Source organism: Haemaphysalis longicornis, unplaced genomic scaffold (assembly GCF_048455015.1).
Source record: "Haemaphysalis longicornis isolate Haplotype H1 unplaced genomic scaffold, Haemaphysalis longicornis Haplotype H1 scaffold_2, whole genome shotgun sequence".
NCBI lineage: Eukaryota > Metazoa > Arthropoda > Arachnida > Ixodida > Ixodidae > Haemaphysalis > Haemaphysalis longicornis.
The window spans coordinates 145,718,523-145,790,611 of record NW_027526295.1 but is presented as its reverse complement, the minus strand read 5'-3'; the positions used below and the strand labels follow the sequence as shown (position 1 = coordinate 145,790,611).

The window sequence follows — 72,089 nt, the reverse complement described above, 5'->3', positions numbered from 1 at the left end:
CCCTAGTTGGACCACCGGTCTTCCGGTTCCACATTAAAAGTGCTACTACTACAGCCCCTATGCGCGAATCCCGTATTTCTCGCTGTAGCATACCCGGAGGAACCGCTATCGCGAACATTGTTGCCCCCTTTATCTGGCGTTAGGAGCTTAGAGAGGTGCCACCCAGGCACAAAGCAGTACCAGAGCTCTTTCCGGCAAATAATTGGTGGGACCAGCGCATAAATAAGGACGAAAAGGACGCACTCCTGATCCCTCCTTTTGTTATTTATAAGGGAAGCTAAACACTGCTGCTGAACACGGTCGGCATTTGTCTAATGACAAACGCATAGTGGTGATTCGATTCGCTACGACAAAATGTTTCATTTTACCATAGTAATGACGAACTCATTTTAGTAAACCAATTATTAGCGTAATGTGCCGCTTAGAATGGACGACGATGTTAAGCTTTTTTGCATTTAGAGGGTCTGTTAGAGGAATGAATGTCTGTGTAGAGTATTTTCTGCTGGGCAGTGCCTACCCTGTGGGCCAGTGAATGATGATGATCATGAACACATGATAATGTGCAGAATTATTCCTTGGGCCAGACCACTCGATAATGTACAGGTTTTTTCTGTGAGCCGTACCGCGGTATACAGTTCATACTTATTCGTCAAAAGAAACCTGAAAGATACGAATCCACACTTATTTACAAGAATGTCACTTAAAATTGACTTCGAAGAACAGTTGGTAGCAGACAGTTCACTTGTGAAAAAATGAGAAAAGTGCTGACACACGAACCCAAGGCGTTAGCGCTAAAACCCAAGACTCTTACACTGCACAAAGGAAGCCGGCGAACGCGGTATTGTTAGCAGTCACTCAAAACAGAATCCAACCCTGTAGTCTGGACCACACAATAAAACTGTATATTATGCTACGGCCTGGTCCCCAAACAAGCAGTGCCTTTCTGCTGAAGTGCGGTCTTGTGTTAAGCTACGTGCACACTAGCGTTGAACTTGCCGTGCCGCCCCGCCGACAGCCGCCAGCGGCGCAGCTCAGCGCCGCCGGTGAAGGCCATAGAGTTTCATACTAATATATACTAGAGGGAAATCTGGCGCCACTGTCTAGGGGAGCCGCGCTTCGGCGAGCGTTCCGCTATGGTCCCTAGAAATATTTCTAGGGACCATAGTTCCGCTATGTACCGGCCAGGGACGTTACACTTGTCCTTGGGATGGCTCTTGAACAGGAGGAAAAGTTGCCTCTGGCTGAAAAAGCACCAATATTACTCTAAAATATTATTGAAATTGGTTTTATTATTACAAAATGGAACTTCCAGAAAGGTTTATTTGTCAGTAACTATTTAGAAACTTTATGCACGATGCAGAAGAAAAAAAATGTCGCCTTTCTGGCTTGGAGACAAAAAAGAAGCCATATGGCTAGCTAAGCCAAGTAGGCGAGGAACGTCGCTGCAAAGGCGCCGCCCACGGCGGGCCGTGATTTGCAGCGCCAGGTTCTCCTCTAGTATATATTAGTATGAAACTATGATGAAGGCCACATCACTAGAGTGAACTAGAATACTTCCACGTCGCTGCCATAGTGGTCACGTGGTACACCCGTTTTGCGGGAGCGCTCTCGAGTGAGAGCTCCCCCTCCACCCCACCACCGCCGCCGGCTTTTTTGAACAGCTCTTGGGCGAAATGCATTCTTGTCGAGACGGTGCACGCTCGTGGAAGCGGCGGTGGGGAAGCGGAAACGCTTCCCCACCGCCGTTCTCGGCGGTGGGGAAAAACGCGCCGTTCTCGGCGAAAACAGGAAACGGCAAACGGCGCGTGGCCCGGCACGGCGCCGCTAGTGTGCCCGTACCTTTAGCCTAGTCCAATTACCACAATTGCCACTGGGTACTTCTGGTAGCTAGAATAAAACCCGGCTAACTCTCTTGGAGCTAACAGCAACCATAGACGACTAAATAGCCTTAAGAGGACCATGAAAGCTCCCCGACATACATTCACTTTTTCCACCATGCCTGTATGGAGTCGGGAGATATGGTTGTAGGCGGCACGGAGCTTAACTTCATTTCTTCAGGAATACGTTTTCTCGATTCGACTTTGCATTTCGATTACTCTTACAGTGGCATTCGAATACGCCCAGTGCTGCCTCTGAAAGGCCACCAATAGGTGCATTGCTTCTATGCTTTCCCACAAGCACGTTGACAATGCCAATCCTTGAAGAACACAGAGAAAAAGAAACACAATTCGAGCAAGTTTGCGAATTTTCCATCCAGCTTTGTCTGCCTCACTGATGGCGTCGTTCGTCCGCGTAAAACGCACTGCAGAAACACCAACTTTACGCAGTGGAATTCACCTAATGATGATAATGATAAGCGAAGGCACATCAGAAGCCAGAAGACAAAAATAATTAGCCCAACTTCACTGACTTAACGTCGCGAACGCTGATGTTAATAGCGAAGCTGCCTGCTGTTCCCTAATCGCAAGGGTACGTTTCATAGAACTTCTCACAGCCAGCAGGTAGATTCCTGGGCGTGCCAATTCCCGAGTTCCACTGATCGCGCCATACACTGGAAGGTTTTTTTTGTAGTTTTGAACTTAGAACCCTGCCACGAGGGGCTCCGACAGCGCTTTTTACTTTTTACGGCGTATTTTTATTTGCTACCTCAAACATTTTGCAGTCATGTATTTTTAATTAAATAAGCAATGCGAATGTCACTTACGGGGTGTTGTCTTGCCTTAAATATGCTTAATGTTTTCTTTGTGTTCAAGAATATTCACAAATATAAACACTGTCACATGACTTAGGGAAAAGCTTTGCCTGTGTAAGCGCCCCGTTCAAGCATTCTTTTAAATCGATGCATATGTGTCTGCTGATGCTCTACTCCTCCCTACGCTATGAAAGCTCCACATCACTACCACCTTATTACCACAGTTCCTCCCATCAAAGCCTCGACCGAGAAGAGCTTCGCTGTTAAAATGCTTCCATGGTGGCAATAGCACGTAGATCCCTCGCCTTATGCAGCCGACGTCTATCCGATTGCGCCGTTACAAGACGGTCAACGCAGTTTGGTTTTCGCACTTTGTCAGGTTTCATTGGAGACAGAGTCACGTATTACCCATCGTTGTCTTGAGAAAGAGGGTTTAATTTTTTATATGACGTTATATCTGGTAAGAGTGTTTCGTAGGCACTTAATGTAGGCGCCACAAGGGGCTAGTTGATTGTGTTCGGGGACCATACGACATTGATACGGGCACTGAGCTGTTATTTGGCCCAACTTGCTTTGCCACAGGTGCGATAGATATTCGTGGATTGAACGGGCCTGAGTAGACGTGAGTGGTGTTTCCCCTATTTTCTGACTAAAGGGAAGTACTTCCTAATCCCCAAACCAGCCTTACCAACCCCGTCGTCGTCGTGTATCCCGGACTTCGTTCTGCCTGCAGCACTCTTGCGAGCCCGGAAAGTAGAGTTTGGCGATATCGATCTTCACAGAAGTGCATTTTATCGCCCCAGACACGAACCTTAGCATTACAAAATGGCACAATCACTTTCGTGCCTTTGTTTCACACCTTTTCGCTGCTTCAATGCCCTAAACACGTACCAACTAGCGGATGATAATCTCTGGGGTACAAAATTTATCCGCTACTATCTATAATGATTTCAATACACGATTTACCTAAGAAGTTTATTTTCTTCGACCCACGTGTGCGACTTTCTGCACTTATCGCTGCTTTTCTCATTCGCTAGCCGACTGTTTTTAAGTGCGAATGCACTTCTTAAGCGAGCCTGAATCGTCCGCCGCCGTAGTCCGCATAGCAACAGCTGCGGGTGCGCGCGCTCCTCGTCTTCCTCCTCGTCTTCCCTAGCAACGGGGGAGATGGGCGCGCGCTACTCTCTTCCTCCTCTCTCCGCTAAGTAACTGCGGGTGTTGGGCGCCTCCTCTCCACTTCGGGCGGGAGAGCTCTCGCTCGCGTAGCGGGCGCTCCGCATTCCGACGCGTGAGGGCGCTCGTGTAGCCCTCGCCGTAACGGCGGGCGCTACTCTCCTCCTCCTCTCTCCGCTCAGTGACTGCGGGTGTTGGGCGCCTCCTCTCCACTCCAAGATCACGATATCCACCGTAATCGCGCAATCCACAACCGTGCATTCGCACTTACACACTCTCCCCCTCGGGGAAGTGCGAGGGAATTTTTTTTCTGATCATCACATGCGCAACAGAACTCCTGTTGCTTTTATTTCCCCTAAAATGTCTTGTTAATAATAGAACAGCGCAAACTTGACTGGACGAAGAGAGGACAACACCAGCGCTCGAGTTGTTCATTTCTTTTTCTCGCATGGCTTGTACTGTTCCATTATTAAAAATGCATATCAACTGCTCAGATCTCCACCATGGCCAGGATTTCGGGACACGGCGTCGAGTTTCGAAAAACTGACACCACGTGGCGTCGCGACCTGAAGACACAATTCCTTCTCTCTTGTTCTCTCCCCCGCGGTGCGAGAAGCAGGGCCATCACACAGGGTCTAGCCGCTCGCGACGGTTTCCCAAACAGGCCAGCTTTTCGCCTTTGAAATTCGCCGAACCAGGAAGGAAAAAAAAAAAAAAACAAGAGGGGAGCCCTCACAAAACGACCCCGCATGGGCTGCGGTTCCCCCGTGTGAAGGGTGCCTCGATGCGCCCCCGCTCTGCGGGCGCGCATCGAGGCACCCTACCCGTGTGGACGGGGAGGGCTCGCCCCGCTCGGACGCCTGCTTTTTTCGTGGCGCTCGTGCCGCATTTCTCACTCGAAGGAAAGAGCTGGGTAAAATTTTCTTTCGACTTGTGAAACAATGTGCGTTAGTACGTATCGAGCAGGCTCGGGTCAACTGCAGCGTCGCTAATGAGTTAACTTTTGCCAGTGTCGTCTTGTCGTCTGCTACGGACGCATCGTCTGCTCACCGCGCCGCTCGACCAGCCCGGTGTCCTGGCTATTTCACGGAATGAAACGTGTTGTTGGGGGACGTCGGTTCCGAAAGCCTTTCAGGTCCCATGGGTCACCTTTTCGACATTAAGGGGTCATCTGTTCAATTTGTCACAGGGCATTTTTATTTCCTTCCGCTTGCATGATACTTGTTCGCACTTGGCACATCCCGAACTTTTTTTTTTTTTTTGCTGTTGAACAACTTGCACAAATTGCGTTGGTACATTGATTCGTACATTAGAATTAATCAGGTGTCTGATATGTGGGCGTCTTTTGAAGACGCATGCAATTAAACGAAACGAGCTTTTCTTTTTCTGCTCGCTTTTAATTTCTACGCGCGAACATTCACACCCGAATTCAGGAAAATTATTTTTCCTATGCTAATATCTGCATTGACAAATAATTTGCAGCACAAAAACATTTTGCGTTATTGTTGCAAAGCACAAGCGGTAGAGCAAGATCATAATCTATTATTTCGAGGTTCATAAAAAACCAAAAATCAAATGCCTCAACACTTACCTACTTTGCGTTAAGGTTGAGGTGCAAGTATACTAACATTATGAGTAACGGAAAACAAAGATATACGCAATTAACGCGACAGTGCCAAAACAAGCAGATGAGCATATGCAAGTCTTCGGCAAGTAAAAGAAAAACACGTTATGAATGTTTTCTATTGCGTGGGACGCGTCCGCTCAACGGGCTTTCCGGTGCCTCCAAAGCTAAAAAAGACGCACGCCGGCCCGACGAGAACGCTTCTGAAAAGAGCACGTGCTGGATCGACTTGCACGCGCTAGCCCCTGAGGCAGCTTTGCTCAAGAAGAGAAAGGTGCTACTGATTGCGGGTAGGTTCTTCTGTTCTTTTAGACGTACACTAAAATATTTTAATACTCCCCGCCCCAACCACCGGCTAGTGTGCGACATGATCAGTGAACAATATTCTTGGACTAGCGCTCTTACGTGAAACGCCCTGTCCGTCATACTACCTGAAATGGGGTATGCTACCATACTGTAAGTAGTATTTTTATTTACAGTACGTTCCCCGGGTATGTGCCGAGTCATAGTCACGAGGAGAAGATAAGAAATTGGCTGCGTATCTGGTTGCTTCGCTGCAAATGTATACCATAGCCTTCGGCCGCCCCCGCCTCGTAACATCCTCCCCTCTCCCCCTCACGCTGTTCTTCTCCCCCTGCCTCCCCCATAATTAATGCAATTGAAGTTTGATGAATTAGATTCAATTTTCCCTCGTTTTCTTGGTTTGCGCGCCACCTGTTGGGACCTTTTCTTTCAATTGTTCTTGGAACAGCGCCTCAAAAACCTCACCCCGCCTGGGTTCCTGGCTTGGTTTTCACTCATTTGGTTTTGCCCCAAATTAACTCGCTATAGAAATTTCTCTCTACCTACGCTTCCAAGAGCTGCTGAGGTATTCGTGAACAAGTGCCACTCCCTAACCAAAGCTGATCTGCACCGCCTCATTTGGTTTTGCCCCAAATTAACTCGCTATAGAAATTTCTCTGCCCCCACCAACGATCCCGCGATAGCCATAGACCCTCACTCCGTGGGCTCCGTGGGCACTCCATCCTTCACAAGATTGCTGTATTCGCAGTCACAAGCGGTCTAGCACGAGCTGTATAGAACGGCCGGTCTGCTCCCCTTCCTTACCCATTCCTTTGATCCTATTCCCCCAACAGGCCTAGGGCCAGCCTTGCCCCAAATAAAGGTTTCTCTCTCTCACTCTTGAGGAGACATCTTTCTTTTATTATATTTACTTTTATCTGGCCTGTTTTTGACACCGTCTTTTACCGCATTTTTATTAAAACCAATCGCACGTCTATTTTTGAATAAAAGAACGCTGCTGCGGCCAGTTATGCACTAATGTTTTGCCTCAATTATGCCTAATGCTTTTTTAAAGACGATAGACTTTCTTGGGCTACTTAAACGCGATTGATTGATTGATATATCTTTATTTGGCGAGCATGAAGCGCAGATGTTAGGGCGCCCGCCCGGTGGACGGCACCGATTCAGCCACCGGTTCAAAAGTTATAAATATTATTAAACAAGACGCTTATATACGCAAAACCGTTCCAAACTTCTAAAACTGCCAAGATTTGTCATACATGTCCCAATAATATGGCGCGAAGGAAACCCCAGGTACATTTGAGGCAAAATGTAAGCACATAACCGGGATTACGCGCGTTCTTTTAAATAAGCATAGACATGGCCTTGGTTTTCACGATAGCAATTTAAAAAAGAGGCGTTAAAACAATGGTTTGACCAAAAAATACGAAAAGAAGCTGGCGCCCGAGCCTCGAGCTCGAGCGCAACCCTAAGCCGAACAGTAGCAAAGGTTCCAACAGATGGCGTGCGAGCTCTGCAGCGCGGGAAAAGTGGATTTAATTTAGCTAACCTCCATCGCGTCAGACGCGCGAGGAGTGAGAGAGGGGGGAGGAGAATGTATGAGACGGCAGGGGCTGCAGAAGACTATCGCCTTTCGACGACATTTGCAGCGAAGCGAGCAGATACGCGGCCAAGTTTTTCTTCTGAACAATATTGACACGTAGAAATATATGCACTCCGCCAGGTTCAGTAGCTTTGGACGGTTTTGCCTATATATACTCCTTGTATATATACTCCTATATATACTCATTGTTTCATGTTTGGCCCAGCGGCTGAATCGAGTGACAGACGGACAGATAGACAGACAGAAAAGAAAAAAGGACGATTGAGAGTGCACGTTCGGCAACTGGACACTAATGCTTTCTCCATCACTGTATCATAAAAAGTGCTTAGGTGTCCTCGGAATTTACACCTAGGAAAGAGAGCTGCAATTATTGTGTGTGGCACCGAAGGGTGCACAGAAAAGGCACAGTTCAGAAGCTTGGTGCGCAAGCTTAGCAATAAACGTCTTTTTTTGGAAGTGCCTACGTTTGAGCAAGTTTTATTTGTTACAAGTCTTAATGAAAACCGTTTCTCAGCTCATTTACACAAAGTTTCATGAACGACAGCATAAAGCTTTAAGAGCTGCATAATTTGTCCCTTTCGACGTCAGTGTAACATTATATGTGCCGTAACATCGTTAAATATCTCTTTTTGCGCAGATGCAAGGCGCCATACAAGGCGGCAAGAAGCTGCTCTTTTTGTGACTTTCTGAACCCTCGCCCGCGCCCCTAGAAAAAAATAAGATACATAATAATTGGTATTGCCTAAAGGAGTTATTAAATAAAGCTCTAAAAAATCTCAAATTCTGACCGAAAACTTTCAAAGCATAAACACAAACGATGCAATCAGTGCGTAGACAGTCATCCATAACCTAATACCTACGCAAATAATAAGTTGCCGAAAGTTTCACACAAATAAGCACACAAATCCGTTCGCAGAAAAGTTGGCGTACGAAAATGTCGGTGCACCGGAATGCTTGCACCGTAACATCCCGCATTGAAATGTTCCAGTACATCGAAATGTCCTAGACCCGTCTAAAATGGGCCGTTCATAGGCGTCTAAATAGTAGTAACTTGGAATCCCAAACATCAATGCTCAACATTGGGGTTAATTTCAGGTGCAGCACTACCATTGCGTTCGTATAATTCACGACACTTTAACTGTAACAGTGTGCTGTAAATGTATAATTGCTTCCATTTCGGTTAAGCGCCATTGACTTTTTCACGTATATGCATGCTTCTTACGGCGTCGTTTATACTTTTTATAACCGTTTTTAACGCATATCAGTTTTTAACTGGTGCTGTTCTGATGGAAGCGCCTTGGAAGCAGTGGAGCGCGGCCACAATTTTAATATTTACAATTAACAAAATATCAAACACATTCTCTAGAGCGCAGACAAGAATGAGAAAATTCGCAAAGCTTAAAGGCAACAAATATTGAACAAAAAGCTGCGGGAAAAAAACTGCGAAACTACGGCAATATACTGGGAATTTTTCAAAAGGATGAAAAACAATTAATTAAACTTGAACACACCTCTAATTAATATATTCCCTCTGGTAAAAAGCGTTTAAATAGCATTGGGATGAATGGTACATAAATTGAATAAAATAACAATTTAAACGAAAAAAACCAACGAACATTGGTGAATCTATAAACCGGCATTCGAGAAAACGATTTTTGATAAAACGGACGCCGCTTCGATATAATAGCGTTAAAAAAGCGGCGCTCGTTCAGCTCTTGGCAACCCCCCTTGCGCCATAATTTCAGTCTCAGAAACTTGAAGATAGTGCTTTATTTTTATTTATTTACTTTTCATACTTCCAGCCTGAGTGCCAGGCCTTAGGCATGTGTGGGAATAGATATATACAGTAACAAGGACGGCATGATTACCTGTATACATAAGAAAAACACAATACAGCAAAAGAAGAGAAAACGCTCAACAGATTACAAATACATTCATACTAATCCGTATGTAAAAAAAGACAAAATGGCATACCTGCGCGCAAACATATACGTTTTACACCATTTAACGCATCACTGCAGGAAACCGTGCGGAAAACTTATTTTCACATTTGACACCGTACTAACATAGCGTTATTTGCCACCTCAGAAAAAAGAAAGAAAACGAAGAAGCAAAAACTGTACACAGTAGCGCGTGTGGACACGTCGTGGGTCCTTCAGGCACAGTTCTTGTGCTGGAAAGTCTCCCCCCCCCCCCTCTCACCCCCCCCCCCCCGCGCGCGAAAAAACCAGGGGAGCACGCTTTGTTTGCTCTGCCCAATCTAAAAATGAGGAGGGGGGACAGTCAAGTCAGCCAAACCTTTTTAGTGGCAGCAATTATCTCCCCCACTTCCTTGGGATAAACCAGGAGAGCAGGCCTTGTTCGTCCTCGTGCACACTACCGACTGCCTCTTTGTTACTCTCAGCGACAACAGATGGGAACCCTCCCTGGTTCCGCTGAGGAGAGGCGAGTGTTCGGGTGGAGACGGTCCTCCTCTCCACTCCTTCCAGGAAAAAGGAGGGGGACGGGGGCGCCACGTAGCGTCAGTTTTTCGAAGTTTGTGGCGATACGCCTCACCCCGGGCATGAAAAGTGTTGCAGGGAACCTACACAAACAACGTTGCAAAAAATCTACAATAACAGGTTTGTAGCCCACAACCTGAAGTACTCAAACCCGGGAGTTGTTTTTTCTATCTGTTTTCTGAGCGCCACAATTTTGTGTTAACTAGTGCGGAACGACCTGAAATCCAGCCTGTTCTCATAGGCCGCAGCAGAAAAATTTTAGACGGCCCGGGAACCTCGTGAGTTAGTCGTACAAGCCCAATATTTTGCCACGGCATGCCGCTAGAGCCGTGCTACGGATATCCCGGAGTCGATTTTTCTAGCTGTCTTCGTTATTAAACGGCGGCCGTTTCTTTTTTCTGCCCCATTCAGTTACGCCCCGGACGGGCGAAGCGCCGGGAGAGGGGCGCAGTCAGGTTTCCGCGGCGCGTGTCCCTCAATCCTGGGGATGTATTTTGCAACTGGTGAATATGTCGTCTAAACGACTTTGCTTTTGACTTTGTGACGGTTGTTCTCTGTCGTCAGCACAGCTTTCCGTCTCACTGCTTTTCCCTTGGGATGGCATACTCCAGAGTTTATCACCGCAGCACAATAATTACCGCACAGCAAGTATTGAGAGAAAAAGATGGTTGTGGTTGTAGACAAAATTTGGAACGTTGCTTTAAAAGGTTCAAAAGTAATATCAACTATCTAATTAAGTGTAGGGACAGACAGTTTTGAGGAAGAATTAAAGAAATATATTTGTGGTTCTGGAAAGTTTGTTTATAGTATTCATATAGAAATCGACTGCACGCGCCAAAAATTGGTTTTTCTGCTATGGATAAGGTTCCTTTGAGGCCGGCGTTTGAGCTGAGAAGCTAGGGATGTGACCTCTGGTACCTATTTCTCCAATGCAGAGTTTCTTTTCAACTTGCTTAGCAAGGCTCCAATTGGTGTCCGGCGCATTTTTGCCACAGGTAACCAACGGTTATTTGAATTCTATCCGTTATCCTAATTGCATTTCCGATTTATTTCTATCGCCGATAGTCAAGCTGCACATATGCTGAGTATGTGAAAAAACTCCCCAAGCAACAGCGGCGCATAATGTGACAGATGTCACATTTCCTGTTTTATTTAGGTTGTAAAAAATACAAAATACAATACCTCATTACTGTTTACGACCAATGAGTGATACTAGAAATATCAATTCAAATGACGAGCGCAGTTGCACGTTGGAACTGCACGAACAGTGCGAATGAGCTTGAGTTAACCTGCGACTTCCCCAGCAAGCGGCGCACAGAGTTGTTTTTCACAGAACAACGCTTCCGCAGAACAAAGTCACGTGGTCGTTATTCTCCGGAACTTGTGAAGGGTGAATACATGGAAAGCTCAGAACCCTGATTAGAGCTTTCCGCCACTCTCCTACCTTGAGTCCGCGTTAACTGCCGCTCAGCGAAAATGATGGAGTATCTGCTTACAAGTTTACATTTCGATTCGGAGAATACCTTCGACCATTAGAAGAATACACCCCCCGCTTCTCTTCAACTACCTTGGGTGTCTTAGAAATATTAATACATTTCAACAACTGCAGGTCCCTTCAGGATCCCCCTTGAACCTGCCTTCGTCAGAACAATCCCCGTCGCTGCCGTCTGAGTGGATGCCTGCGCATGCGCCTGCCTCTGGAAGCGGTGGAGCACTACAGCCTCCCGAAGCGAGCCTTCCTGCTCTGTCGCCACCACTACCACTGCCGCCCAGAGACACGACCGCATCTCGAGCGTCGGCAACATCTCCGGCGAGAAACAGACCCCTAGAAACTCTCCCAGCTCAGCCGCACCCGCAAACACAAAGGTGAGGGTGCGTAGGCAGCCTGGTTGTAGCAGTAATAGTAAAAGTGTGAGTATTATAACGGTGTAGAGGCCCCGATGGTTGAAGAGAGCCAAGACACCAATATTTCTTCCCTTCATCTCCGAAAGAAAATCTACGTTAATATTTCTGGGCACCAATATTTCGTTAAATATTGGTGCCCAGCGCGAAGTAAATAATGCTACTGCATGCAGATACATTCTCACCCTTGCTACAGGCCGGTATTTTAAGCTATATTGCTGTTTTTTCTTTGGGTGTACCAAAGACTAAGATATGCCAACGGTGAGCGTCAGTACCAAAGACACACGGCAACACAGACACTTCCGAGTGGCTGGAATGGCTCTCATTTTTCGGAAGAAAGTAAACTTTAGCCCTGTCGACAGCCGTAGCTAAGGTGGCTAGAGTCCCCTTACCGCAGCCATCAGGCGTAGCACCATTCCAAGGTCATAGCTATCCGAAGCCAAAGCTCGAAGGGTGGGTTCAGTGCAGTCTGTTAGCAGTCACCCGCTGTGTGTTTAGTGGTCCCGGGATTTTACCGGCAGTGCTCACGTGTGTACACTTGCACCCGTAGGAACACAGAGAAAGAGAGTTTGTGAGTGAGTGAGTGAGTGAGTGAGTGAGTGAGTGAGTGAGTGAGTGAGTGAGTGAGTGAGTGAGTGAGTGAGTGAGTGAGTGAGTGAGTGAGTGAGTGAGGGAAGACGTATTTTGTTGCAGCCCCTGCCGCAGCTCCGACCACCGGCCCCTCCTGCTGGGCCGCTTTTTCCCGAAGATGGTGACGCGGAAGACGTCGCTGGGCGAGCTACTGGCCCTGCGCGCCCTCCGCCGAGGGACATTCTCGGAGCGCATGCGCCAGGGCCGGCGGCTCCTGTCACCCTCTTTCCTGCTGTCCCGCCTGCGCTCCTCGTCCAACACTTCGAGCGACGTACCCGCCCCACCACAGGAGTCGTCGCGACCGCCCGCCTCAGAAATGTCGCCACCACCGCCGGCACAAGCTCCGAGGGCGGACAGTGGGGGCATGTCCGGCACGTCTGGTGTACAGAGGTATTTTCTATATGCCCTAGATACACAATGTATGCATATACACCGAAATGTGCAGGCATTGCAGCGTCCTCGTAGCCTTTTCTTGCGGAGTTGCAAAAGTGGGGAGAAGTTGGTAGACATAAACGGAGTAGTGCTCAGGAACTGTGAACGGATGACAAAGGCGCTATTCTTTACCGCTATTATAGGACACTGAGCTGAGCGTTCTTGTGTCCCGTCCTTTCGTCGCTCCTGTGTACTTCATCGGTCGACTCTACCAAGTATGGACCGTACACTGGGTGAACTCATCCCGTGGTGAACTCAGATGGCAGGACTGTGGCAAACTGTACACGATATGGGCTGCGTACATGGTTACAACAGCGCAAAAGAGCAAGGCTTTAAAGAGAGTAAACGCAAACATAGCGCCGCCTTCGCGTGTTTGCTTTTTTTCCTCCTCTTCTTTTGCTCTATCGTCACATTCACCAGAGCCAATGAGTTCAGACCGCTTAGTCTCACAAACACGACCGACACGTGCCGGACGACTGGGAAGCGTGTACTATCGCCACTACTGACACCCAGCCATGCACCCCTCACGACGCATAATGCGTCGTTAAGCCATAATAACGACGCATTATGGCGTTAACGCAATTATCTTGAAATGCTCACATTTCCGGCAGACTGAGTCATCAGCGAAAAAACACGTTAACCCAACGGAGGCACCACCGAAGGTGCCCTTCTGTCATTCCCACTATTCGAGTTCGCCATGCCCCTTGTCGTGAATGCTCTAGAAACTATACAGCCCCTTCACTCCACAGTATATACACGCGGATGATATCACGCTTTGAGTCACAAAACACAGCGTCGACTACCTAGAGGACACTCTCTCAGCAGGAGCTGCCACGGGCCCCCGTTTTGCGGCACACCAAGGCTTCCATTGCTCGGCCGCTAAATCACCACTCGCACTTCTCCCCGCCCCCCCCCCTTTCGGTCTCGACCTACACCCCCGCCCTCTATTCAGATTATGGCGGGACGACAACCTATCCCCAGGTCTTCCAGCTCCGCATCGCGGGCATGCATCTTGAAGTCAACAGAAATGGTATGAGCACTATACATCTCTTGCATACCCACACCATCCGAACTATTGTCTTATTAAGCGCATGGCGTCTCGGAAACATGCACTAACGGAATTAGAGCAGCTGCGACTGGTGCGGTGTTTTCTTGTGGGCCGTTTTCGCTATAACCTACTGCACGTACAGCTCACCCCCTCCCAACGCACCTCCATCGATACCTTACTTCGAAGGGGCTATTACTTCGTGCCCCTTCTGCCACTACACTCGCCCAGCAAACAATTCATCCTGCTTGGACTACAAAATACTACAGATGAAATAATCGAAGCCCATAGCCTGGCCCAGCTCACGCGCCATTCCTAGACTCCGACTGGTCGGCAGATCTTTGAGAAAAACCATGCCAACCTCTCGCTGTCGTTAGACCCTCCAGCTCACATCCGCCGGCCTCTTCGCGCATGCCTCCACATGAAGCCGAGCACACGAACTATTATCAAACCTACTTCCACGGATGCCATCCAGCCCTCGCCGAAGCACACCTTTCCCGCTGCCCTCCCTCAGAGCACACGCTCTAGGTAGACGCAGCGTCCTACCCCACCCGTCCTGTTTTCGCACTCTGTAACACCGTCATCTCCAACATGCTGAGTGGACTAAGTCCCACACCGGCGTAGGTTGCAATCAGACGGCACGCCAACACGCCCGAGCTTTGATATCCCTGGATCCCGTTTCTGTTAAGCCTACACACGGAATCCCCGAAATGTCCTAATCGATGCTTCTCACGTGCAGTGAGATAACCTAACATTACCACTTCCTCCGCAGGAACCTACCTCCCCCGCGGGCATCGCTCACTCCGCCGGGAACGCACACGTGGCGGCTCTTACAAACACACTTTCCTACACTGCACTCTCCTTTTGCACACCCATTCACCTCTCGCCAGTGTCGAAGCGCCCTGGACACTCTTCCATCCCCTATGTGAGTGTCTGCGCAATCCCTTGCCCCATTTATCCTCCTCGTCTCCCTGAGAGCAGCCTTCTGGGAGCTTTAACCTGGCAACCCAAGATCCCGCCACATCCTTAGCCCACGGCACGGAGCAAGAATTATTGAGGAAGCTCAACTGGGCTTGCTCCTGCGGCGCGATAAGCTCACGGCACCAGGCACGGCACCGACGCGCACTCTGACGCGAGGCGCTAAAGGAAAAACGCGCATGACGCGATTTCCGAAAAGGCTCGCCGGTTCAGGTCAGTCAATGCATGGCCGGCTGCCGGCTACGCCGGCAAGCTGGCTATGCAGGATTGCTGTTTTTGCGAACAGAAGACAAGTAGCTGGGACAGCTCGGAAATGTGGACGGCACGGCGTCTGGTAGCAGGAAAGGCCGTTTAGGTTTGTCTGGAACGACTTCGCCACCAACCTCGCCGTAATACCTCCGCCTTTCTATGTCGCTCTCCGAGAAGGGCTTTTCTTCACAAACAGTAACGATACGTGAGTTCCTGATCTTTTCTGGGAATAGCACAGAGCCCACACTTCCACCCACAGGGGGACACTGGGAACTTAATTTTTTTTTGTTTTTGCAGGATGCATAGCCACAATGTTGCAGTTCGGCACGACACATTTCCGCCCCATCCTCAGGAATCACGGATGGAAAACACTTTTTGTGCGAAAAGCGCCCGCAAATATGAGAAGCCGGCGAGAGCGGCGAGAGTGAACCACCCGTGGCGAAAAGACGGCGTCGGCAGACGTCGTCTGCTCGGGGATTCCTGCTGGTACTTCGTTTCAAGCGCGGTACGGCATGTAACTAGGGCAATATTTATTAATGACTGCTGCTAAATTGTCCAGCACTTCTGTTTATTTATTTCACAGAAAGAAATTTGGCAATTTTACAATATATTCAATGATATTATGAATTTATGCTTAGCGTCCGTACAAGAACATGTAAACATATATGGCAACGCGCTTGACACTTCGTATGTTTTGCTGCTGCGCAATCTACATTTACTCCTTGCCAGACTGCGACATTAACGCGCCGCCAGCCAGCGCTGTCCCAGCCCAGCGGATTCCCCTCCTCAAATACTTCTTTCTCTGCGCCCCATGGACGCTTTATTTTTTTCAAAATAAAAAAAAAGATGTTATTCGGCAATTGATAGGTTACAATTTTTTTTTGTATACAGGAGGAGGTCCGGACCCATAGTCAAGAGACTGAAACGGGACCTCCCATATTAGTGAACACGAGAAAGCTATTTGAAGCAGAAAACAGCAGTAGCGAAAAACAAATAATAAAATACATCGCAGGCAACACAAGTATTTGACAAGAGAACAGCAAAAAAATAAAAAAAGGAAAAAAATTGTACAGGAAAAAAACAAGGGTAATTGAACATTCCTAATCGTGAGACCGATAAAAGTTGGAACATAGCAATAATGAGAACGCAAAAAGAAACCACATTTATTTGCAGCGATATACAACAACCACCAATGAGGCGATTCATAGGCAGAAGGTTGTGGAAAGGTTGCATTGAGAAAGAGAGGGACAGAAAGTAGAAAACTCCCACCTCCCCTCGTGGAAACCCCTGTGTAGATGCGACCGCATAGGGGGTCCACGTTGCAGCGCTCGACAACGGAGGAACGGCGCTGGAACGATGGGGCGGAGCGGCGCAGGCACCGCGTTTTATAGCGCGCATAACGTCGAGGGGACTGCGTAAGCCGGTCCCAGTCGATGACGACGTTGGCGTACTTGTAAAGCGGCGTGGACTCTAGGTGTTTGAGCCAAGCGTGGATGTTGCTTCGCCGGAGAACGGCACACCGGTTATAATGCGCAGCGCGAACGAAGGAGAGGAAACCGCGGAAGAGAGAGTACTGCACATGCGCCGGCCCCAGCGCGTCTGCCGCGGCTATGACGCAACGTGCCGCGGCTATGACACAACACAATCCAACACAATCCACTTTAATCCAATCCAATCAAAATCCAATCCAATCCAATCCAATCAAAGCCAAGCCAAGCCAAGCCAATCCAAGCCAATCGAATCGAATCCAATCCAATGCCCCACGTGAGAGAGCGTTCGCTATCGGAGAGAAGAGGGGGTGAGCGGCGGAGAGCGCAGCTGGCGCGGCGATGAGAATGGGGGAGGGGCGGACAAGGCCGACAACGACGACGACGCCGGAGGGACAAGGCGAGTGAGTCAGATGCTCTGCATCTAAAAGTGAAGACACGAAGAAAAGTAAAAACTATTTAAAGGGGTCCTGAAATACCTTCCGCCGATGCGTGGATGTACATGTAACCAAATAAGACAATGTATTAGCAATCTCCTCCCGCAAGAATTTTGTTAAAGCGATGAGTATTAGCTGAGAAATCGTAAATCAAAAACCGCGCATTATCGTCGCGCCGCGTTTCCTCCTCTTTTCAACTGTTGACGGCGCGCGAGCACTCCCTCCCATGATGCTGCGCTAGTCAGCGGTGACGTACTTCCGCATTACGCTCCTCGGACTGCCGTCTGCTACGGGCAAGTTTTGTTGACACCATGAATTCCGCACTCCGCTCAAGAATGGATAAGAGAACGAAAAATCTGGCCGCATGTGTGCGGTGGCCTGGCTTTGCCATTTCACGCTGTGCGTTGCTGCAGTGCAGCACGTGACTTTTAATCGGCGGCGAACTCGCAGCCGCTCGGGGTGGATCGCGCGCTCGGTCCCTTTCATGCACCGCGCACTGTTTATCCAAAAAGCGCCGTATCAGATGTGGCCCCGCTGGTGCCGGGTCTTATTTTGCGGTGGTGGTAATTCCTGCCGGCGCCATGTGAAAAATACATTTTAAACCCATACAGAACCCGCGCACAAAACGCTTCAATCATGTGACCAGTTCAGCTTGGGGCGACGCGTGGTGGAGAGCGGCAACGTTGGCAAAACATGCTCCGGCGCGGCTCTGAGCTTTCTAGCGCTGGAGCGAGCGCCTTTCTTTGACGATCTCAAACATCGGTTGCCTTGGCAACAAGGCACAAACCGCCCCAGAAGTCAGTTACGGTTGCTTGATCCCGGTTCAGCTTGGGGCCCCACCTCGCGACATGTGGGCACTGCAGGCGTACCACTCACTCTCATTAGGAAGTGTGAGATGCGTTTGGCATTACAGGAGGCGATGGTGTGTGTGTTGTGGACGCCTTTGTTTCGCGATGAAATGCGACGTTGTGCTTCTGCGGGTGGATAGTGCTTCCCATGGTCTGGATTATCTTTCTCGAGCGACGTACGACTCAACCTCGCATGGGGTATGTGCAGTGTGCGTGGCTAAAAGCCATCTCGGCTTGCGCGTCAGAGTTAAGTGACTTGCTGTTCGTCCCCGCAAACCGCGCGCGAGGTGAGTGCCGAATTTACGACGGGCAGGAGGAGGCAACCCATCGTCTGTCAATCGTGGTTCAGACTTGCAACGCATGTTGTGACGTTGTGTTCGTTCAAAACGCATCTCTGGATTGTTTTGAAGTGGAAAAAAATGTATCCATCAAACCCGGGCACTCGGCTCAGGGCGTTCTCTGCGATTGCACGAAAAAAGTGCCACGGAGCATCAACGCTTTCTTTATGGAACGTACTCCGGTAAGAGAATATCCATGTCGTGTTATGGCCGTGTTGCATTCAATACGAACGGTTAAGCGTTCGTTTACACTTGTTTCGTTTGTCGTAAAATGTTCAAGCACTCCGACACTCCCCTGGCAGATCAGCCGGCGAGTCGACGCTGAGCAGACGACTCATCTCTTTGCCGGAAGTGCGTGAAAAAGCCGCCCAATAGCAGGATGTCTAGCTCATGACGAACATCTGGGAATCGATGATGTTGACATGTGAAGATGGCGGCGTCCAAAAACACGAAGGAAAGGGTGAGAAAAAAGCGACAAACTTTGCAACAAAAGTGTGAGCTTTCCGCTGCGCGTAAAAGAGTAATACTTGGCCCAGATGACCTTGACGACCCAATCTAACGATTGCGCTACTTCAATTAGTGTGCTCAAAATGCCTTTCAGGGCCCCTTTAAAAGTATGGTGATTGTGGCATGGATGTGAGGAACGTTTTAAGTTCTTTTTTGAGTGTGCCAATTCAATGGGAAATTTTTATTTTCGGTGGTATGGTGTTCCATAGCCGGATACCGGTGAAACGCAGTTTCTTTGGCGTAGTTGGAATGACTTAGAGGTAAAATGAAAGTGTGATTACGTGCAAACCATGTCCCGACGCTCCGCATTTCATCGCCAGTCAAGAGCTCTCTTCACGTCTGTGCTTCGAGTGCTACCGGTCATCCTTTTCGCCATCGCACCAGGAGCCCATCGAGGTGACACTCGACACGGTACCGTGTTTCAAGGCCGTTTTACGGCCACCCTTTCGCCGCCGGCGACGGCTTCGCTAAGACTACACCATGGAGCCGCCGGAGACGACCGCCGGCCAGGTTGCGCCGACACCACCGCCATCTGATGACTACAGACAACAACAGGCGACGCCGATTCAAGCAGAAATGCCGCCGCGTTCACCACAGCAACAAGAACGGCAAGCACGTGCCGATCTCGAAGCAAGTCCTGGCGCGAGCTCTGAGGCTTGCCGCGAAGGGCCACACCAGCATCGGCGCGAACGCTCGAGGAAAGACAAGCAACGCTATGGGAGGAGCCGCAGCGCTCGCCGCAACTGCCACGACAGGAGGGACTCTTCGAGCGCCTCAGACAGCAGTACAACGGGAAAAAGAACGCGCCGCGGCCTCCTGACGCATTCGGCTCAAGAAAATGAATCGGCCATCTCAAGTGACGAAGACGGCATGGAAACATACGTGGCGAAAGAGCGCGCCGAGGAATGCGGCCATGATGTTACAGTGCCTGACCCAACAATGGAAGTCACCGGTGCACATCTCAAGAACTCCGTGCTCACCACTGCATCACAGGCGGACTGGCCTGCAACCGATTTTAACGTGTGCGACGGTGACGGTGTTGACACCGGAGGAGCCTACCAGGTTCAACAACGGCGTAAACGTAAGCAACTAAATCCTTATTCTGAACCTCCCGTGGAAACGTATGTCCTAGTCATACGCCCGCGCGCCCACGAGAATCTCAGCACTTTACCAACTAAGGACCTCCACTTCGCACTCATCTCCGCAGCACCCGCAGAGAATGTTACAAAACCTATGACGTACAGAGTTCATCCTGCGTCGAACACAATCACGGTGCTGGTCCATGACAAAAAACAGGCCGATGCCCTACTCAAACTGACGAACCTCGAAATTCGGGGTAAACAGGTTGCTGTGCAAGTCTACCAGGCTCCCGGACGAGATATTAGCCGTGGAGTGATCTATAACATCGACTGCAAAGAAAGCAAGGCTGAACTTAAGGCGGCGTTGTCGTGCAACCGTCAGAGAATACTTGACGCACGCCCAATGGGCAGCCGTGGAGCATGCCTGTTGACGTTTGAGGGGCGACGCCCACCTAGATCTGTGATTTATTACGGCCGCATTTCTCGAGTCACGCTCTACGAACCCAAATCGGTCGTATGCAGTCGATGTCATCGGTTCGGCCACAAGAAAGACGTGTGCCCTCACCAGGAAGTATGTGACACATGCGGCAAGAACCACGGAAACGATACCGCTGCCGTCACTAAATGCAAGGAAGCAAATATAATGACCTGCCCCAACTGTAAGAAGCAGGGACATGTGGCTACCGACCCAAAATGTCCGACTAAAATTAAGGCTGATGCTGAACTAGCCGCAAAGCGCCGACCACGGTCACAGACCCGAGGGAACAGATACGGTCCCCTTCGATCACCAAGCGGTGGCAGAACACCCGGACAATACGATGCGGAGTTATCAGATCATGCCTCACAAGAGCGTACCACTACAGCGCTGCCGATATCAGCAAATGGCGCAGCGCGCGGACAGCAGCAACGTTCGAGCAACTCGCAACCGGCGCATGTTGAGCGTAAACGGCATGTCTCCTACGCCGCGGTGACCACAACACCCAGCCAGATCGAAGAGACTGCAAAGACATCAACTAGTGCTACAAAGGAACAACCTCCACTGAAGGGCATCCTGCAAGAGGAAGCCACTATTCAAGCCGAGTTGGAAAAGCTCGCGCAAGAAGCAGCTGACCTTCGACGACGACTCGAAGAAACGGAAGCGCGCCATACCGCCCTCCTCAAGCGACTCCGTGCTGCACGGCGGGAACAGCCGTACACCGGGCGACCACCTGCACAGGAGGATTCCGCTACGGCAGCGATGCAGCCAACGGGCCTGGCACAGCTGCTTCATCAACTGTTTCAACCGCTTCTTCAAGCCCAAGAAAAGCACTACCAAGCACAAGAGCAACACTTCCGTCGTCAACATGAACTCCTTCAGCGGCTTGTGACGTCCCACGCTTAGCTACGCGGCCTTGGACCTGCCGCCCGGCATTCACCCTCACCTGGTGTTCGTGAGACTGTCAGGGACAGGGTACGTGACCTTCGATCAATCTACGGACTCGACAAATACTGTTAACTGGACATGGCTCCGCCACTTATAGTGCAATGGAACTGTCGCGGACTCCGCCGTAAAATCTCCGCTTTTAGGCTTTACCTGCAATCCCTCGCACACCCTCCATCTATCATACTCCTTCAGGAAACCCACGGTGTATACAACATTGCAGGGTACGATTCATTCATACAGCCCAGTATACCGACTCGCCGCGATCCCAATCCTCGTACTTATGTTGTGACATATGTCCTCCGCACATTACCAACTCACCAGGTAGATGTTTCCGCATACAACTCTATTATGTCGGAATCGGTCCTTACTATCACTCAATTTCCTGGATGCTCTATCCCACTAGTTGTCATGAATTGGTATTTGCTTCCTAAGGCGAGACCCGCTTTGTGGTGGTTAGGTAAGATCCTTCGCTCCTACCGCGATCATGCTGTTATTTGGGCTGGGGATTTTAACGCTCACCATCCTGATTGGCTCTACACATACACCTCACCATCAGGTCAACTCCTAAGGCGGGTCACTCAGCAACTCCGATTTTCTCTGCTTAATGATCTAACAAGCCCTACACGACAAGGCAATAGTTGCCAAAGAGATACGATTCCTGATCTCACTTGGGCAATAGGCTTGCCTTCGGCTATATGGGAAGTCCAGGATAATTCTCTAGGCAGCGATCATCACATTATTCACACAACTGTACCCTTGAATGGTGCTTCAATTCCGTCACCGCGAAGTGCTCGCCTCACTAATTGGAATGGTTTCCGGGAATCAATCGATACGGCTGCCATATCTGATTTAAGCACCTGGAATTCTGCAATTCTCGACGCCTATGGCCATAACACCAAGCTTATTGCTCTTTCTGACACACGTCCGGCTGTTGATACACATCTTTTACGCCTTTCGGATCAGCGACATGCGCTTATGCGCCGATGGAAGCGTAATAAGCGCAATCGCTCCCTCAAAGCACGCATCGATGCTCTCACAATCGAGGCTCTAGAATATGCGCGCACTCTTGAAACATCCAACTGGCTGTCCTCCTGTGACTCTCTGTGTGGAACACTGCATACAACTCGGATTTGGCAACTTATCCGTTCCATGTCCGGGCAGTCACGGCGATCCACGCACATCACATCGTTGCGGTTGCAGACAGGTCTTAGCTTGGCTGATTTGGCTGACGAACTTCAAGCTTCCTTCTTTCCTTTTCCTTCTTTGCCTCCGCCGCCTCATCCTGTCACTTGTCCCACTCAAGAACCTATTGACGCAGATTTTACATTCGCTGAACTCCGCGCTGCACTCACCGATTGCAAACGATACACAACACCAGGACCGGACCTGATTACATACTCCCACTTAAGGAACCATCCGGACTCCGCTCTAGGAACTCTTCTACATTTCATCAATGAAGCATGGCGAACAGGCTGTATCCCCCCTGAGTGGAAGACTGCTAACATCCGCCCTATTCCAAAACCAGGCAAATCACTTGCTTTGAACAGTCTACGCCCAATTTCACTTACGCCCTGTGTTGGAAAACTGATGGAGCGTATGGTCCTGCATCGTCTCACTTGGCTTCTTGAACATAGCCAATTCTTTGACTGGACTATGACTGGGTTTCGCGCTCACAGGTCAACACAGGATACAATGCTGCGAATCCAACAAGAGGTGTACGCATATCCGAGCGCAGCCCAACTTAGAGCAATCGTGAGTCTAGACTTCCAAAAGGCGTTTGATGCAGTTTCGCACTCTGCAATTCTTGAACAAATCCGGATACTTACACCTATCTCCCGACTGTACAACTACATCCACAATTTTCTGACCACACGACTACACTCTTTGGTGTTAGAGGACTACCGCCAAACCCCCTGGACTCCTACCAGAGGAGTTCCTCAGGGATCTGTCCTTTCCCCTACTCTGTTCAATTTAGCACTTCGCCCCCTGCCTCGTATGCTACATTCCGTTCCTAATCTCTCGTTTGGACTGTACGCCGATGACATAACGCTTTGGTGTTCTACCGGCAGCCCAGCTGCACTGTCCGACACACTTCAGGCTGGAATTGATGCGGTCCACTCGTTCGGGTCAAGCGTAGGTCTCACACTATCTCCGCAGAAGTCTGAGTACCTCGTGGTCACTGATGAGCGTTTGCGAACTAAAGCTAGCGACCAACGCTCTCAAGTAGAACTCGTGATTGATGACATTCCTCTTCCACGTAAGGCCTGGCTGCGCGTCTTCGGCTTCGACCTACAGGATAATGGGAAGGCCCTAAAGTGGCTCAATCGATGTAAGGCTAAAATTACCCAACTAACTCACATAATCGGCAGGCTGACCCGACGTCGCCAAGGCCTACGAGAACACGATATTACGCGACTTGTGAACTCTCTAATATATACTCGCGTTCTTTACACACTGCCGTACGTAAAATTAACGTCATCGCAGCGATCCCAGCTTGAGCGGCTCCTCCGGCCTGCCACCCGCCTGGCTCTAGGGGTACCTAGATATACCCCCCTCGCTAAGTTGGAGGCTGCTCAGCCGTTCGCATCATTGTCAGATCAAGTTGATCTTCATTTGGCGGCACAACACACTCGTCTCCAGCTTACTTGGCATGGGCGTCTTCTCCTATCCTCACTTCATTACGAGGTAGCTTCGTTACCCGAAATTACAGCGACATACCCCCCTTGGTATCCACTCCCTCGCATAAAAGTTCCTACCATTCCAATCAATGTATCCGCAACCTCGCATGCAGGACGTCGTCGAGCTCGAATATGCACTCTTCGCTACCGCTATGGTGATCTAGCAACAGTGACGTACACAGATGCCTCCTTCTCATCCAAAGACGCACGCGGGGTCACAGTAGTTGTTCCTCCTACCCACCCGCCCTTGCAGAAAAGATACTCGGCCGTTCCTTCGGTCCTGTCTCTAGAGGCCGAAGCAATAACTGACGCAATCTTATCGTTAGCCACTCCTGGTAACCACGTGATCCTCAGCGACAGTCAGGATGCTCTGCGCCTGTTCCAGGAGCAGACGCTTCCCATCAATATTATGCATGCACTCCACACTCATCTGGCCAAACACACTGGTACTAGCTACGTGCTGGACTGGGTTCCTGGTCACGCAGGCGTTCCGGGCAACGAGCTGGCGCATCAGCTCTCCCGTGCTCAGTCCCAACCGGGAGACTCGGAGACGCCCTGGCCAAATCCTTTCCACCCACCCACGCAAGCGCGACAAGCCCGTCTCCATCGACGCCAGACTGTGCAACAGTTAATCAGGGATAGGCAGACTCTTCCGTCTCCCTCTCACCTGTTACCCCGGGCAGATGCTTGTCTTATCCGGCAAGCGCAAACGGACAGCCTTCCAACTCCGCACATACTGCATCGACTACAAGGCCATCGCAGCCCTGCGCGGTGCTCCAAGTGCTCTGGCTTTCCCAATACGCCGCATGTTCTTTGGGACTGTTCTGGTTCGCAACCATCACTCGCAATTCATCTTAACTCCCTTACACCTCCTCCCTCTTCTCTCCAAGACTGGCTCGCGCCGCCGAAGGGAACAGACCGAGTGGCCTGGTGGCGAGCTTTGGTGGCTCACATTCGTCAGGTTCTCCCGTCTGTATAGATAATTTTGTTCCTTTCAGAACCCCGGACTTTGGGGGTCTTTTTCTTTGTTTTTTGTGTGTCAATAAAGTTTACCAACAACAACAACAAGTTAGTATTTAATAGGTTACACGGGACGTTTATGCCTGCGCCACCTCCTAACCACCCAATGTAAATAAAGTGGCCCTACTACTACAACATAATAACGTTAACGCAATCACGGTATGGTATAAACGTAGAATAATGATAATTAAACGAGCGAGCAAAACGCAAGCAGAAAAGGCGGCGCCGCCCCACAGTATGCAATAGGGGTTACTTCAGGCCACTTCACGGCAATTTCATAACATGTCGGTTGCTCTGCTCGCGAATGGATAGAAATAAAAAGAGCTGATTCTAGTGAGTTCAAATTCATAGTGGTGCAGATAAATATTGCTAGGTGAACAACTGTATTGAGCACAGATGCCTTATTTCAGAGTGCAACATTACTAAACTAGTCGACCATCATTTCCCTCCGACAGGTACATGTGGTAACCATTACATGTGCTTGAGAGTTTGAAAAAATTGTCTGTTTCAGCTTCATTACAGGTAACTGTGTACGGTCTAACTGTCGGCACGCCATGGGCGCCACACGGCGTCGTCCTTTTGGACACGGTGTGCTTCTGCTCTGAGGCTCGCCCTTTCGCGCTCGGCCATTGACGTCATGTACCCCCAGTGTGCAACTCTCGTGGTACCCTCCAAGCGCTTCGTTGTATGACCGTAACGAGACCGCTTCTGGTGGTTCGTGCCTATGCAGACGCATGAACATATCTGCGGCCCTGGCTGATTTTGAAACCATGGGTGATGCCTTGGTCCGGCAGTGACATAAATGCGCTGATCAACAATGTTTTTGTCAAATATTCGTATCGTAATCATCATAGAACCATTCAGGTGAAAAGCCTTCTGTGTGGGATGTGTTGAAGGCGACGGCTCCACCTTGCAATAGGCTGTAGATGTTTGTGGTAGCTCTAGCTATGCAGGCAAGGGAACGAGCGCTGAGTTTGAAATTTCCGCGAATAAATTAGCGTGACGCCACTATAGACAATATTGTTGCCAGGTGACATCTGTGATGTGTGCGTTAGTTAGAACACATTTCATTTGCTTTGGAGGAATTTTGTTGATTGATTACCAAAGAAACACGGTAGCCTTTAGTCCCGGAAGGCGGTTCATCTCCCTCCATGGCATTAAAGCTACGCTCAATCCTTCTTGTCTCTGAATACGTCATATGTGAAGGAAACAGAAGAACAGAAATGGCGCCTGTCCTGCGTGTGCTGGATAGCGAAACGTGTATTTGGGCGGTCCATATAATAACATCCCTTGAGGATTCGAGCAGCGCGAATGATGATGCGACCTTTCGTAAGATTTTGGCACGCACTTGCGAATCGTTAACAATGATCCCAGATGCAGGGTCCGCTGCGGCGAGAGCTATGGCGACTTCCTCCGCGTGAGTGACGTCCCAGGCTCGAAAAGTGAGCCCTTCAACAGGCACGTTTTTAAGGACTACGGCCGCCGTGTACCACCCCCCGTGGTGAGGGCCAGACGCGTCCGTGTAGAATACTCCAAGACGGGACCCATGCCTCCTTGCAAGGAGGTAACCCATGCAGTTCGCCTGCCTTCGTGAGTCTCCCTAGTCATGTTTTTGGGCAGAGACTGGATATCCAACGCACCACGCTAGTCCTCTGGAATCATGGTCCGCTCTTCTGCCTGATAGGTGTAGGAGATATCGAGGAGTTGTAAGAGGCATCTCCCAGCGTGCGACTTGGTACTGGTGATGGAGATGGGCCTCTTTGAGTTCTGGTACGTGTTGGTCATGCCCAAATATCCAAGATGCTGGTTAGACGTCGAGATAGGGAGGTCGAAGGTGAGCTTGTATATTTCGAGAAGAATGCCATCTAGCGCGTGCACATCACATTTGCGCAAACGTAGGTAGGGTGTCGAATAGAGGATGCGACTGGTCACGAAAGCGTTGGCGAGGCGCAAAGGTTGTGTCGACTTTCCTGCTCTTGGGTATGAAGGCACGACCCGCTTTTAATGGGTAGCATTGTTTGCCATGCCCCGCAGCCAGGAGAGTGTAACGCCCTGCATTTCGACAAAAAATGGAGATTTAGCGAAAGTTGGAAATTTAATCGTTAGAATAAGTAAATGGAGATAATTGGTCGAACGAAATTTTGAGACTAAAAGTAACAAAATATATAAAAAATAAGGAAATGTGAAAACGTATACCGAATGGCATTTCCACAATAATGTAGATTCCGCGAAAGTTTCCCTTGTATCGTTATAATTGCGTAAATGGACATGATTGGTCAAACCAAATTTGTAAAAACTGAAAAATAGTAAAAATATAAAATACAGAAAATGGCGAACCATGTAACGCCCTGCATTTCCATAGTAATGCAGATTTCGGAAGAGTTCCAAATTTAATAGTTGTAATAACGTAAATGGAGATAACTGGTCGGACAAAATTAAAAACAACTAAAATTAAAATACAAAAACATTACCAACATGTCAAAACGCATACCGCATGGCATTTCCACAATAAAGCCGATTTCGCGAAAGTTTTACCTGTAATCGTTATAATTGCGTAAGTGGAGATAATTGGTCGAACCAAATGTGAAAAAACTCAAAAATAGGAAAAATATAAAATAATTACGGAAAATGGCGATCCGTGCAACGCCCTCCATTTCCACAGGAATGCAGATTTCGGAAAAGTTCCAAATGCAATCGTTGTAATGACGTACTGGCCGGGCAAAGTTTTCAAAAACTAAACAATCAGAAAAATAAAAATGGAAACGGCAAAATGTATATTGCATGGCATTTCCATAATATCGAAGATTTCGCGAAAGTTAACACCTGTAATCGTTATAAAAGCGTGATTTGAGATAATGGGTCGGAGAGGATTTACTAAAAACCGAAAATTCGGCTAGAAAAAACTCACACTCAAGACAGGCGGAATACAGATGCTACGCATGAGTAGATAATTCTCTGAATTTCTGCAGACTTTTTATAGCTTAGCTGAAGCTTACCCTCCGATCTGCTTTTGGTATGACGCTACTTCGGCTCGGAGTTTCTTGGCGCCTAATCAATCTTCTACCTATGCGTCGGGGGGTGGCCGATCGCTCGGAAGCCACTGGGTTCCCGTGGAGTTTCTAATTATTGGTCATCGGACGCTGCCGCTTCTTCCCGAACTAAGGGTAGCACTCGCTTCTTGCGATTTACGAGGTCGAACAAGTCACTTTAATCCGTCGCAAGCCGAGACGGTTTTTATCGCGCACGCTTGACATTCCCGGTGGGGTTGAAGTGCACACTGATAATTCCGTACATATCAAGCACACTCCACGCGCTAGAGCATGCCGTCGCATTTCACTGAGAAGCGAACGCGCCCACAACACACACACAGGGCTTCAGCTTCCGGCCTGGCTGAAAAGCTTCGTTCGGGCAGACAGCGATGTCAGGGCAATGTGCAAAATACGCGATGCATTTAAAACCACAGGAGTAAGAAGACTTTTTTTGTCAGACGCAAATTACTGTTCACGACGATCGTAATCGCGGAATGCCGACGCGCGTCTAGCCGCCATGACGCAACAAGGAAACAGGCCAGCCCCCTATGTACACGCGAACAACGCAAATAAATATAACGTGCAGTAACTCTTCGCGTAAGGCAGCGTACGCCATTCTAAAACGCTCTATTGAAAGTTATGGCTCGACAGATCGCCTTATGCAGCGCAGTTTTGGTATATATAGTGTGTGAGGTAACAGGCATGTGACTTCGGCGAACGTTCCATAACCATCGCGAGCGCCACCGGCGCCGAGGCTTGACGGCTTGCGAAGTTCGGCGCGGATGAATTATACCTGTCCATTTACAGTTTTTAAGTGCGAAGCACTTCTTAGTCGGGCCTACTCCTGCTTCCACCGCCGTCCTCCGTCCGCAGCCTAGCAACGGAGCTAGCTACCGTGCCTAGCAACGGCGCCGGATTTCCGACGCGTGAGGGCGCTCGCATAGCGCCTCCTCTACCCCCTCGCCTACTCTCCTAAAGCCCCTTTACTACTCTCCAGCTCGCAACACCCTCTCTCGGCGCGCCAGCCAGGCCACTACACTATTTAAAAAAAAAAACAGCATCCGGCGCCAGGTTTCGATCCGAGGACTTTGCGGCCGCAGCGCGACGCTCTACCGACTGAGCCACGGACGCGATTTTTTTTTTGGTAACCTGAGCCACGGACGCGACGCTGATATCAGTGTTAGTAACGCGCCTTATATCTTTAACGCATTCAAACTACGTCGTCAGCGGCGTGCGTTGGCGACTCAGCGGCGTTATAGCGGCTTGATAACTGCGTGGTGTACACGTGATACTACAAACCCGCTTCCAACGGCGGGTATATAGACCTGGCCTTTGCTAGGAACTGTAATGTAAGGGCTGTCCTGCAACAACCCTTAACGGTCCACTTTAGCGACCACAAGGCGGTCGTAATGACCGTCGCATACAACGACAACACAAACAAGTGCTGAAATAAATACTGTCGTTTCACTTTACTTTGCGTGTGTGTGTGTGTGTGTGTGTGCGTGATTACATTCCCTCTCGAACATCTCTCGAACATACACGTTAATTCACCAAGATTTCCGCAGAGGGACAAACGAGGCGTGTTAAGCCGAACGTGATCACGAGGGGGTGTTAATGTAACTAACGGGCAAAATGCCACCAAACTTCAACAAACTCCCCCTCATAGCATCACCCCGTGCTTCGCACTTCCTCATACTCCCCTTCGGGGAAATGCGGGGGAATTTTTTTTATGACCTATAAAAGTTAGCCTGCAAAGAAATATCTTAGTGTTTTTTTAAAGAGCATGTGTGCGCCCTGCCCGTTCTGGGGTTCTTCGCGTCATTCGTGGCACATCCGCTTAGTCGGTGTTACGTCAACTCGGCCGGGCGGCTGATAGCTTCATTTTGAATACTTACGAGGTTATCTAAAGCTACTGCCCCACAGACCGGCATATTAGTTTTCAGGGGATGCCAATCTATATAAAGCAACTTCGGTTTTGTCTTCAGTGTCCCATTGAGACGCAATAAGCATTCTGGTAGGAGCGGGTTGGTGAGTCGCCACTGCATCTGTTTTGTTTTTCATCATAATTGTTTAACGTTACCTAAAAACTCGGATGGTTTTCATCCGTACAAAACAGCCTTTCAGATAAGCCAAACTTATGTTTTGTATTGTTGTCTTTTTAAGTGTCGTAAACCGAACTAAACCCGCCCCTTACGCTCATAAGCGCCTGCCTAGTATGAATACACCTAGCAGGCGCATATTGCTCGCGTAACTTTTTCGTAAAAGTTGTCATGGTTTCCCGCAAGGTACATCGTGTGGTTCTGCTTTTAACAGCTAATTCTAATTTCCGTTCAGAACGTTTTCAAACCAGTGGTGTGCAGTAAAGATTGATTTATAGAAAAAGCATTTCGGGCCATAATACAGACCGCGATTTTGTCTACGAAAAGCCCTTAGCAAAAGCCCCACTACATGGCGAGTTTATGCACAGCCTACACCAATAGCAGTCTGACAACTGTTTTCGTTTCATTTCCTTTGGCGTACTACGAAAACTACGATACTACCAAACTTGTGCGCTTCATCAAAGAAGAACGCGGAGTTTTTGACAACCGTAAAACGTCTCCGTTTTCCTTCCAGCGTCACATCCGAAGAGCAGCTGATTGCGTCGAAACCACCGGACAACCGATTCACCCTGGGCAAACCATCTCGACGATATGAACGGGACTTCGCCGACAGTATGCCAGCCGCTTTGTAAGAAACTGGTTCCCGTCAGTATTCACCTCTCCTATGATGTTGCTTAAGGAAGCTACCCTTACGTCTATGCTAGTAGTGTTCGGAAATATCTTTATCAATATGTATTTCTAAATAGAGAAAGAGAGAGAGAGAGAGAGAGAGAGAGAGAGAGAGAGAGAGAGACATTACTGTGAGGAAGTGGCTCGGGGGGACGCGAAGTCCCGTAACGGGCTGAAGGCCCGCATATGGGGTTATCGTGGGAACAAAGCTGGAACAAACCCCTATCGGTGACTGGTAACTCATCCTCGTCGTTGTGTTCTGTGATTCATTTGAGCGTAGTACGCCAATGGTCACACGCGATGGGACAGGAAACGGGGTATGATGGCGCGGCGGTGATTTGGCGGACGACCGGTGTGCAGCAACCGCAGCCGGCGATCCATGTCTCGTTCATCGCTCAACCAGCCGCAAGTAATCATGGGGGCGGCGGGGGGTGACGGCCGCCGCCAGGAGGCCTCGGTCCTGGTGGGCAGGCACGGCCCCTTCCAGGCAATAGCCTTCCACTTCGGCCTGCTCGCCGCCTTCGTGTTCCCCTTCTACAGCATGCCGATGGAAACATTCGTGCACGACATCGACCACTGGTGCGCCAGGCCGGAAAACCTCGGGTATGACGACGAACTCTGCTCAGTCTATATTTTGAGCAGCATCTTTACTCAGAGGAGTTGCTATTTTGCCTAGACCCAGAGTGTCGAACCCGCTGTAACATGTGCGTTTTGAAAATACATTTATTTCACATAGGAATTTGTACATTACATTGTGCATTATACAATATTAAACCTGCGCAAACCTGTGAATGTACACTGTTTTTTTTGAAAGGCTGCGTGGCATCGTCATGGGAAGTATATCTTCCGTACGATGGGATCCTCAGCAGTGGTTCGTTAACGTCCTTAAGCGTGTAATATCCGGAGTGTTTCTTCCCTGATTTAACTAGAATCTACCTGAGAAATCCGCTTTTCTCTTTCTTAGTGCACGGCAGTTACACTGCAACACCAAAATACACGAGTGGTAGACCACGAAGTTAAGCTCATTACAGTGCGTTTTCACTGATTGCATCTCAGCTCTGCGCGTACCTATACCTGATTTCACACATATTTATAGCAATCTATGTGCAATTACTGTGGAATATTCACCTGTTATATAGTAATTGGCATGAGTAGGGGCTTTTTCATTTTTATCTATTTATTTGGCGTTCAGTATCCTTCTACTTGAATAGCAGATATCAGAGTTCGGAACACTGCTCCGCACAAGCGCCCAAAATACACTGCATGTGTCCCCCACCTGCCGACCCAGTTCTCTCTACCTCATCTTTGACGGCCCTTACCTCAATTGCTGACGTTAGGCTACTGTTCCAGTCAGAATTCAGGCCTTGGAAGGCAAAGCAACTGGCTCCAAAATACGCACGAAACAACAGAAACTGCGTCCTGCTCTCACCCCTGCCCACAGTGTAAGATACAGTTTAGGTGTTGACACTGTGCCCGGTGAGGCGACCACATCTTGTTCCGCGCTCTTCCGCACTTTTCGCTGGTGCCTGTAGATGTCCCTAGGGTATGGGGGCCCAACCACGCTGCTGCAGAAGTTGTTCCTGCTTGTGCGGGATTGCCCTAACGTGTAGGTGGAGCCCACAGCCGTCCTAATTGCACCTGTGAGAGCGACATCGTCCTGTCCGCTCCTATCTTGTTCCTCCTCTCGCCTTCCCTGTATGGGCTCTTCATCCGTTTTCCTACACGGAATTACTTTTTATGACTCGTTTTCTTCCCCTCGAGTAAACGCGAGCGGCTTACTATTGCCGCATACGATCTTGCTTGCACGTTTAAAATATAATCATCGCTCTTAGCTCAGTACGCACAAACGAGAGGCCGGGATACCGTAGATAATGTGTGACGCTAAGAGCTAGTCACCTGTCACTATGTCAGGCTAGCTTTCTTGTATCCTTTTATTTCTCTATTTACTGCAAGTAAACGCCTGGTAGACATCCTAATCGATTGTTGTGCGTCTTGCGAGCGCACTGCCGGTTCCAAAGAGGTTAGGAATTATGCGTACTTCTGGCTTGCAGTCATCCGAATAGCAGCACGCCCCAAAGATGCTTGCTCTAAAAAATTTTAAAAATTGGTGCACTTTGCACTAGTGGTACAAAGCTGGAGGAACAACAGAGCTGGCGGCTCCTCTATCTTCGTCGGAGATGGGGGTGTTGTACCTCATATGGATTTCCGAACTTGCCGATGAATGTTCTCCATGACTAGCATGCCCGGATCATCTTGTCCGCAGCGTCTCACATCTCTGCCACAGTGAACCACGTTAGCACGGGCCACAACAGGCGGCAACCGGCTTCGTGAACTCAATGTCTGTGCTCCCCACTTCAGGCACGCTCACGCACACTCAGCCTCTTTTCTTGGTATTTTTTTCCCAGTAACTCTATACCACAGAACTTAAAGCTTAAACAGCTCTGTTGTTAAGAGGACGGAAGACAGAGGACGGATCAGGTACAACTTCAACGCACCATGATTCAGCTACCCCAGTTAATTCGCCGCATCACGCACAAACGGAGCGGAGTGACGAAACCAGGCGTGGCCCGTCTCTTTCAAGCCTTGCTCATAGGTAGCGTTATGTACGGCACGCTTAACTGTACCTCAACCCAGCCGAACGGCGAAAGCAAATATTCTTGTCCGGCAAATTTACAAGATCACCCTCGGACTTTCTACATGCTTTTTTGAACGCCAAGCTGTTAAACGGGGCTTAGAGCTTTCCGTGCCACAAAGCACTTCACAACTCCAGTGGCTTCAACTCACTAATGCTGGACGCGCGACTCTGGTGTGACTTGGATATGCATATCCCCCGGTCTCCAAATGCAGAATTCGTATTCTACTGTCTACGGAAACACGTCCGGGTTAAACAACTCCAAGCAATACAGACCCTACCTACAACATCTGATGAAGAAGGGCCCGCGCACACTACTTTCAGGCACAATATCATCAAAAGGATGTACTATACACAGATGCCTCTCTCTACGTAATCGAAAACACCTATGAGATATTAGGGGTGAATAATAAACTCCAGACCGTAGCCGCGGGCACTGGCGTCACCATGGACACCGCCATATCCGGGGAAGCAGCAACAGCCATGGCAGCCCCAACAGCCATGGCAGCCCCCACAACACAGAGCGGCTACCTGAACATACTGACGGATCCGCAAGAAGCTTGGCGCAACTTACAGGGAGGCACTCTCGCACTAGAAGCCCCGCACATTCTCAAAAAGAAGAATCACGTGCCTGACCCCAGCATTATCAGGGCACCAAGTCACTCAGGTATAGTCAGCAATGAAGCGGCACATACGGCAGCTCGATAATCAGTACACTGGGCCATTGCGGACAGACACAACCCTATGCCAACCACCCCCACCCACTAAAATGCAACGACATACTCTCTGACTACCGACTAGCCCGCCAACAGTTTCCTCCCGCAATAAGCAACTCACCAAAAAGGAAGGAGTGATACTACATCAGCTCCAAACTAACCCCACGTTCTGGCACAAAATATTCTCGACCTAATAATCACCTCAATGCCTGTTCTGCCCCCCATTAGGTACACTGGGCCAGATAGTCTGGACATGTTCAAACACCACAGCTGTTCTTCTCAATCCCAAACCTAGGCCTTCACAGTGGGCGGTGACGCTGACCAGCTCCGACCTCTGCTCGCAGCTACGGCTGGTGGATATGGCATGGAGGGCCCGCTACAGCCAGGGAGTCCTGAACTGAGGACACCCCTCACTGCTCCGGAATGACCGCAATCACAACGAATCAGAAAAATAGTTTTTTTCCTCCTTACCCTTAATATATGTTTCTTCTGGCGCCGGAATAATGAAGTCAGTCTAGCGGTTGTTGCTCGGTCGGTCAGTCGGTCAGACAGCCTGGTACAGGCGTTTATAGGTATGGATAGCACACGAAATAAAATGTTTTTTTCTAACCTGTGTAATAACTAAGCCTTGATAATATATAGGGCACCGTTGGTCGTGCGTGATCAAAACCATAAAAGCCGCATTCAGACTATGACATAGGGAAGTACACCTGTGAGAGAGACATCGTCCTGTCCGCTCCTATCTACTTCCTCTTCTCGCGTTCTCTTTATGGGCTTACCGTTTTCTTACACAGAATTACGTTCTATGACTCGTTTTCTGCCCCTTGAGCAAACTTGAGCGGCTTACTATATGCGCGTATGGTCGTGGTGGTTTATGAGATTTATAAAGCTCACATCGTTGACCACCAAAACGCTAGTACCGACGTGTGTGTTTCCCTGGTTGTGTACGCGTGCAGGAACATGTCGCTGGAGCTGTGGAAGAGCCAGATGATTCCTCGTGGGGCCGACGGTGAGTACAGCCGCTGTCGCATGTACGCGGAATGGAACTCGACGGGCATCGCCACGGTACCATGCACACGGTGGGAGTACGGCCCTTCCATGTACGGCACTTCGATCGTCGAGCAGGTACGCTTTCCCGGCTGAATTGTGAGTCCGTCCAGATTTCGCAAAAGTACTGCTACCGTTGTGCAGCATAAATTTCTTTCTCTCGACAAGAGGTTCTTGGTCTAAGTAAAATATCGTAAGGGCTCAGCATTTTATGCCCCTTTAAAATGACACCCAGAAAACCATAGTTTTGGGACATCGGCTTCTAATTTGTGCATACTGAACTGTCGCAGCCACTGGCCACGCACATGATATTACGTTGCAGCTGTGCCCACGTGTGGATCTTGTGTTAATCGTCACGCGGTTTCTCTAAAACATCTCCATCGCATTAACGGAATATTTTCCAGCCTGTTACCAGTAATTCGTAGTTACTGCGCTAGCGATATGTCACAGCACTTTTGTGTGAAGGTCGGGCGCAAACCTTCCTGGCGGGAAATAATATGGTCGCCGGCACACTGGACCCAACCAGGGTAAGAACATGCCCTAGGGGCAGCTGTATTGCTTCAGAGACGTTCCTGATGCACCGGAATTACTGTTTCGCAGAGGGTGGGGGGGGGGGGGGGCGATGAGGGCGCCTGGTTACCTACAGGGGTATTATTGTCCGCTATCGACTAGACTGCACCAGGTGCCCGGCTGAGCATCACACTTTAGACAAGTGGCAGTCTGTACCGTGACCAGTACTGCAGAGTAAAACGTGTCTTAACCGCATGACATATTGTCGCTTACCCTACAATCTACGACGACAAATGTAAATTGTGCTCCACAAAAACCCAACTTCCACCACATCCTATGGCCGCGCCTAATGAAAAATAGCAATATTCCGATATCCATTATTATTAGTACTTCACAACATGGCGGACTGTCTTTCTTAGTTCCCAAAAGAGACTCATCTAAACGCAGTCCAAACGGCCGAAGATGCCGCCACGGCTCAAGGGCTCCTGGCCACCATTTGAGGATGAAGGACTCGCGAAGAACCCACCTCCTTCACTAATTCATTTGTGCACAAAAATTACGCCCATCTTCCCGCGAGGGAGCCCTGGTGTGATGCGACGCATCGGGGGGTTCAATTGGTGTTTCCGTTGGGTTGATTCTCTAAATCGGGTGAAACGTGTTGTGACGCGAAGTCGAACGAGAGCGAGCGCTGACTGAACCGCCGCAGCGCGCTACCCGCTTTATATTCACAGCGCCTGAAGGAGAGGAGACAGCGGAGGAAAGTCGCGCATGCGCGCACTTGCGCGACGGGAGCGGAGCGAAGCGCGCGCACGCAGCTGTTTATGATAATGAGACGGAGTGAGAGTGTTGCGCACAGCTGTCGGAGAGAAGAGCGGAGGAGAGTCGCGCATGCGCAGGTGGCGTGCGGGCGCCGCCGACGCCGACGCCGACGCAGGAGGGACATGCCTCAGAGCAAGAGATGCGTCGCATCCAATAAAATGTGCCTCTCTCACGCGCGCGTGATAAAATGAAAAACATTGATTATTCCCAGACAGCAGAGACTGCAACTATGATAAGCTCCTCAAGGATGTCTGAGTGCATTGTAAGTTATTATGTACCTATTGTGTGCCTCAAAATTAAGACCACACGAGAATGCTCACAAGAACACACAATATCTCGCTGTATTTTTACGGCCCAACCTGTGCCCTAACACGGCAGCTACATGAAGGTCCGTGCGAGCTATTTCCAGTTACTTTTTTGCCTAACCCGATTTGTGCAATGTGAGTGGCTGCAAATTCAACGGACCGTGTAGAACAATCTAAAACACCAGCATATTTCAAGATCTGTTCGCCTTTCTTCCACGCATGCGCAGTTCGACATTGTGTGTGAGCGTGCCTGGTTCCTACCCATCAGCGGTACCATCTTCTCGGTCGGCGTTATCTGCGGGCTGCTCATCGCCGGTCCGCTGGCAGACTGGTACGCAAGCACACAGCGCTCTCCAGGTCTCTCCTGGCAGTTGTTGGCTTCTCAGCAATTCATTTAACCTTCTTGAGAATGTTTTACAGATGGGCTGCCTTTTTACAATTTCTGGTTTCGTCATTGTATTGCAACCAAAATGTGTGCGACTGCGATACGCCTTTAAAACGTTGCTACACCTGCCGGGGTTGCTGAGTGGCTAGGGCGTTGTGCTGCTGAGCCTTAGGACACGGGTTCGATTCCCGACGCGGTGGCCGTTTTTGTGATGGAGGCGATAAGCCAAAACACCCCTGTGTTCGAGATTTCGGCGGACGTTAATGATCCCCAGGTGGTCACAAATAATTCGTACCCATCCACTAGGCGCGTGTCATTGTCTGTGTAGCGTCAGCGTGTTACGCCCTACATTCAACCAAAATGTTGCCGCGATTCTCTGACTCATTGCGGAGTACTGCTCCTTACTGTGTAATTAGCTTCTTCGCACTGCTATATATTTGTGTGTGCTTTAACTTGCTTCTGCCATTCAGTACCTCTTTACGTAGCCAACTTAATGCTCTCGCATAAGTTCCCGTAAACATGACTTTCTTCGGATTTTTCATCTTTTTTTCGCTGGGAAGCGTGCGATATAGCCACAATTTATGCCGTGGATCTTGCCTTTATTTTTTCTTTAAAGGTCTTCACTCAAACTAGCACAAACAGTGTCAACACTAATGGTATGCACCCATACTGCAACCTTCTTCGTCCGCAGGATTGGTCGGAAGCCGGTGATTCAATTCTCGGTTGCAGTCCTCCAAACGGCCAGCCTGATGATCCTTTTCACGAGAATGCTCAGCAGCTTCATGGCCATGCGCTTTCTGCAGGGTGCCGCTGCCGCCACGCTGTGCAACACCGGCTTCGTGCTGGGTGAGGATAGTATAAGAAAGTTCACCATCCTCATCAACATGAACATAAATACTGTTATCTAGAAACTTCCCTTCCAATGAGGTTAGGTGAGGAACACCGTTATTTGGGCTTTTCGTCTTGGCTCGACGATTGCATATCGTGATAACGGGCCACCAAGGCGCATAAACGCGCCCTTAAAATCATTTACCGTCTTTTAAACCTATGAAGCAAACAAATTAATTTATGAGCACAAAATTCAAGTGATGTCAATGTATAAAAATTTAATTGAATTCGTGTACCCTAAGTGTACACGAATTCGCGTGACTGGAGTGCATTTATCCCATAACCAGGTCTAGCTATCTGTCTCCCGGGTAAGCATACCTGCGAGCTTCGTCACTCAGGCAGCATTCATGATAGCTGAAAACTTATTGCCGAAATGTTAAGCAGACAATGGCGGCTACAATTTTGCGTCTATTTGGTACAAGCGTGTTGGGCAAGTTGTTGTATATGCCTATATTTCTTTCATTGCTTATAAACAATCTAATGACGTAAAAACACTCTTCGAAGGTGTTTCTGATTCTACGAATCATGCTTAGGGTCCGTGAAAGGCTGACACCCGTCTGGTCGGGAGGATGTGTTTGAACGAGTAGGAAGACAGCGACCAAGGAATAAAAACAAAAAATTCTGAAGAAATAATAAGAGTTCTCTACTGATGCGCAGAATTCTTATGCCGCTTGTCTTGAGGATGAGTTTCTTACAGGCATTTTGGTTTTTCTAACTACTGTATGGCAAGTTATCTCCGTTTACGCTATTATAACAATTAAAAAGGGAACATTCGCGAAATCGGCATTATTGTGCAAAGGCAGGGCGCTATACAGTTTGCTATTTTCCGTAATTGCTCAATATTTTTATAATTTTTTAGTTTTTCAAGATTTCGTTCGGTCAATTATATTAATTTACGCTGTTACAGCGATTACATTCGGAACTTTGGCGAATTAGGCATTATTGTGGAAATTCAAGGCGTTACATGGTTCGCCCTTTTCTGCAATTATTTTGTTTTTCCTTATTTTTTAGTATTTCAAAAGTTTGTTCGACCAATTTTCTCCATTTACGCTATTATAACGATTAGAGGTGAAATTTTTGCGATATCTGCATTATTGTGGAAATCCCATGCTTTTTACGTTTGATCATTTTCCCTAATCTTTTGTACTTTTGTTATTTTTAGTTTTTGTTAAATTTCACCCCACCATTTATCTTCATTTACGTTATTGTAATGATTACATTTGGAACTATCCGGAAATCTGCGTTATTGTGGAAATGCAGGTCGTTACACGGCTCGCGATTTTCCGTAACTGTTTTATATTTTTCCTATTGTTGTTCTTCTAAATTTCGTTCGCCCAATTACCTCCATTCATGCTATTATAGCGATTACAGTGGGACATACGCGATATTTGCGTTTTTGTGGAAATGCAGGGCTTTGAAGGTCCTGGCTTTGGGGGCACTCGGCAAAGAATGCTAGGAACTAAAATTTGAGACATTTGGGCTCCCGCACGGGAACCTTTTTCACAAGGAATGCAAGATGGCTGCCTGCGGGAGCCGAAACGTATCTCAGGTTTTTAAATTCTTGTCCCTTAGTCGCTGCATTCTTTCTCGTTCAAATGCCGGCGAAACTGGTAAAAGGGAGAATCATGCGACACAGGGGAATTGTTTGTGTTGTTTTTATATATTTGGTATGTCGGGAAAACATACGCAACCGTCGGGTCGTTTGCTTCTACTTTCCCCTGTTGCAACCGTGTCATCCCAGCGCTAACAGCAGTTGTTGCGACTGAGTGGGGGCACCCGAGCCGAGCTCTGTCGTCTCCGGCATACGTCTGGTAGCGTGGTGAAGCGAGGGGCCAGCCCCTGTTGCAGCCGTGAAGAAGTCCAGAAGCCGTAGGCTAACGTAACTGTTGACTTCATAGCGAGAGGTGAGCCGAAGCCAAAGAACAATGCCCCGACGGGCGAGGTAACAGTACAGGACTCGAGCAGAGTGACAGCATGGATTCGCTGCTCAAACAGGAATCGGTTACAGCGCTGGGCGGCTTTTATTTATACCCAAAAGCCATAACGGTCAAAACTCCAACAAGCGCCAACACGCCACGAACGTCACAGACACACACAACGCTCTTTCCAGAGTTCGTGAGCCGTCGGTAGCATCGACGCACGTTGAGTCCGGGAGAGGAAAGAGAGGAGGACTCCGCTGTGATCGCGGGCCGTCTGTGTCCTTGAAGAGCGTTGAGACGAGCCTCGCTGGCAGCCGCCGAAGTTTTGAAACGCGCCGAAAGCGAAGCGTCTGGCCCGGGCTTGTCGAGGCATGAAAAAATGAATCACTGACAAGAGGGGACCTGTTTCAAAGACGCACGCAGTGGCTTCGCCGCACAGCCGAAGAGTGATGCGGGAAAGTACGGCGGTGGGCCGATTCGTTAGACCCCTTTTGTCGGATGTGTGTTCCAAGTAGACTAACGTCCTGTTGCATTGGGTACGGCTGCGACCAGTTGCTTAAGAAAGCAAAATAGGTTCCTTCAGAAAAACAGCTCTATTAACAGCGGAGCTCTTGTTACTGGCCGCGAGTTCGGGGTTCGTGCTCGCCAAAACTCGGGTGAAGGCGGAGCGCTCGTGACGAGTACCTCGAGCGCACGTTCTTCACGCTAAGCATACCCGTTGTTGAAGGTGTTGGAAAAAGAAGAGGTGGCTATTGGCAGGTGCCCCCAATATCACCACCATTGTGCAGTTCCATCCGCCATTGAAGATGCACCCACGCCCCGTGGTGCTCGCCTCGGTTCTTCAACACCCACTTAGGGTGATTGGCCAATATTGGCCAAACAAAGAACTCCAGCCTTGGCCGCGTGCCTCGAGCGGACGTTCGTCAATCCATACATACCCACTAAGCAAGATTGACCAATATTGACTCCAAAAACACCCCACAGTTCGCCGTATCGTGGCAAGACTTGTTCAAAACGAGGAAGACGCGTCATAGAGTACGCAGTTCATTCGGTCATCCTCGTGTCTTCGTACGCATGCGCTCTGTACCCAAGAGGAGCCGCGACTTCAATATCAAAGCTGCTGTAGGTGATGATTGACTCCATATGGCCCGGCCGCGTATAGTTCAGATGGCCGAGCAAGCGGTCGCGCTTCGAGAAGCTCGGCGGGCAAAGCATCCGCTAGACACGATAAGTCGGGCTTCTAGAGTGGCGTACGAACACGCCTACCGAAACGACGAGCTCACTCTGGCCTCGCTGAACATAAGGTCAGTGAAATGGCATGCAGCCGACGTCAACCACGACACCACAACGACACTAAAATTTAAGTTTGTGTCCGTCAGTGATCACTTACAACAGCTTCATCATTCAAGTCTTGTGCGTTAGTGCCAGCGTCCGTGAAGTTTTCCAGACAGACTTCTGGAGTTCCAGTCCGAGCTGTAACGTAGCCCCCGCAAACGGCATGTGCGGTAGCAATGTTTACTGTTTCTGTGCAAAGCTTAAAGGGACACTGAAGTGATTTTTTATTTATTTACAATATACTGCGGTCTTGAAACAGACCAAGCAGGAGAGGCACAAAAATTAAGTGGAAAACACACGTAAGCGTGATAGATTAATGATAAAAACAAGCGTACACAAAATACAAGAAGATAAGTACATTATACAGAGATGTATAGATGAGCTTAAACACAGGTTAACACGACCTTCAGAACAACGGAGATGAGTATATCTCCCTATTATACAATCACAATTGCAATAAACAGTAAAGCAAGTCGAGTACAGACTACAGTACAGACAATATGGCACTCTCATATGTAAACATTGAGGGATTACTAGCGCAAATTGTAGTCCGGAGTTCATAGGACATGTTTCGATCACACTGAGCGCGTTTACGCGAATATATTTATTAAAAAAATCAATTCGAAAATGCTGTCCTTCTCTCGGCACCCTCGGCCATTTTCTGTGGCGTTTTCCTGTGACGTCAGCAGGAGATGAGCTGGCAATTCGCTGCGCTACTGCACCGCTCGCCGACTTTCCGCGACCGAGTCAGTCGGCCCAACGTTTAGTCCGCCGGCCGCCGACGGGTCGTCGCCATTCGCTCGATCAGTTGAAACTAAGCCATAACACATTTGTGAATGGAAGAATGTGCCTTTTTTACTTTGTTAGTATGTACACTGTATCAAGCTCCGACTCCGGGTCGCTCCACACAAGCGCTGCACAAGTGCGCATGCGACGCTTCGCTGACTTTACGCTAGTAGGAAAATCTAATGCCACTTGAAGGTTGGAGAAGAGTCAGCGAAGTCAATATAGGTACTAAGGAAATAAAATCAACTGAACTTTTTACCGTACAGCGCAAAACTAGAGAGCCGCAAGCACTTTTTTTGCGCTGGGTGAACAAGCACAGCGGTCAGCAGCACGACCACACATCTGCGAACGCTTTTCCATCTAAGAAATGCAATTGCTAGACGTGAGATATTGTGGAAGTTTGGGGGACGCGTACTGCAGGAGCGCTATACAACAAAGTCACCTAAAGTATTTGAAATGCTAAAACTAAATAAAAGTGTAAACTCGTTGTACACTACATACCTTATGTATCCCCCTTCTGAAAGTCTGGCTTGTGGCCGAGTGGTCTAAGGCGCTATAATTTTTGTTTTGCGAGTCACAAGTTCGAATCCCCCCGGGTGCATGCTTTTTTTTCTGTAAGTAGATTTTTTTTGTTTGCGGCGGATGTTTTCGAACCTGATTCACCATTTCTGGGCCGTAACGTTCATTGCTCCACGAGCGACTTCGCAGAACGCGCACAGACTGACACTGACGCGCTAGCCAGTTCTCGTTGGCATGCTGTTGCTATAAGCACCGACGGCTTGCGGGCAGTGGGCACAGGCCAGAATCAGCAGACCCTTGGCCTGGTGCGAACACGCTTTTTACGATGCGGGCATGAGTGATGCAAGCTCCGAATATGCGGGAAAAACGCAAGGCATTTGAGCGTCGTCCGTGACGCGGAGAGCGTTCATGCACTGCGTGGGCCTCGGCTAGTGATTTATAGGATGCCAAGCCGTCCTGGGAGGTTTATCTTAGGCATATTACAGCCGACAACATGGCAGAAGCGCGGTACGACGATTACTGAGATATCGAGAATGCCCATCCAACGATGCCGTCGGATGTCGAGCATGTTGTTTTACAGAACCGAAACCGAAACTTGTTTGAATGCTAACCTTGGACATCGTCCAGTCACGGGGCCCCCTTTTCCCGACGTCACAGCCTTTAGTTGGTGCGGCCGCCACAGACCGCGCATGGTAGTTTTTCTTCTTTCCCGCTTTATAAAATAAATATCCACTTGTCTACCGGATACACGATGAAAAGTGTGGTAATTTGAGCCAGTCTACGCAGTGCAAGCAAAACCGTGAGCTTGATAAATTCACTTCCGTGTCAATTTAAGTCAACGAGATTTTTGGAGGCCAGAACAGATTCCGTAATAGGCGTCAAAGCGAATATTGCAACTGCCAGCGTGGCCGATTTGTACAGCCAACTTCCTCTGAAATAACGACCCGTTATTTCTCGTTTATGCCTACTTCATAAATACGTAATTATCACTCAAATGACCACACTTGCAGTTGAATGATTCTCAGACTTATCAAATAGGTTACACAGCCGGCTTAGTTTCTTGCACATGCACGGCAAAACGCCCTAAACCCATGCATATGGCCTCGTGCGATCACGGTCTGGATAACGTTTTGATAGCATAGTAACTGACGCCGGGAGCCACGTTCCCTCCGTAACAACTACTCTTGCATATCGCTTGATAACCTCGTTTGTACATAGAGAGAGAGAACCGTCTTTAATGTATACTGTATTCTTGTATGTGTATGCCACTTATATCCCGCCATACAAATCCTTCTTTAAATCATATTCCAAACGGCTTTTTTGGGGGTCATTTTCTTTGGTTTTTCCCTATCTGAGAGAAATGTCCAGTATTTCTGCAAGTGCTGTTATGACAACCCTACTTTTTTGTGCCAATTTTTTTTGCCAGCTTATATCAGTCGTATTGTACAGCCTTTAAATCGCTCTGTGCCGCCAAGTGCATCGTTCTTGTGGTGAGGTGATTATGTGCGATGCTCATTTATATATATTTATTTTTGGTCTCCCTGTTACTTATGTTTAGCGCTGATGTTTATATCCACCTTCAACACATTACGTGTTGTACAAACTAAAAGTTGGACGCGTGCATTCTTTAGCACCCTTCTTTCAATGCCCTTTTAAAGGGCCTCTGAGGTACTTGTAAATGCAAAAAAATAAACTTTTCTGGCGTCCTGCAGTCGTCGAGAGTCTCGCACCAAACTACCGGACACTGTATTCGATGGCGGTTCTGGTGGGCTACATGTGCGGCTCCGTCGTCGTGGCGTTCCTGATGGTCCTGAAAATTGACTGGAAGACCATGCAAGTCATCAGCATGCTGCCCGGTTTGATGATGCTCAGTCTTTTTAGGTGCGAAGCAGCTTATGGCCTCGCATTGTCCGTCCGTTGGCGTGCGTGCGCACATCAGTATAAACCGACAATGAGTATGTAAAACCGCCTAAAAGGTTGCAAAACGCGGCAAAAAAGCAAAAACCATAACTATCAACGCTAATTAGCGGAAAAAAGGTTAGAGAGGGAGATAGAGAGAGACAGGTTCAGCAGTTTCGCGTGGCTCCTGGGGAGCCGTGCTGCGCATGCGTGAGGAGCATTCGATTGGATTGGAAAGGAATAAATTAGATTTGGATTGGATATAATTGAAATGGAACAGATTAAAATAGATTTGATTTGATTGGATTGCAATAAATTGAAAAGAATTGGATTGTATTGGAATTGTATATACTATGCACACGCACTGTTACTCATATACATGCACGAGTGGGCAATGTCACGGGTGATTTACGGTAAGAACGATCCCTAGTTCTTCGCCCACTCTTCATAATTTTTTCGTGGATGTGCGTGAATTTTTTTTGTGAGTCCAACCACGAAGCGGGAACAGTGACTCTTTGCTGCCAGCCCGTGGCGACATTCTATGATTTTGCTCCGCGCTTCAAATATAAATACGTATACACACTGCGAGTAATAGTGAAGGTCAGCCATTAGGTAGATGGAGGTTTGAAGCCGCAAAAGTCTGGGTCATTTGTCTGTGAATTTTAATTAGCTCTCCCCTCTCAGGGCTCATAAAGGCACCACAAAAAGGCAAACAATTCCAGGGAACACGAGCACTTCTTTAATGCAGTTAATCGGAAAACATCACTGAAGAATTGTGGCTGCTGTTAGGCTTCTGTCAGTGTGAAGGCTGCTGTTAGTGTGAAAGGTTCAATGTCAATCGTCAGGTACACCACACCAATGTTAATGTAGAATTGATATCGCGTGGAAAGCACTAAGGTCATTCTATGGACGTTAAATGTCTGCTTCTGACAGTGGCACGTGCCCAATAGAACACCTGTGTCCTCAAATTATCATCGCAATCCGTTTCATTTTGCGAGGTCTTCTTTCTTCCGGTTAACACAAACAAGTCTCTTGACAATCAACCTGAATTGTTGGGCCGAAATTTGCGCTAATAGCGGGTAACTGCTTTGCTACTCCCATAACCGTCACTTGTGTCATTACTATGCTAAAACATGTCCTGTAGTACGAAGTACAAGTCTCTAATACATATGCCTAAGTCGATTGCCAAGACGTTTGCACTAAATGCAGTTATTCAGAAGGAATGATCAAGTTGTGGTACTACCGTGTCTCCCTGCGCGTGTTGTCTTTTAAACGCCCGCCGTTGGAATCCTACATAGCTACTTAATATAGTGATGTGTTTAGTTGAATTGATAATTACAGGAGCTCCTCTGAGAAACATGACATCATGTCGACGTTCATTCACATGTTCTTTATCCTTTGAGCCGCCGGCCGTTTTGTGTGCCGTGCGTGCCATTTCTGTGCCATCCATTGGCTATTTTGAGTGTCGTAGATGGCAGAATATCGATGAACAAATATATAGAGGAATAATGCTCTTGGGTTAATAAGAACATGCGTAGGCTGAATATGGGAAGAGGCGCATAGCAAAACGTTTTGAAAAGGACTTCATGGTGAAGAGGACTCCATGAAAAGGACTTCAAAGACGCTGATGGTGTCCACAAGGGCGATGATTTTACAGTTGTTCCGAAATGTGCAGAAATAGTTATAATAAGCGCATAATGCAAAGATCTCCGATGAACGTCTCAAATACATATTATCCTGACTGCTTGCATAGTTTATTGTAGGTGATGTTGCTAGGTACGGAGCAACATTTTCGACATGATGTCGCGTGCGAGCGTACCAGTAGCATGCAACCGTGTCACTGGCACTGTTTCAAACCGGCTGCTGATTCGCAGGTTTACACTAACGAGCTGGCACCACGAGCTCATCGTGTACAGACAATGTGCCACGAAGTTTGTGTTAACACATGCATATGCCTGTCTTCAATGGTGGCAATGCTGACCACACGTTCATGTTCCCATTCCACAACGCGATCGGGGTGGAATGAATTACCGTATACTTGAGTGTTGATTTGTGCGGATGATCAAAACATTGTCCACACAACATATTAAAGTCACTGCAGTAGGGCGTTTCTACTCATTAGGAGCACCGAGAAATGATTAAGTTGGTATGGAGACATGGTGACTAAAAGCGCAGAAAAACGCGGGTCCGGAGTCGTTCTCTTTGTCCCGCGTTTTTCTGCCCTTTTTAGTCACCATGCTTCTACTCAATTTCACGTCCTCAACATTGCTCGGTATGGCTAACAAATTTACGGGTTTTGTGGCGAAGAAGACTTGTGAGCCTTTCTCAAACAGTATACTCATTAAGACAGCTTGCTAACCACCACCTTGAGGTATTTCACAGCGGAATTTGCTGTCGATCAATGTATTGAATAATTACTTGATTGGTTGACTGAATCAGTGAATTTAGTTCATGCTAATGGAAAAGAGCTTACGGTGATTTCACTTTTTGTGAGTTAAGTAATCAAACGAAAGGATGCGGCCTCCTTATTTTGCAGAAAAATCGTGGAGTCTCCCCGCTGGCTCATGGCCCGGGGTAGTTTAGACGAGGCCGAGGCGGTCATCATCTACGCGGTCACGCTCAACGGGGAGAACATCATTGAAGCGCGCCAGCTCTGGGCGCGCACGCGCCGAGAAATCGAAAGGGTGAGGCTAATATCGCACCTGTAGCTTCCATTCCCTATGGTTAGCTCTTTTGAAATTCGGCTACTTGAATATTGAAAGAACGATTCCAAGGGGGTTCGTTCTGCGCGCAGCTATCGAGCGCCGTAAGATCGACAAAACAAAAAAATGTGTTTGCTTCCCACCTTTTGTAATGCTGTGACAATAAGGCGGAAATGCTGTTAAGCTCTTAAAGGGGGATGCGCGATAGCACATCGCCGATTTGCAGCCCCTTAGAACTGTAACTTATAAATTGAACGGATCTTCACAGCCCGACTCCCGTGAAGACTTCGTTCGTTTGCTAAAACTTCTGAGCCATCTAAGTACCTCTGGTCAAGTCCCATAAGAACGTGCAATGGCTCGTGATATTTTTATGACGGTCTTCACTCCTGGTGTACTGGTTGAAAAATTGTGACTGATTGTGTGGATTAAAGTGCCAATGGTACACCCATGGGCAATGAGCCTCGTGTGAAGGGGTCCGGAAAAAATTCAGGCAGTTCTAGTCAACGTGAAAACTGAACTGTGAAGCAGTGATTCGATAAAATTGCTGTGACACCATCTCTTGACAAGGTTTAGTATCAGCGTGGCATTATTACCGAAAGTGGTCACGAGAGGGCACCGCAGCCCCTTAAAATGCCCTTAAAGAGACACTGGATTGAGCTTTCAGCCGTGGGCGGTGATTCATTCGTTAATTAATGATTTTACCCGTAATTTATGTTAGTGTTTTTATTTGGGACACAGCAATGGCAACCTTCGTGCCAACAAAGAGCGGAAATATCACACCCAACACTTTGTATATAAAGAGCGTGTACCTGTGTGTCCCAATGGAATTCACATCGCCTTCATAACGCGAGCGGCCCACGTTGGATACCGTCCATGCGAAGTGGTTGTATTTCCTATGCCCCAGTCTGGGTGCGTTAAGCTTTTACGTTACGCATTACAAGTTACTAAGTTGCCTATAGATACGTGACCGCGGGCGAGATACGACAAGCCGTGCCCCTAAAGTATTCTGCACTTATAATTGCAACCATGTTGGGATCTTTACCGTGCGCCAAGAGCTCGACCCACGGGCATTTTCGCTTTTCGGCTGCACTAAAAAAGCACTAAAAAACACCACGGCCCGGATGGAATCCACGGACTAGGGCTGATAAGCCCATAGCCTTAGCCATTGCGACAACATGGCAGGTCCTAATGTGTTGGTACTTGTTCGGTACGATAAAGGAATGCTGCGACTTTAAGAACGACAGATTGATTCAATGTGGGGCCATTCGAATTTACAGGCCAGGTCGGAGGTGCCTACCGAGGTTTGCTGCTGCGAGTTGTTTCGTGTGCAAGGAAGCTGCAGGAGAAGTATCATCCTGTTTTACTGCTGGTAAGTAAATGCGTTGCACTAACCTCACACCGCACGACATAACCTCAATATATTACCCCTATACGTATGCACGAACACACAACGTATTCAACCAGATTTGTCTATGTGAGCTTGTTAAAGAAGACTAACCTGGTGACACTTTCACTGGACTTAACTAATTAATGTCCCACTCGCTTCAAAAGCATCGCGTGCTTACAAAAACCTTTACACATACAGGAAAATGTACCTGACTGCCTAGTTTGTTTCGTTTAAAAATATATCGTTACCTTAGTGAGATAAAAATAAACAAGAAACACTTTTGTTTACGCACTTTTCACTAGGTGGCGCTATCTGTCAACCAAGCCAGAGTTTTGTTTCTTTATTTCAGTATGGAAGTAACATACTATTTCCGAAATAAGCAAACTAGGCCGCCTGGATCATTTTCAGGGACCTGCAAGAGTTTTCGTATTGATGCGCTATAGTTTTTCAGCCAGTGGGCTGTAAAGTAGTAAGCCTCAGAAAAATGTTAACAGGTGCGTAACCCTTAATTACCCAGAAAGCAAAGCCACCATTTATGTGCGAAAATGGGGGCGTAGGGGAGTAGGCTGGGATATATCCACGAGGGGATATAAATGTTTGAAGCTTTTGGTAGAGAAAAATCCATAAAAACATGCTCCTGCCCGGATTTGACCAAAACACAAAACATCCTCACTGCGCATCCCATGCCTCCCCAACTCGGCTACCGGGGAAGCTGTATTCCCCTTCATTTTCTGGTCTATCTATGCGACCAGAGTCTAGCCTATGTATTAAGGGACTTAAAAGTGAAGTTTTAAACTTCTGTTTTCGTTCGCATTGCATAGCCTTGCCCAAGCAAATAAACACACCTTTCATCGTTTAGCCGGTGCATAGAGCGGTACTTAATTTATAGATATTGAAAGCAGAAAAAAACCCCGCACGGGGCACCTTGAGCAATCTTGGTGATGGTGTTGGCGACACCGCGGACCCGGAGCCCCCATACTCACGCTGTAACCGACCGTGGTAACGAGTTTTAATCTGAAGGGCAGAAACCTCAAACGGTGGCCGTCGGAGCCCAGGTCAAGCTCCGGCGGATGGGCTCCCTGTCTGTGTACCAGGCAGGGAGCTCCGGGATCTCTCAGGCTATCAGGGTAAGGTTTGAGAAGAAAGTACCCCCGTCCCCTGCTTCTATTACATGCCATATGGTAAATCGTAAACCCCCCCCCCCCCCCCCCCAAACATGAGCGGCCCCTGAAAAGGGGCCGCACCGAAGGTTCATTTCCCCCACTCCCAACCCTCAGTCTTCCAAAGCCCGATAACTACCCCCGTTTTTTGGTGTTGGAATCCAGTGAACAAGGAAAGCCTCTTCCATCACAGTCCGTGTTCCTAATGTCGAAATTTCTGGAGGGCATCATTGGTGACAAATATAAGGCCAAAAAACAAAAGAACTGGAGAAATCCTGGTTGAAGTACACAACCAACAGCATGCCAAGATCCTCCTTGAACAAACTCGCATTGCTAATCTTGAAATCAGGGTGACACCCCACCGGAGCCTGAACAGTACTCTAGGTGTCATCTCCGAACTAGACCTGATGAATGAGACAGATGCTGACCTGCTGGAGGGCCTGAGAAATCAGGGCGTGACAGCTGTGAGGCGCATAACTATGAGGAGGGATGACAAAGTAGTTTCGACCAAGCACATTATCCTTACTTTTGACCGGTCCACACTCCCAGAGTACGTCAGTGCAGGTTTTGTACATTGTAATGTCCGGCCCTACATTCCAAAGCCGCACCGCTGCTTTAAGTGCCAGCGGTTCGGGCACGGAACCAACTCCTGCCGTGGTCGTCTAACCTGCGCAAAGTGCGCTCAGCATGATCATCCTCTGATAATTGTCCATCATCAACCCTCACCTGCGCCAACTGCCAGGGACCCCATGCCGCCTACTTTCGAAAGTGCGAGAAGTTTAAGCAGGAGAAGGCGATCATTAATGTGAAGGTCACTGAGAAGATCACCTTTCCAGAGGCGCGAAAGAGGTTCGCCTCTTTCCCCCTGGGGAGGTACGCCGACGCGGCTCGCCGGGGGGCGGAGCGGCGTGTGGTGTCCACAGGGACGCAGTTCAGTGAGTCTGACCTGGTCCCTCCCCCACCCTCCCCCTGGGGTGCCTCAGGCAGCCCAATCCGTCGCCACGCCGCTTGCTGAGGCAGCAGCGGTTGTGGTGACAACCTCTTCTGTAGGGACCGGTGCCGCTCCCGCCTCTACCTCCCCGTCCTCCAGTGCATTAAAGGGTGCCGACCGGATGGACACTGGGGGCCCCGCATCGGCTCCCACCGCCACCGCACCTCCCGTGCCACCTTTGGTGTCCCGGAGGCCCTCGGCGGTGGCGGCTCAAACGAAGGGCTCCCGAAAGGGGGCCAAGTCCGAGGGGCCTGGTCCACCGGGCACCCTTCTGGCATCCGACGAGGAGATGGTTGTCGTGCCGTTCCTGCCTGCAACGCAGCGCAAGGAGCGGCCTCCGATGTCCAAGCCGCCAGAAAGGCCTAGAAATCCTAGAATAACAGCCCCGAAAGACGACACATGAACAAAAACACACACACACACTCCAGTTATTCTTAAATTTAAATAATGGTAACGGAAAACATCATCCAATTGAACTGCAGAGGCCTCCTTAAAAATCTTGACGATGTGTATGAGATGCTGCATGCCAATCAGCCAAGTATCATGTGTCTCCAGGAAACCCACCTCAATCCTAAACAGATTTCTTAAATAGGTACATGGTATTCAGAAAGGACAGGGTTGGCTGCACACACTCTTCATGAGGTGTGGCAATTGTCAGCCAGAAATCCTTAGCCTGCCACCCTGTCACTCTGAACACTGTCCTTGAGGCTGTAGCAATCCTTACAATAATATTTAATATGTTGATAACGGTATGCTTCATTTACATTCCTCCTGACCATGCACTTTCGAGCTCTGACTTCGAGGCGCTGGTCGACCAACTGCCCGAACCCTACATCCTAACAGGCGACCTCAATGCGCGCAACTCTCTTTGGGGCTCCTCTAGAATGGATGCCCGAGGTCGCCTGATAGAAAAATTCCTTACATCTTCAGAAGCATGCCTTTTCAACAAAAAACAGCCTACATACCATAACTTAGGACACAATACATACTCGCATCTTGACTTTGCTATTGGTTCTGCAATTCTCCTTCCATGTCTTGAGTGGGGCATGGGCACGGACCCAAATGGTAGTGACCACTTCCCCACTTCCTTAACGTACATAGGTAAAGCCCATGCATTCCATCTTCCCAGAACAGGTTTAATGAATCAAAAGCAAACTGGAGTACATTCACAGAAACATCTAAACTACACCACACAACCATAAAACACCTACACGTGGAGGAAGCAGCCCAACTCGTCACGGCACACATACTCGACGCCGCCGAAAAGTCCATGCCCCAGGCCTCCAGTGCGTCCCGCAACCCAAGGAGGCCCTGGTGGAACGAGGACTGTAGGCGGGCGCGAGAGACCCAGAACAAGGCGTGGGGTGTCCTTCGCCGGTACCCCATGCCAGATAATCTCATTTCCTTTAAACGGGCAAAGGCTCTTGGGAAGCGTGTGCGTCGTGAGGCGAAAATGGAGAGTTGGCGCGCCTTCTTCACTTCCATCAACTCATACACCGACACTCACAAAGTCTGGACACGAATACGTAAGCTAAAAGGACAACAGACACACAGTCTGCCCCTGGTTAGCACAACAGGGGACACACTCGAAGACCAGGCCAACACGCTTGCACAACACTTCGAACACGTGTCCAGCTCAGCACACTACACCAACACTTTCATTAAACACAAAGCATCATGCGAGAAGAAGTCCTTGCGAGACAGTAATAAGTCGAACTCATCCTATAACACCCCCTTTTCACTTCATGAGCTGAAGGCCGCAATCGGTACTTGTCAACCTTCAGCTGCAGGTGCAGACAGGATTTCATACACAATGATACAACACTTACATGCAGACACACTTGAAACACTTCTTCACCTCTACAATAAAATATTTCTTTCGGGGCACTTTCCACGCTCTTGGAGAGAGGCCATAGTAGTGGCTTTCCTAAAGGAAGGGAAGGACCCTTACTGTCCTGCCAGTTATCGCCCCATTGCCCTGACAAGCTGCCTGTGTAAGCTCTTCGTGAAGATGATAAACAGGAGACTTGTGTACTTTTTAGAGTACAATGGTCTTCTCGAGAGCTGCCAGGCAGGCATCAGGGCGGGGCGATCTACCAACGATCAACTGCTTGCATTAGAGTCTTATATCAAAGATGCTTTCCTCCACAAGCAGTACTGTATGACAGTCTTCTTTGATCTTGAAAAGGCGTACGATACTGCTTGGCGGTACGGCATCCTTAGCGACTTGAAGTCCTTTGGCATGTCGGGTAACATGATGAACACGCTTACCAGTTACCTGTCTGAAAGAACGTTTCGCGTGCGAGTTGGAACTGCACTCTCTACGGTTCACGTGCAGGAAAACGGCGTGCCACAAGGGGAGTTTTAAGTTGCACCCTTTTCATTGTAAAAATGAATTCTCCTCGGAAGGCATTGCTACCGTCGATTTCATGTTCAATTTATGTAGACGACGTACAATTATCTTTTAAGTCTTGTAACTTGTCTCTCTGCGAGCGGCAAGTCCAGCTTGGTGTGAACAAGCTTGCCGGCTGGACAGATAGCAACGGTTTTAAATTTAATCCGGGAAAGTGCACTTGTGTTTTGTTTTCCAAGAGGCGTGGTATCCGGCTGGATCCTGACATTCAACTCAATGGTGTCTTGATTCCTGTCGAAAAGGAACACAAGTTTTTAGGCATAATCTTTGAAGAAAAGCTTACATTCATCCCACACATAAAACAGCTAAAACATAAATGCCTAAAAACAATGAATATTTTGAAGGTTCTGTCGCTCATCTCTTTTGGTGCTGACAAACAACTTCTTTTACGTGTTTTTGCCAGCTTGATAGGTTCACGATTGGACTATGGTAGTGTTGTTTATGGGTCAGCAAGTAAAACATCCCTCAGAATGCTGGACCCTGTGCTTCATCTAGGGCTCCGCTTGGCGTGTGGCGCCTTCCGAACTAGTCCAGTTGAAAGCCTGTATGTCGAGTGCAACAAATGGAACCTACAACGTCAGCGAGCATACACAGACCTCCTTTATGCTTTTAAAATTTCATCCATGCCTCACCATCCTTTTAAATCAGTTTTTTATGATAGATCCATGAGTGTACTCCTTTTAAATAGACCATCGTTCTCTGCGCCCTTCTCTTACAGAGTTAGAGAGGAAGTGTCAGAGCTTGCTGTATCCTTTTTAGACACCATTCAAAGTTCTCTAACAGATTCCATAGCACCATGGCATCTCCGCCCTGTGTCATGCGACACATCTTTTATACATGTAGATAAAAACTGAGCTCCCACATGTGCAATTCAGCAGCACTTCTTGTATTTTCAGGAGAAGTATCAGTGTTCTGAGTTTTATACGGATGCCTCTAAGACTTTCCACCTCTGTGTCCTGCGCTGCGCATGGACCCGGCCTTAATGTCACTAAAACTCTGAACAGTTATACTAGCATCTTTACGGCAGAGGCTTATGGTGTACTTCTTGTTGTTAATTATATACTTTAAAGCCACATCCCACAATCCATTATCTATACAGATTCACTCAGTGTTGTGCGGGTACTGTCGTCAACAATGCCTTCGAAAAACCAAGCTGTCAATCTGATCGTCAAGGGTATTATGTCTGTGTATGTACGTAAATTTGAACTGGTTCTTTGCTGGGTCCCTGGCCACTGTGGTATAGCCGGGAACGAAGCAGCCGACCGAATGGCTGCTGCTGCTACATTCTTGAATACAGTAGACATAACCACATTACCCACCACCGACGTGAAACCACACATCAGACAACAACTTCGCAAAACATGGCAAACACACTGGAGTGAACAAACAGACAAGTTACACGTAATAAAACCTCACTTGGGACCATACACCACCGACACACGCAATAGATACCCTGTAGTCGCCTTGGCCAGATTACGGATAGGGCACACACATGCAACGCACTCGCACCTTCTCACTGCATCTCCAAGACCTCTGTGCAGCAGGTGCGGAGAGGCCCTATCCGTGATCCACATCCTCATACAATGTAAGGCACTTCACACAACACGACACAAACATTTCAGAGAACTCTACAGACAACATATCCCATTACATCCATCGCTGTTTCTACTTGACGATGCCAGTGCTTCTGTGAAACGTGTGTTTGATTATTTGTCAGACGTTAAGTTTTTAAACCTGTTTCCTATCACGCATAATCAAATCTGGCCCTATACACCAGCCATCACCATTATCTTTAACTTATTTTACTATGTTGGGTTAACACGTTTTTCTTATTTTCTTTTTTTTACCTACCTTTTTGTGGTAACCACTACACTTCGTTAAATAAACTTTTCTCTGGTGCTTTTTGCCCTTAGTCGGCCTTGCGCCATAAAAAACCCAACCATCATCATCATCAGTGAAAGCAGAAAAAATGCAATGTGACATTTGTGGTGGCCAGATTGTTTAAGCGGAGTGAGGTGTATTCGAGTTGCGATGTGATTGGAGGATGTCCATGATTTTACTTCAAACCACTTTCGGTTTCGGTTCTGTGCAAAACAACACGCTTGGCAACCGACGTTATCTTTGGTTGGGCATTTCCAATATATCAGGAATGGGCACATCGTGTTTCTGCCATGTTTCCGCTTGTATTATGCATGAGATAATCCTGCCAGCACCGTTTAGAATTGTAATGATCACTAGGCGAGACGTAAGCAGTGTTGGAACGCCCTCCACCTCTTCGGAGACTCGCAACTGTGACGCGCATTGCCAAGCCTGTGGAGCTTCCCTGCCTCGTCCCTTTGTCATAAGAGGCCTGTTCACACCAGGCCGACAGTCGGCTGATTCGGCTTTGTGCCCGCATGCTGTCGGTACGTATGACAATACCACGCCAACAACAACTGGCCAGCGCTAAAATTCAGGCTACGCGCATTCTGCCAACTAGCTCTAGAAATGTAAACATTTGGGTGCAAAATGGTAAATTCAGTGTAGAAATAATTATCCTAGTATAAAAGAATCAACTTCAAGAAAAGAAATACTCGAGCTATAGGGAATTCAAACTTGAGAATTGCGTAAGAATGCACCCACAACGCAACACCACTCGGCCATGGCCTCAGCGGTGTTGGGGATGCAAACCTTAATAGTATATGCAGTATATAAATTTTGTATCGTATAGGCAGTTTATTATGTTTAGTTTTAGCATTTCCAGAAGCTCAGACGACAATTCTTTGAATAACGGTCGTGCGGTAAGCGTCCCTCTGATCCTCAGGGATACCCTTTCCTTACCGACTGCCTTCCTTAGGCAGAAAAGCCATCGTAATTGTGTGGTCGTGTTGGTGACCGCTGTGCTAGTTCACCCAGCACGAATCGTACTACCTGTACAATGATTTTACGCTTTACGGTAAATGTATCGGTTCAGTTTGATTCTTTAGTTCCTATATTATTTGTTCTCTTACTCGTCTCGCGCCTTCAATTGGACTTTGATCTTCTATTAGCGTACCTGTCAGCGAAGAGTCTAATGCGACTTGTGTGGCGCTACTTTCACTAATAGATTTTACTAAGCTTGATACCGTCTACAAACTAAGAAAGTAAAATCACATTCCTGTGGTACAAAGTGTGTCGTGACTTAGTTTCGACTGAGTGAAGGAATTTCGACGACCCGCTGGTGGTGGGCCAAATGACTCTATCAGAAGGCCGGCGGACGGCACCGTAGAACAGTCACATCAAGCCTGCATAAATTACCTCACATGAAACGTCATAGGAAAATTAGCAAGGAGGATGCAGAGAAGAGGATAGCATTTTCGAATTGATTTTTTCACTAAAACTAAAGTCGCATAAACGCACGGAGAGTGGCCACACATTGGCTTGGGACTCAAGACTACAATTTATGCAAACAATCCCACAATGTTTACAAATTACTTCGGTTTCCCTATGTAGTTCGTAGCCAGCGCGGCTACGACAACTCGGGATGGAGGAGACCTTTCTTCAGCCCTCGGATCATGACGCAAGTGTTTACAATTTTTGCAGGGATAGTCACACAGTGAGTAACCTGCGAGGATATTATGTTGCACCAATACAGCCATAATCAAGGCTGTCGACATGCTTGTAGCTATTCATGGAGTGAGCGTCGCGTTCAGTTACCCCAGCAAGGAAATTCTCCTGTGAAAATCACCAAGACGGGCAAAAATTCAATGGTTTACCTTTTTTCTTTGTGGAAGTAGAAAATAAAAATAACTTAAGGAAGTAAAATGAAGGAGAACGTACTGCCCGCGTGAAACTCGATCCCATAAGCTCGGGTCCCAACAAGGCAGCATGCTTATCTCTACATAAATATGTCTTCGAAATAAATGAAATAAGTAGACACCAGCTTTCCCAGATCTCTCCGTGTGCTGAGCCGCATTGCAATGCTACTCCCTTCTTCACTGTCCAGGTCGGTGATGGCGTTCGCTGTGAATGCGACGTATTTTGACATCAACTCTCTAAACTTCCACCCTTCGTTGATGCTGGTGCTGGGTGCCGTGCTCGCCATCCCCGCCGAGATATGCGCCATAGTCTTCGCAGCACGCCTTGGACGCTGCGCATCACAGGCCGGGGCTCTCGCCTGCACAGCCGTGGCCTGTTTCGTGGTCAACCTGATTTCGGAAGGTACGCTGCTGACAAAACATTCGGGGCATGCTTCTGGGAATATGGGACTGTTAACAAGGGAACCGTACTATTTGCAAAACGTAATTTCTGTATGACTTCGGTCCGTGACCAGTAGTGTTCCAGCGATCCATCGGGACTGCGTTCACGAACCGTTTTTTGCCACTGAAAAGTATGCTTTAACGGTAGAGTAGTTTGAGTAGTTCGCTACATCGGGAGATGGCTATGCCGTAACCAGAGGCCAATATAAAGGGAGCGGACTCGATGCATGAATTCATATCTTGTTCCACAATTTCTCGACGTCCTAGCTCCACCCTGATAAACGTGCAGATGGTATTCCTAACGATGCACTGGGACTGCTAGATCTATTCAGGTATGCTGCAGTTTTGTGATACCAGGAGACAATTCGTGCAGGGGAACGTTAGTTCGTGAAGGTGCAACAGTAATCAAACAGGAGTAATAATTCGAAGGCTACGAGTAGAGTATAATCTACTGCATAGACCACGGCTATCCACGAATCTACGGGAAAAGGTAGCGACATGGTACCCGTAAAACAAGAAATATCATTCTCACATTATAATAAAATATTAGACGTAGAAATAGCATCGAAAAAACAACAACCTAATTCTAATTCATGAAAAAGGCTACGTGAAATTGCTAGAGCATTTTGATGCTTGAGGAAAAGATATAGACCCGTGATACACACAGGTAAATTAAAGTTATCCATGGTAAGAGTAAAACCGCATATGCAGCATTTTTCAGGGTTTGCAACAACGGAAGGGAAAGCCTGATTGATGAAAGCCTGCTCAGAACTGGACCACATTCAGGCCATAAATCAGGTAATAGAATCTAATGGAGCATAGAATTTGCCTCTGTGCATAACATTCATAGATCACGGAAAAGCGTTTTATTCAGTATACACCGACGCAGCAATCCAACCTTAGGATACCATATAGCACAGTCACATAGAACTTTTCGAAGACGTTTACCACGGATGTACCGGCATAATAATCCTACTAACAGGACTGCTGCATTCTATTAGGAAGGAAATCAGGCAAAGAGACCACATTTTAACGTTATTTCCCGCCGGTTTAAACGGTGTATTAACCGAGGTTAATTGCTGGGTTGGGAATACATGTAAATAGGAAATAATTGGGCCACTTGACATTTGCCGATGACATCGTGTTTTTCAGTGAATCGGGAGGAGACCTGCAAAGCGTGCTTCAGGAGCTGTAGTCCGATAGCTCGGCAGTAAGAGAGAAGGTAAATGTGAAGGAATCGACAGTAATGCTAGAGGAAATAAACGGCAAGTAAAAGAAGTAAGGTGCTTGGTGGGGCGTGAGCTCTGCGAGCTGTTAATGGTGGCCCAATCGTTGCGTTTTGCATACCATGGATAGATCTCCTACTGCATCCCCCCTCTTTGGAATCAGATGAATGAATGAATGAATGAATGAATGAATGAATGAATGAATGAATGAATGAATGAATTTATTGTCAAGAAAAAGGAAAGGAAAGACCACCAGCAGGCGTAAATTGTCACACCTAGGGGTAGACACCGGAACGCCTGCTGGTGTGGGGGTTGGGGCAGAGGATGACAGATTCATAGAGAGGAGAGACAGATGATAGAGGTGACATGTTTACAGAACACAAGAGAGAGAGGGGCATATTTACAAGTTAACACTCACTCCCACACCCACACAAAGTCTGGAGCAAGAAAAAAAAAGTTCGCAAAGTCTCGTAAAAGTTTACACCGTCACTGTGCCAGAGAGTCAAGTGCCAGGCGGAGCCCTGAGGCATCCAGGTAGCCGCCCAGCGCCTCGTGGACGCTGTCCCTCTCCCTGGTGTTGCCCGGCGGCCATAGTAGCTCGTCTAGCGGCCGAGCCCTTCCTCCCAGGGCGACCAGCAGTTCCGGCCTCCCTGCCGCATACTCGGGGCACTCGAAGAGCAGGTGCGGCAGGGACTGGACAGGTGCGCGGCAGTGCCGGCAGGCAGGGCTGTCTGCCAGCCCCAGGCGGTGCTTTCGTTCCGCCGTCCACACCGCCCCCACGCGGAGGCGCAGGATTGCCGAACGCTGCTGTCGGGGCAGCCGTGCAGCCCGCACAGGTGGTGGGGCCTCTCCAGCAGCCAGCCGTGGGTCCGTGTGCTGTGCCCGCACGTGCCGCTGTATAAGCAGGCGGGAGTCGTCCGCCGCTGCCTGGGCATCCGTGGCCGCGGGCGTCAGCTCGTGGGCCTCAGCGGCCAGCTCGTCCGCCCGCTCGTTGCCCTCGAGCCCGATGTGGCCGGGCACCCACTGCAGCCGCAGCCGGGCACCCCTGCGTGCCAGCCGCTCCGCCTTCTCGCGCACTCCTCGAACCAGAGGGGAGTGCGGGTCGCCCTCCCGGATGCGCAGCAGAGCCACCCGGGAGTCGCACAGCAGGGCGCAGCGCTCGGGTGCGGGCTCCAGCTCCAGCAGCAGGTCCAGGCCCAGCTGGACCCCACAAGCTCTGCCGTGGCCGAGGATGCGGCGTAGTGCAGCCTGGCCTGCCGGGTGGCCTCCCCCAGCACGGCGGCCGCTGTAGCGGAGCCCTGCCGCCGCCGCACAGAGCCATCCGAGTACGCCAGGGTGTGGCCCTCCAGTTCTTTCCAGACGACGGCCCGGGTCAGCTGCAGCAACCCGCAGTGGGGCGTTCGCCGCTTGCTGCGCAGGCCCGGAATCTCCAGGTGCAGCTCGGCCGCCAGGTCCGGAGGGCGGCTGGAGGGCCCCAAGTCTGTGGTGCCCACCACCTGCTCGTACCGGGCCAGCATGCGCCCCATGCGCGAGTGCCGGTGGGTGCGCAGCGCTGCAGCAGGGGGCCGCCCCCCTCGGCTCGGCGCAGCCGGTCAATGTGGCCCAGGGCCCTCTGCTCGGCCGTCATCTCCAGCGTCCACACCCCTGCCTCAGCCAGCGTCCTGTCGCACTGCGAGTTTCGGGGCAGGCCAAGGCAGGCGCGGACGCCCTTTCGATGGTCGCCCTCCAGCTGCCGCCAGTTGGGTCTCCGCAGGGTGACCAGCGGCAGCGCGTACATCAGTAGCCCCACGGCCGAGGCGCTGTACAGCCGCAGGGCTGTCTGCTGGGAGCAGCCTTTGTCCCGGGCGACCATCTTCCGCACGGCCGAGGTGGCCAGCTGTGCCCTGGCACGTAGCTCCTTGGCGGCCTGGCGGAAGTCCACCCTGTGGTCCAGGGTGAGCCCCAGGTAGCTCACCCTGGTCTTCCACTCGAGCTCCTCGCCGTCTATGCGGAGTTTTCCACGTCCGTCCGCGGGCGGCTGCGCTCGGATGCACAAGCATGGCCTCTGTCTTTGCAGCCGACAGCTGCAGGCCGACACCTTCAAGCTTGCACCGCACCGCATCCATAGCCCCCTGCAGCTGCTGCACGACCGCCCTGCCGTCTCCTTTCGGTCCAAGCACCCACAGGGCAATGTCGTCGGCGTACACCGACATGTGTACCCTGTGCCCCCCCCCCCTCTGGGCAGGCAGCCTGGCAGGGCTGCCATTACCAGGTTGAAGAGGAAGGGGCTGATGACGGAGCCCTGTGGGGTGCCGATATCCACTGGCCGAGGTGCCGACAAGACGTTCCCCACCTGCACCTGCGCCGTCCGGCCCGTTAGGAACGCCTCGACGAAGCCCCGCAGCTTCCCCGCAATGCCGGCCTCCTCCATGGCCAAGGAGATGGCGGGGCGCTGCAGGTTGTCGAAAGCGCCCTTCATATCGAGCAGCACCAGGGAAGCCACCTGCCTGGTGGCACGGGCGTGTTCCAGGGCCGCCACCACGTCAGTGATGGAGTCGGCCGCCGCTCGGTGCTTTCGAAACCCCGTGAGCTGCTCCGGGATCGCCTCCTCCTCCACCACGATGGCCTCCATCCTGCCCAGCGCCACCCGCTCCAGCAGCTTGCACCCGCAGGAGGTGAGGGCCACGGGACGATATGCCGTGACCGCCCAAAGGCCCTTCCCCGGCTTGAGTATGCGCCTCAGGATGGCGAGCAGCCACTCGGGCGGCAGCTGCCCCGTCTCCCAGATGCGGTTGTAGGCCATCAGGAGCTTGCCGAACCCCACCTCATCCAGGTTGCGGATCATCTGGTAGGTGAGGCCGTCTGCCCCTGGCGCCGACTTGCGCTTGCAGCTTCGGAGGGCACTGCGGAGTTCGCCCTCCGTGATGGGGGCGTCGTTGAGCGGGTGACGTCCCTCGGGCTCCTCCAGCGCAGCCGCGGGCCTTGGTTCCGTCCGGTGCTGTGGCAGGAAGTGATCCGCAAAGAGTTCGGCCAGCTCCCCAAAGCTTGCCTGCTTGCGGATGGCCAGGGCGGCCAGAGGGTTGTGGTTTATCCGGGGCTTCAAGATGGAGCGGAAGATGCCCCAGAGTCGACGGCAGCGCGGGTCTGCCTCCGAGCTGACACACAGCTCGGCCCACCGATGCCGGTTGAGGCGGTGGGCATGTCGTCGGCAGGCAGCATCCACGCGACGGTACTCCGTCCAGTCTGCCCTATCCCCCGAGCGCTGCGCCCTCCGCTCCGCCCGGTTCCGTACCGCCCGCAGCTGCAGCAGCTTGAGGTCTGGCATGGTGGTGGTCCCCTCGGCGACGGTGCAGCTCCGCGTGGCTCGCCTGGCGCAGCGAACCAAGCCCCGGAACATCTCTGCTCCCTCCCCCAGCTCCTCCTCAGCAAGGCAGCGCCGGAACTGGTCCCAGTGGGTGATGTGGTGCAGTGCAATGTGCAGCGGGTAATGGTCGGAGCCCCATGTGCTGGGCTCCCGCCTCCAAGTGGCCTCAACCCCGGCTGACACCAGGCTGAGGTCGATGGCAGTGGCAGTGCGACTGCCACGCCTAAAGGTGCACTCACCGGTGTTCAGTGCAGTGAGGTTGAGGCGCAGCATGGTGTCCCACAGCTGCTCTCCCCGCGTGTCGATCCTGCCATCTCCCCAAGCAGTGTGGTGGGCGTTGAAATCACCACAGAGGAGATGGCGGTCTGCGCATAGAGACACCAGCTGATCCAGGAGGCCCGAGTCCCAGCTCTGGCATGGACGCACATAGACACTGCACACAGTCATGTCACCACCCGTGCCTAGCCGTAATGTCACTGCCACGCACTCTTGCACAGTTGTTGTCACCCCACTGGTGTCCAGCACTGCGTGCTGCACGCAGTCGCGCACGAACACTGACGCGCGCGAGGGTCCTGGAGGATGGGCTGGCTCGCTGCACGCCACCAACGAACACTGCGCGTTGTCGCATGCCGTGGGACTGTGGTAGCCCGTATATCCAGGCAGCCTCAGCTCCGAGCCTTCTCCCGCACGCACGTAGCTCTCCTGCAGTGCTACCACGTCGGGCCCGTGCTGCAGCAGATATGCGCTCAGTTCTGCGTGACGGGGGCGAAGCCCGTTCACGTTCCATTGCAGCACAGTGGGCACTTGAGGCTGCGTGCGGCGGCTCCTAGCCATGGCGGTGCTCGGGGTGCTGATGTCCCTGCGCAGCCTGGGCGCACAGGGGACGCAGGTGAGAGTCCGCAGGCAGCAACTCCCCCAGGGTGCGAAGCACGAGCGTCAGGCCCTCCTGCTGCTGCCGTCGACTCCATCGTCCTCGTTTCAGCCACGCAGATGCTGCCTGGATGCTGCCGGGAGCTGCCTGGACTTTGTTCTGCTGCTGGGCCACCACTCCACGTCGGCTGTTGCCGTCGCTGCTGTGCGGGTGCTGCTGCGTCGTAACCGCCGTGGCAGGGGCCAGCCCGGGGTGTGCCGCCGCTCGCAGTGCTGCGCGAACTGCGACGCGAGAGGCAGGCGCCTGCGCCCGGGCTAGCGCTGCACATACGCGGCGCTCCTCCCGCCAGAGCGGGCACGAATGGTCCAGCACCGGGTGAGGACCCCCGCAATTTGAGCAGGAGGGCTTCTCAGCCCTGCAGGCTGCCCTCATATGGGGGCCCCCACATCGCCAGCACCTCCTCTCGCGATTGCAGCTCGCGGTGGCGTGATCGAGCCGCCCACATTTGCCACACTGCAGCGGCCTTGGTTTGCAAGGCCTCACCGGTCGTCGCCGCTTGTACAGCGCGACTTCCGCAGGGGGTATCGGCGCCGCGAAGCGCAGATACACCGCAGTCCCCCTGCGAACAGCCGACTGCACAGCCACAGGCGTCTCGAGGGAGGCGACGATGTCCTCGGTCGTGATCGTCTCGTCGTCGACCACTATGACGCCCGTACTGTGCGACGCTGGCTCTCGGGGGCTCACCTCCATGCCGCAGATGTTGGTTGTGGTCAGGAGAGCCTCCAGAGCGTCCGCTGCTACGACGTTGCGGCGAGCGTTTACGCGAACGTCGATGACCCCAGGCAGCTTCGTGAGCTGCCTGGCGATGGCGTCGCTCTTCTTCTCCCCGAACGCCGTAGAGGAGACCTTCGTGCGGAAGAGGACCGTGCCGAAGGCTGTGGGACGGGCCGGGAGCATGGGCCCATCGTTCCTCATCTTGCGGGCGGCCCTCCTGCGCTGCGAGCGCGACAAATACAGCTGCCAGGATCCTTCGTCGGTTTGTTTGTTTTGGAGGCTTCCGCCACTGGCCGCCAGGGGTGGAGGCTGCGCTTCTGTTGCGTCCACGCCCGTGGAGCCCTTGGCGCGCTCAGCACTGCCGGCCGCTGCGGGGGGGTCGAGGTGCGCCCCGGCCAGCCTGCCGCGTCTCCCCTCGGGGGCTGTACCACGCGGCCGGCTGTGAGGCGTGGTTGGTGCGTCCCGAACCACCCGAACTGCGTCCCTGTAGCTCAGCCGGCTGAGCGCAGTGGTGGCAGTAGGCTGCCTCTCGTGCTCGTCCCCAGGTGGCGCAGCAGTCGTCTCGCCAGCGATGGGGGCCATGGTGGAAAGAAAAGGTTAGGAGAGGCCCTGACGTCACATTTGTGAAGCCGAGTCCCGCCATGACTTGAGCCCACGGAGCCCAGCACTCTATCCCATCATCCTTTGCTGTCTCCGGTTTGATTTGACTAACATGGCGTCGCCCTGCCCTCCCGCTTCGAAGCGAAAACAGCTTCGTCGCTAATTCCTCGGTGCGATGTCGTCTTCTAAGCTGTTGATTTCGCCTTCAATTTGCCCATTCTAACCCTCACCCAAAGTTTCAATCGAAAAACGGCCTTTGTTTTTGAGATAGAAGGACGATTTTTCTTCTCTTAAGCCACGCAAAGTAGCGTTTGTCGTCGTCATAGCAACAGGCTCGCAGGATGGCGAACGCAGACGCCTCCGACGGCAGAGTTTTCAAACTGGCCTAATCTAAAAACGTTTGTCGTAGCGACTGCGCTGGTTTGCAAGCGTAGCAAAGCAGCCACATACCAAGCGCCTTAAAAATTTGTCCGTTCTATTTGCCCAAATTTGGCCACCGCAGTTGTAAACAAGTGCGCAACATTGTCCATGGGCTCAAGAAAAATGACGTAACTTCCTCCACACTTTTCGCAATGCATTGGGATGCTAGGGGCCTCTCCTGAGTATTCTTTCCTCCATGATGGGGGCAATGATAGGGTTCGGCAGGTTCGGCAGCGGCTCCTCAGATGGCGCCTGCGTCGTCCCCTCTGCTGCCGCCGCCGCAAGGAGGGACCGAATGGCCGTCGCTATGGCGGAGTCCCTCCCCGACCCGTCAAACATGGCGTCGCCCGTCTCCCCGCCGGCGCGCCGACTGCAACGTTCTTGTTCGGGGTGAACGGCGTCCAGTTCGTCCATTACGAACGCGGCAAGCGCCATGGCCAGCTGACCGCGCTCGCCCCAAGTCGTCCGACGACCGTGCAGTCCCCGCAGGTGCTCTAGCTGCCGACGAAGCGTCTCGAGTGTCGCCACCACTGCGGCGTTGGCCTGCTGCAGCTCGGCGACCACCGCCGCCTCTTCGGCGATAGTTTGGGAGCACTCGATCGCGTCTCCGGCAGCTGAAGGGCTTGAACAAACCTCGCTGTCCGGGAAGCGGTCGATCGCGGCTAGTGTAGCTGGTGTTGCCGGACTGGCGTCTCTGCTGGCGCGTCGTGTCTCGTCGTGCCCCTCGTCAGGCTCCCCGCTCGGTGGTGAGCCCGAACCCACGTCGGCGCTCCCCGTGGCACTCGCGCGCTGACTCACCAAGCGTGAGCACCGTGGGGGCAAAAAGCCCCATTTCTTCTTGTTAAAAGAAAAAGTTCGCGGGAGCACATGAACAACACGACCGCCATGTGTGGCCCCCTGGTGGCCTTACTTCATATTAGGAATTCTTGAAATGGGAAGCACTCGCACAAGAGGGACAAAAGGTAGAAAACAGAGACCTTTTGTCCCTGTTGTGCGAGCTCTTCCACCTTCTAGATGAACAGCTACCAACTAGCCCAACTGTCCGTTCTATTATATATTAGGAAGACCGAGAAACACGACCTATATTAGAAGGATTTAACTTCAGTGCACATGGCTAACGTCCTAGTCATGCAAGTTTGGTCCATTGAGCGTTGGTCGTGTAGTTAGAGCTGGGATTTAGGTGCGGCACTGGCGCGCGGCGATGAAGGTCAAAGTTGGGTTCCACGAGTTGGAAGATTTTTTTTGTGTTTCTATGTTGTGTATGTAATTTTTTCAAACTGAAGGCTGTTTAGTCTAACAGAAAATGACGCACACTTCTGAGATAGCCTTCTATACAAGTGTTAACAATATTAGGCAACCGGGAGAGGAAGTGAATGACGAGTTTTCTGAGGTAAGAGCACATTGGGCCTTGCTTACTTGATCTGATAAAACGGTATGATCGTTCTCTATCAAAACGAATATTTCCCCGAGCTTTGTGTCTTACTCTTCATACATGTATTGAGCGATGTGGTGCGCCATTTGCTTTCCAGAACTGAGAGCAAGTTTGTTAACTCTCCCACCCAATAACACAACTCTTGATGAAAATGGTTTAATAAAGCTAATGTTGACTCTAATCTGGATGAGGAAAACGTGTTTTGGTTCACCCCAAGTCATATTGTATAGTCAAAAAAGTCTTGAGGAAAAGTCGCATATGAAAGAACATTGGAGGGTGCTTGCGGACTGTTCTGTTCTCGCTTGTTCGGTTTTGTATACTACGTCGTAAACCTGTTTAAGAGTATAGTTGAAGGTGATGTAAGGCATGGGATTAGGGGCCTCGTGCTGTTAAGGCTCGAATATGGTAGTGCAACTTAGAGGTTCCTAAATGGGTTCAAACTTTAGCTGACCTTGTCAAGCGCAAAATAATACATTGCGTGGTCATCAAAGGCAGGGCCTGTTTTTTTATTGGTAACCATATCACATGTTGCTCACTTCTGTTTCGGATCAGAGCACGTGATCACGAGGGTGGCCCTGCTGCTGATGGCGCGCCTGAGCGTCAAGGCCTCTCTGTCCATCGCCGCCCTATACACGGCCGAGGTGTACCCGACCGTGGCGCGCTGCTCGGGATTGGGACTGTGCAACTGCTTCGTGACAGCCGCCAACATCGCCATGCCACTCTTCGCCTACATGGTGCGCATTGCCTAGCCATCTTGTCTGAGCATCGATGTTGTCAAATACCTGCCTGCTATTACACCTTGTTAATGCCTGACTACACACACCCACATATATATATATATATATATACTTGACGTTTACTTGTTTCTGAAGCGAAAGAGGAACCCGGGATAAGAGGCCAGAAGCCTGGCACGTTATGGTCTTCCTTTACACTTTGGCAGTGGTTTAGAAGGTGTTATTGAATACTACAAAAGGCGGACAGAATGGGCGCGAAAACTCATCATTACAAAACAGGTAGTACGTCCTTACACATATCCTATACACAAAGAAAGACCAAATAACAAGCACTGCAATGCACAGAGTAAAAGTTTTGATAACGTTCATCTTAAGCGCAGAAAAAAACAGGGACACAGTAGACAAGGACAAGTTTGTCCTTGTCTACTGTGTCCCTGTTTTTTTCAGCGCTTAAGATGAACGTTATGGAATACCAACTAGCCCGAACGCAAGCCCTTTTTCATGAAAAGTTTTGAGTAAATACGTGTGTAGCCCTATACACGCGTAAGAGTAAAAATGATGAGCCTCACAAACGTCCTAAGGAGAAATAAACTCTAAAAAAATTACGCCCACCTCCCCTCGCGGGAACCCTGGTGTGACGCGACGTTGAGGAGGGTTCAAGCGCAAGCGGAGAGCAACCGTCGACCGAAAGGCCGCCGGAGAGCGGCACACCGGTTATATGCGCAGCGCGCCCGAAGGAGAGGAGACCGCGGAGAGAGTGCCGTGGCTGTGACGCAACACAATCCAACACAACCCACTTTATTCCAATCCAATCCCAGTCAAGCCAAGCCAAGCCAAGCCAATCGAATCCAATCGAATGCCCCTCGAGAGAGAGTGTTCGCTATCGAAGAGGAGAGGGGGAGAGTGGCTGCGGACAACAACGGACGCACGCAGGAAAGACAGGGCCGCCGACAAGAGATGGTCTCAGCGTCGCATCTAAAAAAAACATGGACACAGACAGGCTTCAGAGAAATTCTGGGTTGCATTCGATGAAGCATTTCTTAAAATTTCTCTTATTCACAACGGAACAAAAACATTAAAGCCGGCAGGCACCTGCATACTTTGTTTTCCATAGATTTTGCGAATTTCGGGTAGGTCTTTTTGGAGTACGCAGGTAGTATTTAGTTTCGCGTGTTTTATAAAGGGACGGATTTATATAATTATACGGTTTCGGGGTATGTACTGCACCAGACGAAAATAGTATATTTGTTTTAAGTGCGATGCACTTCTTAAGCGACCCTGAACCTGCGTCCACCGGCGATGTCCGCATAGCATACCCACGTGGGGGATTGGCCAGGAATCTCCTCGTCTTCCTTGGCAACGGGGGGAGATGGGGATTGGCCAGGAATCTCCCCGTCTTCCTTTGCAACGGGGGGAGATGGGCGCGCGCTGCCTGGCCGCTGACATGGCGCATACCCACGTGGGGGATTGGCCAGAAATCGGGCGTGAGAAGGGCTAATGCACCCGCTTAAAGGAGTACTGACACGAAATTTCAAAGCTGAGATCCGCTCTATCAATCAAGTACAACGACAACACAAATAGGTGTCTGTGAATAAATGCATCTTTCTTTCTTTGTAGTTGTGTGTGTGTGTGTGATCTTTCTTTCGCGAACATTACCGAACCGCGCAAATTCAACTCGTGCATTGGCACTTTCACATTCTTCCCCTCGGGGAAATGCGGGGAATTTTTGATTTTAGGATTATTTGTTTTTTTAAGTAGATGGTGTGTGGACAGGTCACTCGACTTGCCATGATAGCCTTCCATTGCACGGAAAGGTTAACAGGGAAGCGCTTCAGCAAATCGTAATTTTTTGTCTGCAGTTAAAAATACCAAGAAATTGCCGAGCGCGCGGATGTGAGCGCGGGCCCACGGCGACTGCCCGGCAGTTAACAAAACGAAAAAATGCCCAGCATTCGTAAGTGCGTGCCTCGCGACGACGCCCATCATCCCCTGCACACGTTTGTCAGATCAAGCGTACCCACTTAGGAAGATTGGCCAAGATTGCGGCGACCTCACGGTAGTTCAAAAGAGCAGGAAAATGCCGAGCTCCTTTGTGTGCGTGCCTCGCGGCGACCACCCAGCGTCATCAGCGCATGTTGGAAACCAAGCGTACCCACGTTGGAGATTGGCCAAGACTGGAAAAAGCAAAACTCCAGCGTTCGCTGTTACCGTGGCAGCTCCAGCTCGGAACGAGAAAGACAGGTCAAAGCGTATTCTCCTCCAAGCTGGTGTCCAATGATTAACAGTTCCAAAAAAAAGCAAGAACATTTATAGCAAGAACGATGGAGTAAGGGTCGTTGCGGAAGCAGCGAAGAAGAAAAACGGCTCTAATTGTATAATAAAGCCGTCGTGATGGTTGTCAAGGTTGCGTAAAGCTTCGCTATCTTCAAGTCTTGCACGTTACTGTGAGCTTCATTCTTTCTGGAGAAGTAAGAGCATATGATACAAACAGTATGGGAATATGGTATACAAAAGGGCACAATACATTGCTAACTTCAACCAGGGGGGCACTAGGTTTGCGATTCTGTATAAGCCATGAATTGTCTTTCTTTAAATTCATAATGAGCTTCGATTAATTAACATTCCAGAAGAGGTTTTCATTGAACCAAACACCAGGACATTTATTTGATGGAACTTGTTGCAATTATGTGTTTCGGAACTTTACATTTACACCTTCCTTAATATTCACATTAATCTGCCTGAAGATAATAAAGTTTTTGACAAGTGGTCATTTTGTTATTTTCTAGCCAAACAGCTTGTTTAAATAACCGTTGAAGTGAGCACGCGTGACTGTAAAAATTACATTGGTATCATCTGCACACATGATCAGGATCAGTCATTCAGGTATTGTAGAAATATCATTCACATATAGGATGAATAAAAGGGGCCTTAGAATAGAACCTTTCAAAACCTTGGTTGATGACTAAATTACCCGAAAGGGTTACGTTAACACGTACGTACTGAGTTCTGTTGTTTGAATAGCTACACATTAATTTCAAAGCGACACCTCGGACGTGTATTTGTGTGTGTGTGCGTGTGTGTGTGTGTGTGTGTGTGTGTCTATTGGAGTCACCACAAAAAAACAGAACATTGATTTTTTGCGACTTTACAGCTGGGGTCACACACGTGAAAAAGTGTTGACCTTATCCGGAACGGCGTTATAAATGTTTTATTGTTTTTCGCGGTGACTCAAACTTAATATATCATTCAGCTACTAAGCATACTACTGTTATATATAAATATAAGCGTGTCAAACCGGAAAGCAGAGCGGTTCGGTTGCGGCACGCGTTCGGGAGAATTCAATTCGTTCCGGCTCAGTCGTGATTCGACTACATCAAAACCCGAACCGGTTTTCGAACCGCTTCACGAGCTCAGCGAAGTGCAGAAAATGGTAGCGCAAAGCGAGCGTAAAAACTAAATGCAATTTTTGTACATCCAAAATATGGCTCTTTCTCAAGGAAAGTTGGGCAGTTTTATTAACAGTAAGTAATTAGGCCATAAAAATTTAAACAGCTGAAGTAGTCACAATTTGCCAGCTACTTCCCGCATCCTCCATTCTCATGTTGTCCTAAGGACTCTTTAAGGCCATAAAAAATTAAACAGCTGAAGTAGTCACAATTTTCCAGCTACTTCCCCCATCCTCATGTTGTCCTAAGGACTCTTTAAAGCAACCCCTAAGTGTCATGACTGTCTGTTGACGGTACTTTCTACCGATTCTTCCATTTTTTAAATCGCAATCTTTTATCTGGAATCGCCCACCGCAATTAAATTTAGAACCCCACAGTCAGGCCCGCTTACGGGCAATTCATCTCCGTACATTAACAAGGCCTACGATGTCTTTAAATACGAGTCGTCAACTTTTCCTGTCAGTTGTAGCATAAGAAAAAAATTTTACAACGGCTACTTAAAATGCCACCCGCGAATTCGATTCTTTGTGCGGGTGTAGGATAAGTTCTTAGCAGTAATCTTTAACAAGAGATGAGCCAAAATTTGGCTATACGTGAGCTTTAGTTATCTCTCAGTACCTTTCCGTATATGTGATCACTACAATGCATTTTGAGATAGCTATTACGGATGTGAGCGTCACCATGAATACGTCTTCGTTCAACCTGACCACCACCCTCGACCCATACGCTAAGTCGCGCAAACCTACTTAGGCTAGAGATATCAAACTGAAAAAACAGTTTGATGCGCGAAATGAAACTCTTTTGGGAAGAAGCTCCTTAATTTGTCAACAACAGCACTCAACCGTGTTCCCCTTCCCACCGCACTACTTCGGAACGAGTAGCAGTAGCAGCAGGGTAGGAAGGAAGGCTAGTATATAAAAGTAAATAATTCAAAACAATACAGCGGAGAAAAAGCCAAAATATTAAAAGGAGAAAGGTTGCGCAATATTCAAAGTACGCGACGGGACTGCCTTTCCGCCTGTGTCTCCTAATCTAGTGATTTTTTTTATTTCGGAACTAAACATGTAGTGCCTGCAAGTTTGGGGTGTGCAGTTTCTTGCACAATGATGAACTGACTACGACCCGCTAACAGTTTTGTCTGCTATACGTATATTATCCTTGTTTGAATATGTTCAAAAGACGCAATCGTTTCCGCCATACGGGTTCTCAAACACTAGCGATTTATACCAGGCACCACAGCACTCGCTGCATTCGCAGTGATGACACCTTTGGTTACGAAAGATCGGAAACAAGCAAGGGGTGGAAGGAGCAAAATCTGGCTTTTGCTGTTTTGATTATTGGATGACAGAAGGCAGCAAAAAGGGCACAAAGTATTTGCGGGGGAACTCGGTGCTGAATTATTTAAAACCCCTTGGTTGACCCTGTTGTTCGCTTGCTTTTCTCGAGAAACACACTTTGCAAAGAAATATTGCTGTATTCGATGCAATGAAGGTACAAGTGCGCTACGAGACAAACTGTACATTGCAGGTCAATAAACACAAATACCGCGTGCTGTAGTGATGCATTCGCGTGAATTCTCTCTAGCGGTAAACGTGTACCCACGCAGCACGTACTTCCGGCCTCCTGGTTATTGCAAGGCCTGGTGTCCCTCCTGTGCTTCGCTGGGGCCGTCCTCGTGCTCCAGCTTCCACGGACCAAAGACTGCGCCGCACTACCGGACCGATCCTGGGACATGCGGTGAGCGTTTGTGATGCCAAGCTGCAGCAGCGGCAGCCTATTTCATCTTACTACAAGCCTTTTCCGTAGAATCCCTTCTGCTCCAGCGCGATTGGCATACGTTGATACAAGAACATCTCTCGAATTTGTG

General features: G+C 49.6%; 1 protein-coding gene across 1 annotated transcript; it reads left to right on the top strand.

Moving 5' to 3' along the window:
• Positions 1-26,693: 26,693 nt before the first annotated feature.
• LOC144168338 (solute carrier family 22 member 13-like) lies at positions 26,694-62,591 on the top strand. The gene is made up of 11 exons (XM_077697344.1): positions 26,694-26,719; positions 30,592-30,705; positions 31,107-31,349; positions 35,051-35,219; positions 37,003-37,106; positions 37,852-38,006; positions 44,320-44,488; positions 47,043-47,190; positions 48,486-48,577; positions 57,124-57,338; positions 62,443-62,591. The coding sequence occupies exons 1-11, from the start codon at positions 26,694-26,696 to the stop codon at positions 62,589-62,591; spliced, it is 1,584 nt and encodes a 527-aa protein (XP_077553470.1).
• The last annotated feature ends 9,498 nt before the right edge of the window (positions 62,592-72,089 follow it).

What these genes read in the sequence shown, in the direction of transcription:
- LOC144168338 (XM_077697344.1), top strand. Translation starts at nt 26,694, where the DNA reads ATGGAGATGGGCCTCTTTGAGTTCTG. An exon ending in GCCAGGCCGGAAAACCTCGG is followed by an intron (nt 31,350 to 35,050) that starts GTATGACGACGA and finishes GTACGCGTGCAG; the next exon opens with GAACATGTCGCTGGAGCTGT. An exon ending in GCACTTCGATCGTCGAGCAG is followed by an intron (nt 35,220 to 37,002) that starts GTACGCTTTCCC and finishes ACGCATGCGCAG; the next exon opens with TTCGACATTGTGTGTGAGCG.